Source organism: Xenopus laevis, chromosome 6S, assembly GCF_017654675.1.
Source record: "Xenopus laevis strain J_2021 chromosome 6S, Xenopus_laevis_v10.1, whole genome shotgun sequence".
Taxonomy (NCBI): Eukaryota; Metazoa; Chordata; class Amphibia; order Anura; family Pipidae; genus Xenopus; species Xenopus laevis.
In genome coordinates this window covers 59,381,529-59,453,617 of record NC_054382.1, presented here as the reverse complement: position 1 = coordinate 59,453,617, position 72,089 = coordinate 59,381,529, and the positions used below count along the sequence as shown (strand labels likewise).

At 37.3% G+C, this 72,089-nt stretch overlaps 1 long non-coding RNA gene across 1 annotated transcript; it reads left to right on the top strand.

Annotated features, from left to right (window-relative positions):
- Positions 1-15,540: 15,540 nt before the first annotated feature.
- LOC121395075 lies at positions 15,541-53,133 on the top strand. Its single transcript, XR_005962234.1, has 4 exons — positions 15,541-15,795; positions 32,501-32,606; positions 52,026-52,097; positions 52,592-53,133. It is a non-coding gene; the product is annotated as an uncharacterized LOC121395075 (long non-coding RNA).
- Positions 53,134-72,089: the final 18,956 nt, after the last annotated feature.

Genomic DNA, 72,089 nt, shown 5'->3' with positions numbered 1-72,089 from the left:
AAGATACAACGCAAAAATCTCATCTTACAAGGTTTTTTCAGAGGCGATCTGCCTCGTGCTCCAGTGTAACGCAGGAGGCTCGGGCAGCGGCGCCATCTTGGACCGCATTGCAGCTTTTGGAACAGTCCCTGCCTGCGAGTGACTCGAACGGCGAGGAGGATAACTACGGCATGGAGGATGCCGCTGCCGATATCCAACAAAGTGAAGCTACTCACCCTACTCCCACAGGCCCGATGTCGGACCCGGCTCAGTCTCCGCAATGGGAGAGCGGGGATGAATGGCAGTTGCCGATGCCGCAACAGCATCACACTAAGGACGCAGGGGGAGCAGGCAATGACTCCATGCAACCGAAAATCTCGCGGCCGCATCCCCGGGTCGTATCCATCGATGTAATGGGTGAGTCACCCCTCTCTAATCAAGAGGGGAATTATTACGCATCCCAAATGAATCTCCCTACTCCAACCCAGGCAGACATAAACAAGGCCCAATTACCTTCCGTGGACCAGGACTTAAGGGCACACATACTTTCACTGCCATCTAGAGCAGATATTGAAATATTAATGAGGAACACAGAAACGGCACTTAAGTCCGAAATAAACACAGTACAGACTCAAATATCTCTCATTGGAGAGAAATATGACTGCCTAGAGAAATTGGTCCAAACAAATACGGGGAAAATCACAGATCTAGAGGCCAAGGTCGAGATGTTTGAATCCCACCTAAATGTACTGCAATACCAACTAGAGGATCAAGAAAACCGTTCCAGGAGGAACAACATAAGGATCAAAGGGTTATCAGAGGCTATTGGACAACAGGAACTGTTCCCAACCTTACGCAAAATCTTTAACTCTATGTTGGGTAAACCTCCTGATCATAATATTATTATTGATAGAGCACACAGAGAGCTCAGGCCTAAGGATCCTAACTTAGAAACCCCACGGGACGTGATCTGCCGTATTCATTTCTATAACGTGAAGGAGACCCTGATGCTAAAAGCCAGAGATTTGGGAGCTGTCCCATATGAATCCTCACAGTTAAAGTTTTTCCAGGACTTATCCAGAAACACGCTGCGACAAAGGAGAGCGTTAAAACCGGTCCTAGATGTCTTGAAGGAACACTCCATTAAATACAGATGGGGATTCCCTTTTGCACTAAATGTGATGAAACAAGGGAAATCTTTTTTCATAAAAACACCCAGGGATATACCTAACTTCATGAAGGCGTTAAACCTCCCACCAGTTACAGTGGCAGAATTGGGGCACACCATCATCACAACCGGGCAAATATGCTGCAACATCACATGCCCGCCAACCAACAGATGGCAACCGCAAGAATGATGGCAAATCCCCCTTGAAGAGACAGAATCTGGCGACTTGATATTCCACTAATCTCCCCTATCACTTAGTGACATTGTCACTTCCCTTTCCAAACACACGGTTGTGTTTACTTCACCAGTATAGAGACTCATTAACTGTTTTGCTTTTCAGGGCATTGCTGTTTAAAGTAAACCTTTGAGCTGGCTTGGTCGGGTTTGAGCTGGTCTGCTTTTGAGTTGGTTTCAACCTATACCCCCATATAGGTTCTCTTTCTACGGGCTTGAAAACCCAGTGGTAAGATTTACAAAACGTTTTAACCCAGAAGGGTTTTAGTTAACATTAATGTTTCACGTATTGATGTTCTTTTGCGTATCTTTTATACTTTTTTTGCTGTACTTGCTAGGTCACCCTGTTCTGCAATGCATGCTTTTACTTATTTATAATGGCTAATTGTACTATTTGCTCCTTTAATGTCCGAGGATTTAATTCACCTACCAAAAGATCCCAAATATTACATGGTCTTCACAAACAAAAAGTAATGATAGCGTTTCTCCAGGAAACACATTTTAAAGTGGGGAACAGGCCACACGTGGCGCACAGGCACTATAAGAATTGGTTATTCAGTGACAACCCAGATGGTAAGAGTAAAGGTGTGGCAATTGCATTTCACCATCATCTCTCCTATAACTTGCTCGACTCTAAAATTGACCCCTCAGGGAGATATATCTTTGCCAAAATAGAAATTCATAACCAAAAAATAACGCTGGTTAATTGCTACGCCCCAAATACAATGCAAGCTGGTTTTCTGGAGAGAGTGCTTACATCTCTGGAGGGGTTCGTAGAGGGCCCGTTGGTCTTTGGAGGCGACCTTAATGTAGCAATTGAACCAACATTAGATTCATCCACAGGGAAAACTAGCCTCCCATTCAAAATGTTGAAAAAAGTGAAATCCTTGTTACACTCCAATCAATTGATGGACACTTGGAGGATAACTCACCCCCCAGATAGGGATTACACATATTTCTCACAGGTTCATCAATGCTATAGTAGAATTGATTATATCTTCGTCTCACATTATATCTTGGAATGGGTTAGGAGATGTGATATTGGAGTGCAGTTGCTGTCAGACCATGCTCCAGTTCTCTTACAAATTTCGATTCCTCTCCTTAATAGAAGAAACTGGACATGGAGGTTGAATGTCTCCTTACTTAAGGATAATGACTGCTTACAAGAACTAAGGGAAGTAATTCAGACTTTCACTGACACCCATAGAGAAGACACGACACATCCGTCTTTTAAATGGGAGGCACTGAAGGCTGTGCTTAGGGGAATTTTAATAAAATATGGCTCAAGAATTAAGAAAGCTCGGGCGGAGTACCTGGCGGGCTTATTTCGCAAAGCATCCACTCTGGAACAGGCTCATAAACTGACACTGGCGGATGAAACAATGCAAGAGCTAACGGCAACAAGAGAATTGATTAAATCTGAGCTTAACAAAAGGTCCTTATCTGCCCTCCAAAAGTGCAGAAGCCTGTTTTATGAGCATAGTAATAAGCCTGGCAGGTATCTAGCGAGAGCAATAAAACAAAAACAAGCAAACTCGTTCATCCACGCTATGAAAACCAAACAGGATAAAATTGTACACACAACTCAGGAAATTGCAAAAACTCTACAGAATTACTATACAGATCTATACAACATTAAAGCCCCATATAATCAAAATAGAGAGAAATTTTTAGATAAACTAAAACAATACATTGGACGCACAGCACTCTCCTCTCTAAACTCAGAAGCTTCTAATAGTCTGGAAACTCCGATATCAGAGCAAGAGTTACTATTTGCTATTAAGAATTCCCCAAATGGGAAAGCCCCGGGGCCGGATGGATATTCCACCCCCTTTTACAAAACACTTACAAAAGAATTGACGGAACATATGCTGAATGCATTCAATAACTATGCACAGAACCCTAACCCACCTATCTCCACCCTAGAAGCTCACATTACCTTGATATTGAAATCAGGCAAGGACCCCTTGGCGTGTTCCAGTTACAGACCCATATCTTTATTAAATGTGGACATTAAACTGTACTCCAAAATACTAGCTGAAAGATTAAAGGTTTTCCTCCCAGAGCTCATCGACCAGGATCAAGTGGGTTTTATCCCGCATCGAGAAGCAAAAGATAATACCTTGAAAACTTTAACTCTCATAGATTATGCTCAAAGGAGGGGGATACCCATGCTGGCCCTGTCCACGGATGCTGAAAAAGCGTTTGACAGGGTCAGCTGGGACTTCCTCAGAGAAACTCTGGTCCAGATAGGCATAGGTCCTAGAATGCTTGATAGAATTATGTTTCTATATAATAAACCGCATGCTAGAATCAAAGTGAATGGTCAATTGTCTGACTCGGTCCAGATAAATAATGGAACACGCCAGGGGTGTCCACTTTCCCCATTGTTGTACGCATTGGTGATGGAGCACTTAGCTAATGCGATCAGACTTAACCAAGACATAACAGGTGTACAGATTAAGAGCACTCAACACAAGATAGCGTTATACGCTGACGACTTATTAGTTTTTGTAACCCATCCACACATTTCTTTACCCTCATTGCTACGGGAGTTCAAGGATTACGGTCTCTATAGCAATTTTAAAATCAATTATGATAAATCTGAAGCTCTCAATGTTTCCCTATCCACAGCCCTACAACAACAACTACAAGCTAACTTCCCCTTTAGATGGAAAACAGAAGCAATCACATATTTGGGAATCAGTATACCATCCAACTTACACCATACTTCTACATTAAACTATACGAAATTATTACAACAAATAAGGCAAGATCTCACACACTGGCAGCTCCCAACCATATCGTGGTTTGGGAGAATCAATATTATTAAAATGAACATACTACCCAGGGTCTTATATTTTTTACACACCATTCCGCTAGAACCCCCCAACAGTTTTTTGACACCCTGAATTCAATAGTCACTTCATTCATTTGGGCTAAAGGGAAACCTAGGCTAGCCAAAAAAGTTCTCTCACGTAATAAACGCCAAGGGGGGTTGGGACTACCAGACTTCAGGCGATACATGCAAGCAACTACTCTAGGTAGGATAGTTGAGTGGTTTCACCACCAAGACACTAAGAGGTGGATTCAGATCGAACAGTCCGTGATTGATAGGCCACTCCAGGCCCTGTGGTGGTTGCACACTACCCACAGACCGAAACCCAACCTCCTGCCTTTGATCTGTAAAGAAACCCTGAACACAGCAGATACATTTCTGAGAAAATCACATCATTTAATCTCACGCAAAGGTCCTTGTACACCAATTATGGGAAACCCTTCTTTTGCTCCTGGTGTGATGAATAGCAGGTTCCTAGGCAAAAAACCGGTTGACAATTTGATGTGTATTAGTTTATTACGTAACAAGGCCTTACAGCCATTAGCAGACATTTGTCCCGGTAAAGAAGGGTTTTTTCTATACAAAATGAAATATGCTCAACTGAATGCATGGCTTCACAGACCTGAAAATAGGCAAATAACCACTGAAACCACGACTCCCTTTGAAGACCTTTGTCTAGCCAAACAGCCTCCCACCCACCTGACTTCCCTGCTATATAATATGGATGAGTGTCGGACCACCAACTATCGCCCAAAATATACCTTCAATTGGGAACGTGAACTAGGGGTCACATACACTACTGAACAATGGGAATCATGCTTTCTCCTCACCCATAAATTCTCAATAGCGTGTAAGGTACAAGAAACAAATTTCAAGGTTATATCAAGGTGGTATAGGTGCCCCGACATGCTTCATAAAATATACCATACCCCAAATCCATTGTGCTGGAGATGTAACAAGGAAGTGGGGTCAATGCTACATATTTGGTGGAACTGCCAGAAACTGAAGCCCTTTTGGGGCAAAGTTTTCGAGGCAATCAATATTGTATCGGGGACTTTAGTGGAAAAGACACCATCTATTGGCCTATTGTCGATGCTAACTGGTCCAACGGGGAAACACACAAAGTCAATAATAGGTTATTGTCTGGGAGCCGCAAGAACTGTAATACCCAGGCACTGGAAAACTGAGATTCCACCCATGTTCAGTGAATGGATCTCTGAGATGGGTCACATAATGCGTATGGAGGAATTGTTGTCATATGTAAACAATAAACAACAGGTTTTTGTGAAAACGTGGGCTACCTGGGTTATGTTTCTGGAATCGGATTCTATTAAAAATATGTAATTGGACAGGAGCAACTCGGTTTCAGTAGAGATACTGAAACTATTTAGTAAAGGTAACTATAATGTATAATGTGTGGACTGGCCTAGCATACAGGATCTTTAATAATATATTTCTTTAGCAGTTATATTATATCCTTTGTTTATGATTTGATTTTTATTTTATATACGTTTATGTTCATTCTACGCCTGTCAACATGGTTTGATATATGTAGATATAATAACATTTTTGTTGTTGACTTTGAATGTGCAAATAAAAATAAAGATTATACAAAAAAAAAAAAAATGTTATGGCAGGTAACATGTATCAGTGACGACCAGAATGTAAAATCAATCATTCATAAAATATTGTATTGTATCTGAATAGATGAAAGCAGACAAAGGTATAATGAACCTAGAAAGGAGCGTATCTAAATTCTTCTACATTGCTCTGCTATTTCTAGCCAACATATTAACTATATGATCTCCCTTTTTAAGCTGCCTTGTATTTTTTTCTCTTTCTCATACCCACCTAATTCTATTTTGTATTCTTTCTCCCTCATAGCAGCTCCACAAACACCATGAAAACCAAGCCCAATCAGCCTACATCAGTGAAACATAGGTCAGCTTCCATCATCTCTGTTGTTTGTTATGCTAAATAATACTGAAGCACTCAAAGTGAAAGGTTAATTTACTAACACTGTGTACATTAGTACCTGGGCAGTAACCCATGGCAACCAATCAATAATTAGCTTTGTTTAGTCATTGCAGGAAGAAAAATGATGCAAAAACTATACTGTTGTCATTGGTTACTACATACAGTAAATGCAATTTGGCAACTGTGCCTAAATGAGCAACGGGTTGGCACCATCTTTTTGACTGTTAGATTTAATAAGCAGATCCTTATCTCTTTGATCAGTATTTGTATAATTATTATAAGGCTCATTTAGGACATAGACGGTAAGATGCAAATAGCTTCAAGGAAATAGGTACAGTAAGCCATGTTTTGCACTTTGCATTTGCATTTTATCCGAAATAAATCGTCACAGGTCTTTGCCCTTCTTTTGGAAGCACCAAGGTCTGTGGCTGCCCTCATAAATAAAATGCTGCCTGCATTCGGACACACAAACACCTTTAGTGTTAATGTCCCTTGTCATGCCAGGGCAGTATTGCTCTGGCATCATAAGAGTTAACACTGGAAATCCTTGGTCTCAGGCTCACAAAGAGACCCTTGATCGCATATCCCACCAGGGGGCTGTGGAAAGGTGACATCCATATCTGCTTTCTGGGACAATTTGGAGTCAGTTGTGCTCACCACTAATTTTTAAAACCATTAGGCGGGGGTGCAATGAGGGTGTGACCACAAAATACATATAGACAAATACAAGAGGTCCTCTGCACTCAACCCATTATCAATATATTTAAGACAAAGACATTTTGTGCATACTGCTACTGAAAAATGCCTTACCCTTTAAACAAAACAGGGATTGTTTGTCCATATATTGCAATATATTTAAGCTGGCCAACTACGTCAAAGTCATCCCATATCTGGCCAGTCCTACACTTAATTTTCATCTGATTCATTAAGAATTCTATTGCTTCATTATACATTTTACAAAGGGACTAAGTTTTACCTGCAACTTACTAGCTGCTTTCAAAGTCAAACTCCCAAACTTGACTGCCCTTTTATTAGACACCAGTGGGATCGCCTTACTATAGCTGGGAACGGTGGGAGGTACAACATGGAGCTGGTCACTGCTCCGGTATAACTATAACAAACAAGGGAAAGTTGTGCTTAAATATATTGCAAAATATGGACAAACAATCCCTGTTTTGTTTAAAGGGTAAGGTATTTTTCAGTAGCAGTATGCACAAAATGTCTCTGTCTTGAATATATTGATAATGGGTTGAGTGCAGAGGACCTCTTGTATTTGTCTATATACAATTTGGAGTCAGATCATTTCGGCAAGGAAGCTGGGCAGTCAGTTCTTTGATCAGTTGATCAAGAACAGAGCTGTGGGCCTAAAGCATCGGGGGGGGTAGTAAGTAGAAAAATATGGATTATAGGAAAGGATCTCCTGTGTCATAGAATTCACATCCTTATAACTTACATATTGGTTATGAGGAGGTCACTTGCTTCCTAATGATTTATGTATACCAATATTATATTGGGGAATCTTGCCTGAAAATAACAAGCCCCTACAGGGGGTCGTACATGATGTTCCTGGGCACTCCTACCTCATGCATAAAGAAATGAGGGGAATGTCCCAGCAGGCAATACAAAGGTGATAGACCCAGTTCCCCATGTCATGTAAGGAGGCTCAGTATTGCCCAGTTTGTATGCCCAGTGTTTCCCAACTCTTGCCTCAGAGGACACAACAGGAAATTCTAAACTTGGTGAAGTACCTAGGGTTTTCTTCTTTTTTATGTACGTCTTCTTTGTAATATACTTTTTATATGCATGCACTGTTACTACGGTAATCAGGCCCGGACTGGCAATCTGTGGGTTCTGGCAAATGCCAGAGGGGCTGCTATAAGGTCCCATAGAAATTCAGTATTTAGTGGGCTGGTGGGGTCTGTTTGGGCCTCTTTGTGGGCTGATTGGGCCTCTGTTTACCTGAAATGCCAGGGCCTTTTTTAATTCTTAGTCCGGGCCTGACGGTAATATTAAAAATAATATTTTAATAACTTTTGTCCTTGTGCTCTAACAAACTCATAACCCATATGAATGCTTGTGCCTAAGTGTATTAACTCTTTGTATGTGTGGAAAGGGAAAGTTGCCTATTTGTATGTTGAATAACTGGTACGGCTAGCAGGAAAGCGTGTCTAAATGTGAATTAACCCTTTGGCTGCTGGAGTGCTTGTTGAACTAGTAGGATCTTACCCTGACTAACTACCATAGGAGAGAGTGTTTGATGCGTTGTTGTAGTGTGAGTTATTACCTGTGATAGAGGGCAGGTGAATAGTCACATTAGGTTTCTATCGCCTGTTAATGATAGATGGTGGCAGCGAATGAATTATCTTGGTGTTGGTATGTTTTGGGGTGTCTGATGTTAGTCTAACCTGTGTGCAAGGTGATTGAGAGACTGAGTGTAACCCCTTATAGCCAAACCCAAGAGTTATGTGTGGTTGAGAGTCCCATTTTCATGACACCCCTCTGTATGTTTCATGTATACACCTATCTATTGCCCATTGCAGAAGAATATGTTGAAACCGTTATAAATGCATGTTAATAATAATATGTGTAACATGCCCTGGTGGTCTAGTGGGCCAGGGGAGATGCCCACTGCATGATGTTATTTCTTCATAATGCCATTTTCCTATGGTGTATGTGGCTTGTACCTCCACATTTTATGTGCCATGCGTAGTAACATCATTGTGCTTTTGCAAGAGATTCAAACTATAAGAAGGGGATTCGGGCTAGAAGTCTTTGCACAATGTTAGGTCTAACTCGTTAGTATCTGGGTGTAATTTGTCTCGTGTACAGTATATACCGGTTTTTGATCCCTGCCTGCCTGACTATTCTGAACTCTGCCAATTCTGACCCTTGTCTGCCTGATTATTCTGAACTCTGCCGATATTGACCCTTGCCTGCCTGACTATTCTAAACTCTGATGATATTGACCCTTGCCTGCCTGACTATTCTTAAATGCTACTATTCAGGATTGGATTACTGTATGCCACAAAAACCACAGATTATTGAGGGGGAAAAAATAAAAACAGAAATCTGTGGTTTTTGAGGCATACGGTAATCCAGTCCTGAATAGTGTCTTTTATATGGGCAGAGGAGAGCCCTAGTGATTGCTGGACTAGGAATACAACATTCTGGAGATTTTAACCTGTAATTTGACTTTTTTCTTAAATGCTGCCTGTACCGACTCTGGACTGTCTGACCCTGCTTGAACTCCGCCCGTACCGACCACTGCCTGTCTGACCCTTCTTGAATTCTTCCTGTACCAACCCTGGCCTGCATGGCCACACTTTTCGTCTATGCATTGAACTGTTGCCTTCCGGACCACCTTGTTAAAATACGTGCCCCTTTGCTCGTTTAGAACATTTGCTTTGCTCCTCTCACGTTAAGACCTGGCGGCATCTAAGTAGCTGTGGGCTCCTCCCGAGCCCAAAGGCGGCTGCTACCGGCAGAACAAATATGCATTCAACTAGCATGGCCCACTACCCTGGAAACCATGGCCCTCCCTACCAGGCAAAGTACCGTACTACTCCATTTGCAGATACAGAGTTTCAGTCCCTTATCCTCAATGAGTACAATTGGTCCCAGGTAGCGCAAGTGCACAAATACCTCTCCCTCCAGACTAGGTATTTGCTCCCACATGGCAGGCATCTACAAACAGCATGTGTCACAAACGGAAACCATCCTGGGTCCTCTCTTTTTATACCCTCCCCTGGGCACACCTTACCCTGGGGATTCACACAGATGGGTAGGCTCATCCAGAGCTGGAGCAGGCATCCACAGCGATGAATCTATGATCCATTCCATGAAGCACATGCAGCTTGCTTGATCCTCCAGACATAGCTCCCAGCACTGTCTATAGTGCGAGCATTTCCACATCCAGTTTGGAAAATTCGGAGCTTCAGACCCTCCTGGCCTAGTTCCCAGGCATGGAGTTGCCTACCCCAGCCTCAGAGGCCTCCTGCCTCTACATCTTGGCTGCTGAATCCACTCTCTCCTCCAAGAAGTAGCATCCAGCAGTAAGATAGCAGAAATCTGTAATCCTAGTCTGAGCACATGGCATCTCCTTTTATAGTGGTGCAGCAGTGACACTTGTGGCATACTCCAGTATCTGCCATGCTGCACCAGCACAAGGGCTCTGGCCCCTTGTCCTGCCCCTGGGAAACCCTGTAGCTAAATCTACACAGGGGTTTCCAGCCATGAGGCTCAAAAACAGAGGGGAATTAACCCTACAGGTCCTTACATAGCCTTACAGAGCATTTGTTTTTTAGAAGGGAGTCAGCGACACCCATTTAAAAGCTGCAAATAGTCAGAAGAAAAAGGCAAATAACTATAAAACTATAAAAAAATAAGTAATAAAAACCAATAGAAAAGTTGCTTAGAATTGGCCGTTCTATAACACAATAAGAGTTGCCCTAAAGTTGAACCACCCCTTTAAAGGAGAAGGAAAGGCTAAAATTAAACTAAGCTCTAATAATTGCCCATTATATGTGGATATACATACCAGCAGTCATTTCTTCATGCAGTTTCTCAGTAATTCTGGAGCTTTAATCGTTTTTAAAATAAGTGCCAAGCTGTTCTGAAAAGTATAGCCCTGCTGCAGTACAAAAATCAGTCTATTCAGGGCACACGCATGCGCAGTTATGGTCAGAGGTGCCCTGCGCAAGTGCCCGACATTCTTCTTTCTTCCACGTGAAGATCTCTCTGCCCCCGCCTCTATTCTCTCATGCGCCAATAAGATTAATGTTTCCCGGTTGCCTAGCTACACACTGAAGAGACGGAAAACTTTGAAGCTCCTCCGCTAATTTTTGTTCAGCGTGTCTGTGAGCGGAGAAGCAGGGGACAAACAAATAGAAGCGTTTGAGTCTGTCTGACTGAGGTCTGTACTAATACAGCATTAATTTTATAAAAAGAGCACTTTTTCAAAATAGCATGCCACAAGGTCAAATTCTTGCCTGTGCTCAGTATCGCTACAGCAGGGGAGGGGAAGTGATGCAGACAGCTCAATATGGTGGCGCCAAACTGAAAAACAGTAGGGATTTTGCAAGTAATAGTGCACGAGAAGTGTAGCGATTTTAAAGTTTATAAGGTGGCGTCTCAGGAGAAGGGGCTAGGACAAACAAATCACAGAGGTTTTATTTGTAAAGCTTTCCTTCTCCTTTGATTAGTTCACTGAAAGAAAGCAAACTTCCAGTTGGATTCTGTGGTTTACTAAACCCTGAGCAAGTTTTGCAGTACCCTTCCTAGTTTAGAAAATGAAACAGGATTATTTGTTAGGTCCTTTTGTTAAATTTCAGGCAAAACTTCTATTAAGTCTTAAAGGCACCCAAGGCTAGTGTGATGAAATATAAATGATTACATCTCTTACTAAATATAAAATGGTTATAAAAAAAAGAAAAACCCTTAGGGCTACCATCTGCAGCTACTGTTACTGACATTTACTCAACTGAAAGCCACATGGCAAATCAAAGAGGATATTTCAGAGCTAGATGAATTGCATTATTGATATCTGAAAGCATTCTGCAATAGGTCCATTATTTTATTTCCAATGAAATATTTCACTGATTTATAAATTAATCTGTACATCACAATTTATAATACCAGTATAATTTTTCCCCAAAGGGTTGCATCAGTTGTAGAAAGTAAGCAAGCCTTGCTTTCTGCTGCTTAACCCAGAGACTAATATTTGCTTAACTACTTTTGGCCCTTGTCTTTTCAACATTTGAATTCCAGCTATATAAAATTGCTTGGTACAGTACGTCTTTCCTGCAGTGCAAGGGCATACATGTACATTTTTTTAACCTGACAGAAAGAAACATTTAACAGCATAATAATTAGCTCTTGTATGATATATAACACTTTTTGAGACAGAAGAACATGTAAAGGGTTTAGTAACCGCAATATACTAGAAGTAAGTAAAGTGATGAGATCTCTTATCGAGAAACCTGTTACAGTATTCAGAAAGGTTACTGGAAGGCCATCTCAGCACTTTTAAGGAAATAACTATACTTCTTTTAATTATTTCCTTTTTCTCTGAAATAATAAAACAGCACTTGTACTTGATCCTAACTAAGCTGCATGAATCCACATTGGTGACAAAACAATACTATTAGATTTAGTTAAAGTTTGAATGATTTTTAGCAGACTTAAGGAATGGTGACCCAATTACAGAAAGATCCCTTATTTGAAAAACCCCATGTCCCAACCATTTCAGATAATAGATCCTAAACCTGTACATTTAATACACAAATGCCATGACATGCAACTGTCCTGAAGAGCTTACAATCTATAAGAAAAATGAGATATGCACAGGGTTGGACTGTGGGGCCCAGGGCCCACTGGGACTGCTTCCTAGGGCCCCCCCTTGGCGTGCGCGGACGGCGCCACGCCAGTCTGACCCTGGATATGCAAAATCAAAATGCAGGGTGGGTTGAACAAGTGCTTAAGCTTGGAGTGTATTGCATCTGTGGATATTACTACATTCTATATTTTAACAATATTTCATAACCATTTTCTCAGGGGACCCAAACTAAATTTTGTTACCAAAAAACTGCTTTATTGTAAACCCTCCCTAAACTGCCTGCTGTGTCCTGGTTTTGCTTTAATGAAAAAAGGGTTGTGCACATAATAAGGTTTTTCATTGCAGTTACTAACTAGGAGGCCATAGTAAACTACAAGACCCCACAGTTTATATCAGTCTAGGTTTAGATGTATATGGCCCTTTGGCACTGTAAAAGAGGAAAATCTTAAATAATATAACATGGAAAAAGTTGGACACTACCGTTATAGTGTAAAATCTTAAAATAATGTGCTTGATAGTAGAAAGTGTTAGCAACTGGTAAAAGAGAATTAACCTTACACAATAATGTCAGATGATAAGATCATTTGTAAGACAAATGACATAGATTAAGAAAACTATTCTAATCCACTGGTAAACTATAAAATGTAACACAGTATGAATGTCACATAATCTGTCTTTCAGAGCTATTCTGGTCTAATTAAAGTGCACTTCAAAGGCCAGTCTGAACATTTGTGAACAAGAAGAACACATCTGATAATGTCTACAGAAATGGCTTATGATTCCCTGCTTAAAGGCATTACCAACATTATACACACTTTCATTTAATAGTAACAGGTTTGTGCAGCTTTTTGACAGTGCTGATTATGGTAACTATATTTTCTTGTATTACAAATCCTTCATAAAAAAGAAGAGAAAGCAGAAATAGGTCAAATTCACTTGGAAAATATAATGCTAAAAATAATAGTAGGGCTGATCATGTCTAGGGTACCCCAGATAATGCTGAGTTTTAAAGGGAAAAATACAATTTTTTTGGAGATTTTTTTTCCCTGTGATTTATTAAACCTTGAAAATAAAAAAGTACATTCAAACCTGACGAGGTCATGTGGAAGTCTATGGCAGATGCCGTGTTTACAATTGGAAGATATCACTGTCTGCGCTGATTTTTGTACAATAATCCGATTTATTCATGCAGCATTGGAGTCCTCAGTAAGATTTTGTACCTGGCCACTATCTACACATTTGCATGTTCAATCTGAGCGAGTCTGCACTCCAAAAACATACAGACAAGTTAATGACCATCTGATAAAACTGACCCTATTGTGATTCTAAGCTTTCTGCTGGGCATCAGGGCAAGTATAGGACCCTGATGAAAAAAAAATTCGCGGGCGTCAAAAATTTTTTTTGCCGCGTCAAAAAAAAACCGACGCTGGCGTCAAAAACGGCCGCCGGCGTCAAAAACGAGACACCGGCGCCGTTTCGCGAATTCTTCGCCATTTCGCGAATTTCGCGTGAAATTAGCGAATTTTTCGGCGAAGCGAAACAGAGCAAATTCGCCCATCACTATTAGGGATGCACCGAATCCAGGATTCGGTTCGGGATTAGGCCAGGATTCGGCCTTTTTCAGCAGGATTCGGATTCAGCCGAATCCTTCTGCCAGGCTGAACCGAATTCCAATCCTAATTTGCATATGCAAAAAACAAGGAAGTAAAAATGTTTCCCCCTTCCCACCCCTAATTTGCATATACAAATTAGGATTTGGATTCAGTTCGGTATTCGCTGAATCTTTCGAGAAGGATTCGGGGGTTCGGTCAAATCCAAAATAGTGGATTCGGTGCACCCCTAAATTTAATTAAATAATATTGCTACTGATGTGCTTGCCACACTTTTTGTGCTAAAGGTTTTCACTGAAAGAAATGCTGACAGCTCTATGCAAATGCCATTCTGTTTTACTGTGCTTTACCTCAATGATACGTTTTCCACCAAAGATACAAATTAAATGACACATTATTAATAATGATGTTTCCTTCAATGCATTCTGTATTTACTTTCTCTTTTGCTTTTAAAGAAAAATCCCAAACAGGGAGTCAGCACTCTTCAAAAACACCAGAGGGCATTCAAAGACTTCTGTACTCTTCTGTAAGATCTTTCAGTTCACTACAAATACTCAGTGAGCTTTTAATCACTATTATGCTGTTTTCTATCTGAAACAATTGCAATACTGTGCTTTCCTAGAGCAATCTCATACTGGAGTCCCTTAAGAGTGAACCAATTTTCAAAAAAAACCTAATCCTACAGGATTTTTAGTTTTGATCTATTCACTTTATATGACTCTTACCGTGATGCTTAATTCCAGTGTAAACAAAGCACATGATGTGTGTTGTACTTACTTCAATGAACAAGGGGCATACTAAATGCAATTCTCCAGCTGCTTCTGAATTACAAACTATTGTCTTTCTTACAGCATTATTTTTCATTCCTAATTTTATTGTAATGCTAATACAATAACTGTAAGATAATAACTGTATACATTATATGCATGTTTGCCAGTTTGTTTAAAGGTAGAATATGAAATAATTGTTTCACAAGATTAATATGTTAGTTTACAAGACATAAACGGTTTATTATTGTGTTTCCTCTAGCTACCATCTGATTTTCTGCCACAATATACTCTATATAAGTAATGCATTGACAACAGAGGTACAATAGTTTAAGATAGTTAGAAAATCAAATGCTATATGCAGAACACAAATCATTAATCCCTGTGCTTACCACTTGTCAATACAAGTTGTACCAGAGGACACTGTGCCCTATGCATCTAATAAATACAGTAAGCAAATTGCTGTACAGATGTCACAATTATGAATGCACATTCCTAAAGAGATGAGAAATAGCCTCCCCTACACCACCCACCACAGAAACGGTGCCTGGAATGATTACAGGACTGGGCTCAGAGGAGGAGTCAGCAGTCAGGAGTTTGTATTATAGACAGTTATTGCCATGTAGAAGTCATTGGTTAGACTCAAGAGCAGGTTAAATGGCAGGACAAGTTCAGAACAGACAGCAGAAATCAGAAATAAGTATGCAGGTCAGGGATCAAGAACCAGGGTAGTCAGAAAATGACAGACAAGGATCAGCAACAGAAGAGACAATCCTGAAATCGACACATGGTATACACCAAATAGGAGCAAATCACTTTACAAGTCTCAGCAACCTTTTAGGAATATTTTGCATGAACCAGAACCTGTGCGGGCATGTGTGCATGGGGTAAGGAGTACCTTGTTCAGCAGGAAAATTTCATATTTGTTCCTTGTGCTGTGACTTTTATTAATTGAGAAATGAGAAACACATTTGCTGCAATTTACCTATGCGCAAAGGTGATAAAAGGGGTAATTTTAGTATGTCCAGGAGCCATAAGGGGAGAAAAATGGTGCCAATTAGTGTGGTTTTTCACAGCATTGCCTTAGGTACATGACTGTGCTCGGCACCTTCTGCCAGATGAGAAAATGGTCCCTGAGAAATTTTGTTGCATAATGGCAACTGTGTCCAAAAGCATAAAAAACACACAAAACACAAATTGCCATTCTTTTTTAAATATAGGTATATATATATATATATCTATATATATATATATATATACTGTGTATATATATATATATATATATATATATAAATGGAACACACATTTTTCAAACTAAAGGAACATTGCAGCACAAACTATTTCTGTTTTATTGTAAACCCAATCTGTCCATTGCTGATTGGGGCAATTATTTTTACACATGCAGCTAGAGAAATGAGATATTTCGGTGGCCCACACTTGCATTTTAAAGGCATAGGGTTGTTTTGACCATTTGGTAAATAATAAATAATATTATTTTCTTTATTATTTGGTTTATTATACTGTGTTATTGCACCTGTCTAGTATTTTATCAGTATTTAAAATTCTTTATAAAATACAGTAACTAAAGAATTAAAAAAGTAAATATGATTTGTGTTCACTATGCTTATAACATTTTGTTAGTATATAACTTGTACACTTGTATAACCCTCTAAGTATATACAGTATTATAGGATGGAGGCTCAATTTCAGGATTTTTTTTGCTTTTTGCTGCTAATACACCAATAACCAAAGCAAACTTTTTAGCAAACCATTTATTTGAGTGGTTAGTTCATCTCTTTACTTTAGACAGATTAATAGAATGTAAAATTGAATGTAAAACTACACTTGTGATTGGGAAAGTAAATGATTTTTTACCATCAGAAATTAAATTCATTCAGGTTTATCTTTTAATCTTCTAAATATGACTGTTAATGTTTGTGTTGTGTAATGTATACTATCATCATCTTTGATCACACATTTCTTTTTCCAAAATGACCTTGATACTTAGCATACACTGTTCTTACTTTTCAGACAAGTGCAACCCACACATGCATCAATATAACAAGTCATCAGTTTTGACATAGTATATGGTGTACTTGCTATGTAAGTTTACTGATAGATTGTATCTCAATAACAAGCACAGTAAATGTCATGTTAGCTCAAAATATAATTGTTTCAGCTGGATTCATTGTTAACATACAGCCAAAATATAAAACACAGTGCTCATGGGGAAAAGGGAAGACTATTACATTCGTTATTGCTTCATCTTAAATTTAGCCTGAATGCACTAATCACTCCCCTAGAGATTATAATGTATCATTCTTTTTTCTTTTAATTGTTTTTAAAGTAGTTTTGTTGGTCTCTTGTGATGACTGTAAATAACATAGCTGATAAAGTTGAGAAAGGACATATGTCCAGTCCAGTCACTTCTAGCCCTTTCTGCAAAATAAGAGGAAAGCAAACAAAATCCCCAACAGGTCATCTGCCAATATAATGTCGCACAGAAAGAAAACTTCCTGACTTTAACTAAGACAAGCTGAATACAATATTATTAGTTATCTTTTTTTCTAGAATGTCAACCAGCTATATATATATATATATATATATATATATATATAATGTCCAGACAGTACCTGCACTCTTTCCGTTATTTTGTCTGTGGGTGCTGTGGTCAAAGAAATATGTAACCTTCAAAATGGACCAGCACACCATGGGGCAAATTCACTAAAGCGCGAAGCGCCGAACGCTAGCGTTTTTTCGCTAGCGTTGGCCATTTTCGCTACTGCGCAAATTCACTAACGAACGCTGGCGTAGTTTCGCTAGTGTTACTTCGCAACCATACGCCAGGCGAATTTTCTCTAGCGACGAAACTACGCAAATTCACTAACTTGCGCAGTGTAGCGAACGCTACCTTTTACGCTAGACTTCCTTCGCCACCTCAGACCTGGCGAAGCGCAATAGAGTAGATAGGGATTGTTTCAAAAAAAGTCAAAAATTATTCTAAGTCCCAAAAAACGCTGGCGTGTTTTCTACATGATGGTTGATAGGCTGAAAAAGATCGAAAAATTTTTGGGGCTCCCCTTCCTCCCCCCTACTTTTCCTGACTCATGGCAACTTACCTAGACAGTGGGCACATGTGTAGGGCAAAATAACATTTTTATTTGCAGATTTGAAGGTTTTGTAGGCATTTGTAGTGCAGATACGTGTTCCTCCATTGAAATTTGAATTTCGCGCCGTATGCAAATTAGCCTTCGCTAGCGCAACTTCGCTTTATATAGCGAAACAACGCTAGCGCAACTTCGCAAACTTACGCTACCCCTGTGCGCAACTTTGCATTTTAGTGAATTTGCGGAGCGCTGTCGAAAATTCGCCTGGCGAAGTGCGGCGAAGAGCGGCGAAGTTGCGCCTGGCGCAACTTCGATTCTTAGTGAATTTGCCCCCAGGTGTGCTGGTCCATTTTGAAGGTTATATATATATATATATATATATATATATATATATATATATATATATATTTACAAAGAGAATACCAGCACTCCCGTCTAGCAAAGTTAGAAATGCCTGGGTGCAGAAACCAAAAACAAAAATGTAGCTTAGAGAAAAGGTCCGCACACACAGGACTTAAAAAATCAATTAAAGGTTTTTATTTTAGTGAGAGGAGACCTGACCTTCGGTCAGCAATCTGACCTTTATCAAATTTAGCAAAATTATCTTTTTAACCCCCAGTAGCGGGAAAGGGTGGAAGTGACATCATCAGATATAATTGTTAACAACACATAGGGGCTGATTCACTAAAGGTCGATAAAGTGAGTGCTATTTATAGCATGGCATAAACATTTTATCACTTCTTATATTTTTAGAATTAACGATCGATTCACTAAAAGTTTACTCGTCTGACTTAAGAAGCAATATTTTTACATTAATTTTAGCTGAATTGTGTGCGGTATTTTATAGCATGCTTTATTTTGCTTTATAGCATGCTTTATTTTGTGCATTATTTTGTGTGATATTTTAGGGCATTTGATATAGTCACACATTATTAGTGCAATTTATAGCACCTAAGACATTCGGGATAACACTGGCAGAGTAGAAGTCTCTTTTTACATTATTTTAGTCATTCATTTCCATGACACAGAACGCAGTGCATTCTGGATCTGCCCAAGGTATTATGAAAATGTGTTAGTGGTGGTAGGTAAGGCTCCAGTTCCTCATAAAGGTCTTTAATTGCTGCCCTACAGCTCCTCACTACATCTTCCTCTATTAATCCATCTGATGTTGTTTAGTAACGTCTACTCCTAGTAGGTGTTAAATTTCATAGTAATTATCACACTATTTTATGCTTTTATCGCTTAAAATATGTTAGTGAATAATGCGTTAGGATTAATTCTATTCTATAAGTATAGCAATGTTATTAGAATACCGCTGTGCAGAAATGTAGAATTAACTATTGCGATATGTCTATTAGCGTATACGAAAATACTTTGATGAATCGTTCCTTAAATAATGCATATTAAATAACACACAAAACAGTGTGTTAAGGAATTGGCCCCATAGTGTCTTTCAAAACAAAACACAAAAAATAATTCAAACAAGTGATCAATCACAAAGGTTGAAAGCATATGGCATGCTGTTGTAGACCACTGAATCATATGCTATAATACCATAGCACAGTTTACACCACTGTGTAGGGAAAGATTACATTCTATGGAACTACCGCTAATATGTGCATTATTGTTGCCAATTCACTTTAAATAAAGGCAGGAAGAAAGCCGTCATATCCATATCATTATGTATAGAATTCATCATATGCAGAGAAGATACGTAATTGATACATTTGTTGCAAATAAACATAAAGCGGATATCATAGTCCGTAATTCTATCAAAAATCATTTAGAGAAGATAGCAGAGCGTGACAAAATTGTAACATTGTAGTCAAGTATCGCATCATATTGTCAGAAAAACTAAATATACTATATAGCAATTTAAGCAACTTACCAGCTAAATATATCTAGCCAAACAGCATCGTTGGAGAGTGTAAAGTGTCTGGAGAGCCGTCGTCTTGACGGGATCGTTAGCATTAAATATAGCTTACTTCAGTGTGCAGGGCACTACACTTCTCTGAACAAAAAAGGACGGTGCGCATGTATATCTATCTATATATATATAGATATATATATATGTATATATATACACCTAATCATTCCAAGGCACTGTATCGTTCGTTCCGGAATGTTATGTCAACTGGACTATATAAAAGGACAACCAGAAAGCATAAATTAGATCCATGGTACAGTGAGAGTTGTCACGTACTAGAAAGAATAAAGAACCAAATTATATGGCTAAAATAAGTCGGGAAATTAAACTGTGTTAAAACTAAAGAGGAAATATGGCGAAGATAGTGGGGTGTTTGAGGGACACCGGAAAAAGCAGAAAAGTTAATGAGTAAAGGAAAGCTGTATGATAGAACTATATTAAAAGTGTATTTAAATAGAAGTAGTCAAGTATGGATTCTGTTGTAAATTTACTCATGTCACCACCCATTAAGGATTTATATTCAAGAACCCCTGAGTGGTAGAGGGGTATACGGCAATCGGAGAGCAAGATATATATAGACGCTGGATACTGGGGCAGGTCTACTACCTATATAACGATGACTTAGATATCTAAAACTGGCATATATAAAATAGGGGTATATGGACACTTACACCTGTACAAAATTGTGTCCATATGAATAGATATACAGTGCCTTGCAAAAATATTCACCCCCTTGGCATTTTTGATGTTTTGTTGCCTCACAACCTGGAATTAAAATGGATTGGTTGAGAGTTTGCACCATTTCATTTACAGAACATGCCTACAACTTTGAAGATGTATATTTTTTATTGCGAAGCAAACAACTAATAGGACAAAATACCAGAAATCTTCAGTGTGCATAACTGTTCACCAAAGTCAGTACTTTGTAGAGCCACCTTTTGCAGCAAATACAGCTGCAAGTCACTTTGGATAAGTCTCTATGAGCTTGCCACTGGTATTTTCGCCCATTCCTCAAGGCAAAACTGCTCGAGCTCCTTCATGTTGGATGGTTTTCGCTTTTGAACAGCAATCTTCAGGTCTGACCACATATTCTCAATTGAATTGAGGTCTGGACTTTGACTAGGCCATTCTAACACATTGAAATGTTTCCCCTTAAACCACTCGAGTGTTGCTTTTGCAGTATGCTTTGGGTCATTATTCTGCTGGAAGGTGAAACTCCATCCCTGTCTCAAATCACAGGCAGACTGACACAGGTTTTGCTTAAGAATATCCCTGCATTTAGCACTATCCATCTTTCTCTCGACTCGGACCCGTTTCCGAGTCCCTGCTGCTAAAAAACATCCCCAAAGCATGATGCTGCCTCCACCATGTTTCACTGTGGTGATAGTGTTCTTGCGGTGATGGGATGTGTTTGGTTTGTGCCAGACATAGCATTTTCCTTGGTGGCCGAAAAGTTAAATTTCAGACTCATTTGACTTTTGATTAATGCCCTCTTGCTGGTCTGTGAGTTTTGGTGAGCAGCCCTTTCTTGGCAGGTTTGTTGTGGTACCATTATTGTGGTACCATGTCAGAAAAGGTGTGTTTATACTGACAAATCATGTGACACTTAGATTGCACGAGGTGGACTTCATTTCCCTAATTATGTGACTTTTGAAGGTAATTGGTTGCACCAGGATTTTTTAGGGGCTTCATGGCAAAGGGGGTGAATACATATGCACATTCCAATTTTCAGTTTTATTTTTTAATTCTTTTTTATATATATTTTTCTCATTTCACTTCACCAATTTAGACTATTTTGTGCAGATCCATCACATAAAATAAGATTAAGAAACATTTAAATTACAGGTTGGAATGTAACAAAATAGGTAAAAATGCCAAGGTGGGTGAATACTTTTGCAAGGCACTATAGAGGGTCATGTTCCTCCATGGTAAAAATTTAGCAAACAGTAATCTGTACGCCGATACTAATAAAAAAACGATTGCACGATTGAAAATAATTTATTCCTTAGTGCACTCTATCTGCTTGCCGGAAACTGTGTAGTTCCTGTTAAAACTCATACCAGTGTTATTAGACTTATCAGTAAGTCACTGGAGACAGCATCCAGTTGCTAGGGGGTAAAGGTAAACGTATACAGTATAAAGAATAGAGTAAAAACAAAAACTAAACCAAAAAAAACAAGAAGAACCAGAAAGCGAGTTAGTAGTGGAGAGTGGTGATAGCTAAAAAATCCCGAAATATGAGAGCCTTTGGTGCTAATGAGTCATGACGGACAGATAAAGTAGAGAATTAAGAATCTAAATATATAAAAAGAAACCGGTTGTCCCAGTCATATCACAATGGTAGAGTTATGCGTAAATATAGCCAAAAAGATTAACAAAAAGCCAATTCATCTTAGGAATGCTATATGATTAACGAACAATGTGTCCAACATATTTCAGAGTCAGTCAATGTACAGTATGGCTATGCTTAAATCTGAAGTCGTTAAGAGTCAATAGAAGGGAGCATAAGAAATACGTTTGTTCAAACCACGTGGGCTTAAAGTATCCAAACAATGTATCCCTCTCAATTCAGTCTGTAATAGAAGTCTTTCATGGTCACCTCCTCTTAGGGGTTTTGGGACAAAATCAATAATCATGCTTTTTAGAGAAGCCAGTGTGTGTTTGAACTCCACAAAATGTAAGGGCATTTCAAATGGCAGATCTATGATCAGCCATTCTGTCCCTGAAATTGGTGATGGTTTAATTGGTGGAGGAAGTGTTTTGTCTTTTTGTAAAATAGACCAATGGTTACAGATAGTCCAGATAAAAGATCTGGTCTCCAGTGAATATCTGTAGTCAATGTGGTGGAGGAATGAGGGATCCCCAAAAGGTCATCCTGTGTAAGTTGTAAAGCTTTTCCTCTGCTGTTAAGGAGTTTATGTAGAGGATAGCCCTGGTGGAGAAAACATGTAATAAGATCATCAAGTTGTTCATTGAGGTAAGCCTGTTCAGTGTTGTTCCATATAATCCTGATCATTTGTCAATATGGAATACTTTGCAGGAGATGTAGTGGGTGACATGACGAGTGGTGCAGGAGAGTGTTCCTATCAGTATGCTTGCGATAAATAGTAGTGGAGATACCTGAACCCATCAAAATCAGTTTGATGTCCAGAATTTGAATATCCGTAGAACTACTATGCACTGTTAATTTCATTGGAGGAGAAAGTGAGTTCAAATAGTCGACTATATAAAACAGGGGTCCCCAACCTTTTTTACCCATGAGCCACATTCCAAAGGAAAAAGAGTTGGGGAGCAACACAAGCATGAAAAAGTCCATTGGGGTGCTTAATAAGTGTTGTAATTGGCTATTTGGTAGCCCCTATATGGTCTGGCAGTCTACAGGAGACTCTGTTTGGCACTATGCTTAGTTTTTATACAACCAAAACTTGCCTCCAAACCTGTAATTCAAAAATAAGCACCTGCTTTGAGGCCACTGGGAACAACACCCAAGGGGTTGGAGAACAACAGGTTGCTCACGAGCTACTGGTTGGGGATCACTGATATAAAAGGATAACCAGAAAGCATAAATTACATGTGGGGGCACATTTACTTAGCTCGAGTGAAGGATTAGAATGAAAAATACTTAGAATTTCGAAGTATTTTTTTGGCTACTTTGACCATCGGATTGGCTACTTTGACTTCGAATTGAATGATTCGAACTAAAAATTGTTCGACTATTCGACCATTCGATAGTCGATGTACTGTTTCTATAAAAAAGACTTAGACTAGCTACTTCGCCAGCTAAAACCTACCGAGCACCAATGTTAGCCTATGGGGACCTTCCCCATAGGCTTTCTAAATAATTTCTGATCGAAGGAAAATCGTTCGATCGATGGATTAAAATCCTTTGAATAGTTAGATTCGAAGGTTTTAATCGTTCGATAGAACGATTTTTCCTTCGATCGTTTGATTGAACGAAATGCGGTAAATCCTTTGAGTTCGATATTCGAAGGATTTTACTTCAAAGGTCGAATATCGAGGGTTAATTAAACCCTCGATATTCAACCAATAGTAAATGTGCCCCGTGGTAATGGTACAGTGAGAAGTGTCACGTGCTAGAATCCATACTTGACTACTTCCATTTAAATACACTTTTAATATAGTCCTATCATACAGCTTTCCTTTACTCAACTTTTACTTTACTTTTCGTCTTTCTCCGGTGTCTCTTATACACTCCTTTATTTTTGCCACATTTCCTCTTTAGTTCTAACACAGTTTACTTTCACGACTTCTTTTAGCCACATAATTTGGTTCTTTATTTTTTCTAGTATGTGACAACTCTCACTGTACCATGGATCTAATTTATGCTTTCTGGTTGTCCTTTTATATAAATATAGTCCAGTTGACATAACATATATACCTTCCTTTTTTGTTCAGAGAAGCGTAGTGCCCTGCACACCGAATAAGTAAGCTATATTTAATGCTAATGATCCTGTAAAGATGACGACGGCTCTTCAGACACTTTACACTCTCCAGCTATGCTGTTTGGCTAGATATATTTAGCTGGTAAGTCGCTTAAATTGCTATATAGTATATTTAGTTTTTCTGACAATATGATGCAATACTTCGCTACAATGTTACAATTTTGTCACTCTCTGCTATCTTCTCTAATTGATTTTTGATACAATTACAGACTGCAATATCCGCTTTTTGTTTATTTGAAACAAATGGATCAATTTCATATCTTCTCTGCATATGAAGAATTCTATACATAATGATATGGATATGACGGCTTTCTTCATGTCTTTATTTAAAGTGAATTGGCAACAATAATGCACATATTAGCGGTAGTTCGCTAAGAATGTAATATTTCCCTACACAGTGCTGTAAACTGCGCAATGGTTTTATAACATACTATTCAGCGATCTACAACAGCATGCCATATTTTTTTAACCTTTGTGGTTAAAAAGGTTTGAATTCAGGGGCGTAACTATAGAGGAAGCAGACCCTGCGGCTGCAGGGGGGCCCAGGAGGTATAGGGGCCCCATGAGGCTCTAGTTCATATACAATTTCAATAAATATTGAAAAAACAGGACAACCTCTGGATATGTTGGGGGCCCTAAAATTAATTTGCTGTGGGGCCCAGTAACATATAGTTATGCCACTGTTTGAATTCTTTTTTGTGTTTTGTTTTGAAAGACACTATGGGGGTTATTTATCAAGGTCTGAATATCTGAACCTCAAATAATCCGTAGTTTTTGGAGCAAAAAAAAAAACTATGAATTTGTTGAGATTTATTAAAGTCAGATGGTCTAAAAACTCTGAATGTAAAAGCTCTCAAGGTCCTGTATAAGTCAATGGGGAAGGTCCCAGTATCTGCACTGATGTTCGTACTGATATCTGATAATTGCGGGGGTTTCAGAGCAAAAAACTCTGAAAACTACGAAAAAATCATAGTTTTTGCGAAAACTCTGAACAATTCGGGGAAAGCTCCGAAGTTTGCCAAATAAAGCCCATTCTGGAATTCGGAGTTGCTTGAAGTTTGATATTAGAAATACTGAGATAAATTCGGACCTTGATAAATAACCCCCTATGTGTTGATAATCATTATAACTGATGATGTCACTTCTGCCACTGGTGTTTGTTTATGCACTTTGATAAAGGTCAGATTGCTGACATAAATGCTAGGTCTTCCCTCACTAAAATAAGAACCTTTAATTGATTTTTCTAAGTCCTGTGTCTGTATATACACACGTATATATATATATATATATATATATATATATATACACAAACGTAATCTGGAGCACTCCCAAGTGATGATCACTGCCTGGGTGCTGGTTAAATTGTGAATAATCAAACTATCGAAAAAACCGCACAGCCAGGACTTCCATAAAGTGTGAAAAAAACAAAAAATTTTTTTATTTCAACGTTTCGGCTCACAACTTAAGCCGTCTTCAGGAGGTGAAAAGATTACACACAACACACATATTTAAACACTAAAATGGCGCCAACCATGAGGTGATGACGTCATCACCCCCCGTGTTTCCATTGGTGAACGTGCATACAACGTGTACAGCCCTATCATGGCTGTGATGTTAGAAAGCAAAGTATAAAATACATCGTAAAGTCCCATCTGGGGCTTTATATAAAGCATGATCGTAGTGTATATACAGAGTGACACTAATGAACTATCGTGCTCCTATACAGTGTATCCGTGCAGATAAAAACACTTGTCATAGCACATACCCTATGTGCCATTGCTCTCATACCCCAAGGAAATTGATCACCGCGCTAGTACTTGTCTTATCGCCGTATCTGTAGTGCACATACCTCAGATCGTTGCAACCGCAAGCTTTGTACTGCCACAATCCGTAGACCAAATCCTGAGCCCATCGGTACGTGTCAAGAGCGGGTTAATCCGCGATTACTGAGGTTCCCAGCGTATGTGCGCACAGATCCGTTTCGCCTAAGGCTCACTGTGTATGCATTCTTCCGCAGCGGTTCCGTAGCGCCGATCCACCGCTGCGGAAGAATGCATACACAGTGAGCCTTAGGCGAAACGGATCTGTGCGTACACACGCTGGGAACCTCAGTAATCGCGGATTAACCCGCTCTTGACACGTACCGATGGGCTCAGGATTTGGTCTACGGATTGTGGCAGTACAAAGCTTGCGGTTGCAACGATCTGAGGTATGTGCACTACAGATACGGCGATAAGACAAGTACTAGCGCGGTGATCAATTTCCTTGGGGTATGAGAGCAATGGCACATAGGGTATGTGCTATGACAAGTGTTTTTATCTGCACGGATACACTGTATAGGAGCACGATAGTTCATTAGTGTCACTCTGTATATACACTACGATCATGCTTTATATAAAGCCCCAGATGGGACTTTACGATGTATTTTATACTTTGCTTTCTAACATCACAGCCATGATAGGGCTGTACACGTTGTATGCACGTTCACCAATGGAAACACGGGGGGTGATGACGTCATCACCTCATGGTTGGCGCCATTTTAGTGTTTAAATATGTGTGTTGTGTGTAATCTTTTCACCTCCTGAAGACGGCTTAAGTTGTGAGCCGAAACGTTGAAATAAAAAATTTTTTTGTTTTTTTCACACTTTATGGAAGTCCTGGCTGTGCGGTTTTTTCGATAGTTTTATATATATATATATATATATATATATATATATATATATATATATATATATATATATATATATATATGTATAAAGCTCTAAACACTCTCGAATGACGTGTTAATTTGCCTTGGTGCAAGATCAGCAAATCATCTCCATCATTCCCCCAGCACTTACAGAACTTAAAATTCTGAAGAAAGTTTTATTCATAAAACAGTTTAGGACTAACGTTTTGGCCCACTCCAAGGCCTTTCTCAAGGTGCCAAAACTGACTGTGAACATATCTTATAACTACTAACTGGTGGGAAAACAACAGCTGTTGTGTCACATGGCCAGCGTCATTAACAAACTCCAATGTAAATATGTTCTAAAATATCATATATGCAAATCTCATTGCTATGTTAAAAAATCTTCAACTATTTCTATTTCTGCTTAATATAAGCAATGGTTAAAAACAAAACACTTTGTAACAATGTTATATAAACATGTAACATTTTCTCATAGTGAAAGTTGCAAATGCTATTTGTATCCAATTATATCCAAACTGATAACGTAAACAGTTCCGTTCCTACTGTTACAATTGTGTAAATCTTTCAGCCTAACACAATCTTAAAACCTCTTCCGCATTAGATAAACTTATAAATCTTTTGTACTATAACATTAACTATCCCAACCTACGTAGACTATTGTGTTTATTATGATGTCTCATTATCTATCTTAATGATGATCAATCTATACATGTACGTGTATTGCCACTTTAAGGATTCCTTTGTTAATCTGACCTTAGTGTTCATATATTAACTTGCCTGTGCTGTTTATTGGTTATCATACTCCTATCATACTGCTAAAGGTATATTTTGTATGCCCAAAAACCAGCATATCAATTCACAAACTATAAATGTGTAACTAATCAAATGAAAAATACGTGTAAACATGTGTATAAGTGATATATATACCGTCACGATGTGGTTACTATAATACTGAACATACCCGTGATAATCTTCACACCTACTTTGTTAATATAGTGAATAAAGTAACCCCTCTTGTAAATTATAAGGATATTATAAGTTACCGAGGAGTTTCATGACCATATAAAAACATGAAGCCGAAGGCCAAATGTTTTTATACAGGTCATTGAACGCCGAGGTAATTTCTAATATCCTCATATTTTGCAACTGGGGGTACTTTATTTATTGTAATAGACAAGTTTCAGTGAGTCATGTGACAGAAATGACATCAGAAGTCACCGTTTATAACTGATGACATCAGAAGTCACCGTTTATAAGGATATAATTCACAAGATATTTATGGCTTTTGTGTATTATAATCTAATACGGTAATACTATGTACCAACCTTCTATGTGTGACCCATTATCCGGTATACTCTCATTAAACACCAAACCCACATTAATGTAGCCAATCATCAAATGAAAGTTCCTCCAAATGAAAATCACAGTTCATGTGTTGTCACCTGTAATAATCTAATACGGTAGTAAAGTATACCAGGTACACCGGTTAATGTGTCACTCATAGAGGGTTGGTACACTTTATAACCATATTAGATTATTACAGGTGACAACACATGAACAGTGATTTTCATTTGGAGGAACTTTCATTTGATGATTGGTTACATTAATGGAAGATGCGGATTTTACTGAACGTTACCTCTTGTGCCAGACTTGCCTTAGCCACGTCAGACCAGACAAAGTGCAATGGAATGCATAGGACTTCCTACATTTTTTGTTGAAATATTTTTCTAAGGAGCAAAAAACGCTGGCGTCTTTTACTTTTTTCAGGGTGATAGTCTGCAAAAGACCGTATAATGTTTTTTGTGTACCCGGGTTCCTCCTTACATTTCCTAACATATGGCACATAAACTATACACTGGCTCATGTGTAGGGCAACTTTATTTTATTAAGGTTCCCTGGCCTTGTGTAATGTAATGTATTTGCTGCAACATATATGTCCATTCAACTTTCACTTCCCACCATATGCAAATTAGCCAACGCTAGCGCAACTTTGTTCGGTGCCATTGACGCAACATTTTAGGGAATTAGCGTTGTCCTGGTGAATTTACGCCTGGCGAAGTCTTGTGAAGTGGGCAAAACGGTCGCTAGCAAATTTGCGCCACTTAGGGAATTTGCCCATTAGAGGGTTGGTACATAGTATTACCGTATTAGATTATTGATACAGTAGTTGTGATGATTATCACGGGTGTGTTCAGTATTATAGTAACCACATTGTGAGGGATTATATATCACTTATAAACATGTTTACACATTGTGAGCAGGATCAGACGAACAGACAGTTCTTTAGCAGGGCAAAGTCCATTTATTGTTCACATATACAGACTCTGTGAGCACAAGTGGTATAAAACAAAACAAAATCCTTGCCCCACTTGGGCTCTACTCTAACACAGGGTATTTTCCCTCTCTTCTACCGGTCCACTACTGGGATTCCCGGCCAAACACAAAAGTACAACTTCACAGAGTCACAGTACATTTCCAATGTACTCTGAGACTCCCCCTCTCTAGCAGCTAGCTGATCTAGCCTCCTTATTATTCCCCAGATGAGACTTTCTAGGGGAATTAACCCACTCAAGACATGAACCTAGGGGAAATATATCTCCCTTCAAACTGTTCTCCAGTTACCAGTTCACAACATGTATTTTTAGTTTGATTAGTTACACATTTATAGTTTGTGAATTGATATGCTGGTTTTTGGACATACAAGATATACCTTTGGCAGTATGATAGGAGTAAGATAACCAATAAACAGTACAGGCAAGTTGATATATGAAGGTCAGATTAACATAAAGATCCTTAAAGTGGCAATACATGTACATGTATAGATTGATCATCATAAGAGAACAAGGAGCCATTAAGATAGATAATTAAAAAAATCATAATAAATGCAATAGTCTATGTAGGTTGGGAAAGTTAGTACAAAAGACATAAGTTTATCTAATGCGGAAGAGGTTTTAACACTGTGTTAGGCTGAAAGATTGGCACAATTGTAACAGTAGGAATGGAACTGGATGGAATTGCAACTTTCATAATGAGAAAATGTTACATGTTTATATAAGTGTTAAGTGTTTTGTTTTTAACCTTTGCTTATATTAAGCAGAAATAGAAATAGTATATATATATATATATATATATATATATATATATATATATATATATATATATATATATATATTAGGTATTTTGTCATCTGATTCACATACTTTAGTGTCTTCATTGCCCTTATAGTGTATAAATGCCTCCCCTACAAAATGAAGTTTCTCAGGAGAATGATTTCAAGTTCTTTGAGCAGTTGAACACTATTCTGATCTAAGGAGTGATAGATACATGGGAAAAATGGATTAGGACAATTATTTTCCATATTGGAATGAATCGTTGGACAAATTAAATCATTGTATAGACAAATAGATCTGTTGAGCCAATAGGCTGGTATTAGCAGTATAAAACTGTCTAAACCTGCTAATGTCTCAGAAAGCACTAACAAGAGAAAATGAATATAAATGGCAAAAATCTGACTAATCTGAGCAAGTTCATTCATTTTTGAGGTTTAAATCCCTCTTTAACATGAACCGTTGCTATTTTGACATTTGTCAGGTCATTTTATTATCTTTAGTAAATACTTAACTACAAAGCATCCTGACTAAATCTGTCAGCACCAAGTGACAAAAAAACCTTAAGGCCACTAGATGTGGTTAAACTGCACACATTGCCTGTCTACAAAACTTTATTTTCAGTTCAGAATACCATAAAACATTGCTGCAAACAACATGCAGGAAAATGTGTATCAGTGATATCTTCTTTATTACTTCTCAGCTTTGAGGAGAGACTAGATCTTTTTTGGCTGGTGGTTTATCAGACTAATCTCTGCCACAGAATGCTATCACTCTTTCAAACATGGGCCTTGCTGTGATTGCTCTGCTTAGAGCTTTGGTTTGCTTGGACTGCTTGGTTTTGATTAATGACCTAATGTGAATGGTACAATACATTATATCTTCCCTAATGATAGACTTCTCCATGCACAGAGGCATTTTGGTGTCTGGTATTTTAATACCATATTCTTCATCTGTAACTTTCTGCTACTATATTTTAATGAATGATTCTGTCTTTGCAATTGTAACTTCATTTGCAGTTTACATAGTGTCTCATTGTCCTTACAAGATATTTTTTCTGAAACTTCTGATTCTCCACACAGAAAGAAGCCATTCAACTTACTGTATGACTTTTATTTTAAATTCTTGCATCGAATGCTACTTTCAAACTAGATGCTTTGAATTTGAATAATTGTTTATGTTTGTTTGAGGCTACCAATATTACTGCAATGTTGATGATTGTTAATTAGCAATTTGTTGGTTTAGGTCATGGCCATTAGGTTAGGAAATTACAGTACACTAGAACATTTACTGTATATGCTATATGACAAGTTCTTGTACAGTATTTTATTTTAGCTCCTGATGTGCAGCCTGGCATGCAGCCTTGTCTTGGGTCTAAAGCCCATGCATAAATGAAAGTGTTGGCAACCAACTGGTCAGTTGCTTGCTGGCTGACTGCCTATTATGTTTATTTTATTTTTCAAAGAAGTGACTTACGACAGTATTTCAGTATTGTGAATCAGTTCTGCAATGTGGTATCACCCCTTCCTAGCAAAACTTTTACAGATAAACCATGTAAGGATCCTAAATATAGGTTCTTAAATTAAACTGTACATACATCAAATATATTTATAAAGTATATTAATATTTAGTGAAAAAAATCATAAACAAGCTGAAAGAGTTCTTGTTGTGTTAACAGTAATTTACATTTATAAACAGTTTGCCTATTACTGAAACATTGCATTTCTCAGCTAACAAATGGTGGAGCTGTTGTGTAGGACACAAGGCCCAGGGGATTATAGAAAAGGCAGGAATTCTGAATATGAAACATTCAAATCTCATTCAAGTGTTTTCATTTTAAGGGTGATGAAAGACAGATTCTGTTCTCTGGCTATAAGCCATGACAAAGATTCATTTTACTGGATGGAAGATTTGACTTGAAAAACTACACGCAAACTGTTAGGCAGATGCATTTATTGGCTGCAATCTATCAAGTTTTAAAGGGAACTGTCATGAAAAAAAATATGTCTAATTTGTGAATTTTGCATTTGTAAATCTTTTGCATTCACAATCTTACAATAACGTTTTGCTATTTTCTTTAAAGTGCTATATTCATTTTTTGTACTATGGTCTGTGTGACATACGTTAGTGTAGTTATGAAATTTAAAATTGCCTCCCTGTGTATTACATTAATGGCAGTGATTGACTACATTGCTAAGGGCCTAAAGGAATGTGTGTCATCATTATATACCATTCCTTGACTGACATAAACAACTGTTCAGGAAAGCCATCTAAAAACTCTTCTTGTATTTTTTAGTGGAACAGAGGAAACAGAACTTAATCCTGGCTGCATTAGTGGGTAACAACTTATCTTTTATTTCCAAAAGACAAACCATTTCTTCTACAATCCTAAGTGCATCCAGGTAAGTAGCTGTGAAGGAACAGTCCATAGCATGTAAAAAATAATGACAAATTGACAGCACTAAGAATACTTAAGAGTGTAGAGAAAGTAAATACAGAGCAAAACTATTTCTAGGACTGGAAACTCTCTTATAGGAAATGTCAGTCTATGACAAAATACTAATAAACCTCAAGAAAAAAAAATCAGTAGAACAGAAAGAATGTGATCTTGGTAAATAATTATTTTGTAACTGAATACTGAAAACTTACATACATGTAAAAGTAGAAGCATTTACATACTGTTTTGACTATAAAGGAAAAACATTAGGTTTCTAATTACATTAAAATGTCTATGTTGTATGTTCATATTGTAGAGCTATTTTTTATTTTCTCTTTTGTGCTTTATACCTTGCTTTTCCCTCAGTTTTTGTTATCTGTTCTGCAATTTTTCGATTGCACTTCTACACTTTCTCCTCTTTTTTGCTGTTACTCTGGGGTTTGCCTAAAGCAGAATGCAGGACCGAGTTTGTGAAAATAGTAGTGAAGCGGTGAAAATATGGAACTGCGAGCATCATAGTAATGAAAATGTTTCCCCACCTGTTATTTGCACCCTCTGTGACCATATGGCTTTGTAGCTCGACTTTATTTCTTATATTGTTTTTGTACATATGTATTTTTCCTGCTAAATATGTTAATAACAATGTATAATTAAAAAGAAACAAAATGTTCCATGCCCCAAAAAATAATGAAAATGTTTTACATTTTTTTGGTATGATCTCTGCCACACATATGATGATGATGATGATGATGATTTTCAGAGGGTCATGTAGTGTTGACAGTCTAGTTCTGTCTTTTAAAATAGACCATTAACTGACATTATTAATCAGACAAGTAACTTATATTTTTACATTTGAAAATCAACCTTAGAGTGTACAATTAGTACTGTTGGATAACACATTTCATTCCGCTAAAGAGAACTTAGTAAACAAATCACTATCACTTGTTATCTTTTTACAAGTATCCATTGGTATTGTTCAGAGAAAAATTATATTGTGTATTGCAAAAGATCTGTAAAATGAAGACAACATTGGTCATCTTTACATTGAGCTATTTGACCTACAGTGAAGTTTGCCAAGGTGCCCATAACAACCAAACAGGTATCATTTACTGATCAACTGTTTCAAAGCAAAACATTTTATTTGTTGCCCGTGAAAAATGTTATTTCCTTTTATTACATATACTCATTTTATTTCCTTTTATTACATATACTCCTTTTCATATTAAAAACACAAACAAACTATGATCAGGTTCATCGGGTACCAACTAACTTGCCAGAATGTTTTTGGAGTGTAGGGGGAAACCAAAGAACCCGGAAGACACCCAAGCAAACAAGGGGAGAACCTACAAACTGTTTGCTGAAGTCTGAAGGGAACTCAGTCATCTTACCACCCCTGAAGTGCACATTTTTCTCTCCTCATTACATAGTAACATAGTAAGTAACATAGTAAGAAAGGTTGAAAAAAGACACATGTCCATCGAGTTCAACCTTTTTTTTTTTTTTTTTATTAACTACCTATCTGCCAGTTGATCCAGAGGAAGGCAAAAAACCCATCTGAAGCCTCTCCAATTTGCCTTAGAGGGGGAAAAATTCCTTCCTGACTCCAAAATGGCAATCGGACTAGTCCCTGGATCAACTTGGACTATGAGCTATTTCCCATAACCCTGTATTCCCTTACTTGCTAAAAAGCTATCCAACCCCTTATTAGCTGAATAGGTTACTGACCTATTAACATTTTAAGTATGGGGAGTTAAAAATGTTCCTTTTTGTTTTGAAGAAGTAGCAGTATAACCAAGCTTGTAATAGTTATTTTTCTGTTGAGGCAATATGAAACATTATATAAAATTAGATAAATGGGATATCAGACACCAGCTATTATGCTACAGGTGGTTAAGAACTTGGTTTTGGCTGATGGAAGTATGTTTGATTCAGAAAGGCAGGATAGAATATTAAAATATTCTAGGCTGTTGTTCTCAGAAAAGGTACAGACCCCTAAGATAATGAGGATATAGATACTAGTCTTCTAAGTAAAGTGAAGATAAGAAAATAGAACCGTAGAGCAGGTTATGGGACAACATACAATTAAAACAAGCACAGAGGGAATTTTCTGCCAAAAATTACCTGCCACAAGGAATTATGACAAAGTGGCAAAGAATGCAAACCTTTGATCTCAATAATTTGTGTACCCCCTTTGGCAGCAATAACTGCAGTTAAATGCTTCCCGGAAACTGTTTATTAGTCCATTGTCTTAGATTAATTTTAGTACCTGATTTTCTCATTGATTGAAGCACCCGACTCTCCTTTAAATTAAATCATATTCTAGAGGTTCACATACTTTTGCCACACAAATATGTAACTATGGATAAATTTCCTCAATAAAGAAATAAACAGGTATTGAGGTTTTTGGCTCATTTCAGTTCTCATTATCTAGTTTAGGTCATATTTATGCAAAGATATTGAGAATTTAAAAGGGTTCAGAAACTTTCAAGCTCCACTGTACCCATACTTGAAATACCAAATGAATGCAATAATTTTCATAGTTTGAAAATGCTCATTTTAAATACAGGTTTTAACATTGTATTGTTTGTTGTTCCTTTATATTTTTCTCAAAATGTTCTTATTTTCACGTAGTTTTAAACTTCTGCAGTACTTAGCTTGTATACTTTCAGCCCAAGATATATAAAATTAATATCTGCAGTGCATAACCCTTGGGAAATATTTTAGCTTGATTAGCATCTAAAACCTTTGATGAAAACAAAGTGGAACAGAAAAGTTAAAAGAACTCAAAAGAAGAAGTCATTGCTTTAAATAACAGCTGACGAGGCTTTGTATTTCATTTTGTTGATAACTGCACTTTTAACAGGTCACAGGATGAGAGGCAGTTGTGTTATGTTTTGGGTAGCCGAGGATGAGGAGAGTATAACAGTGCTTTATTAGCAGCTTTCATGCAGCCATTACACAACAGTAACTTTCACTTTTAAGCTACCAGGAAGCATGCACAGTATAAGTATGAGCACAGTGTCATTTACAGGCCATTTGTATATACACCACGGGACCCATTTACTTAGCTCTAGTGAAGGAATAGTGGAAAAATAGTTAAAATTTCGAATGGTCAAATATGGCTACTTCGATCATCGAATGGGCTACTTTGACCTTTGACTACGACCTTTCGACTTCGAATCTAACTATTCGAACTAAAAATCGTTCGACTATTCAACCATTCAATATTCGAAGTACTGTCTCTTTAAAAAATTCTTCGACCCCCTAGTTCGCCACCTAAAATCTACAGAGGCCAATGTTAGCCTACGGGGAAGGTCCCCATAGGCTTCCTAACAATTTTCTGATCGAAGGAATATCCTTCGATCAATGGATTAAAATCCTTCGAATCTTTCGATTCGAAGGATTTAATCGTTCGATCGTACGATTATTCGTTCGATCGTAGGAATAGTGGTAAATCCTTCGACCTCGATATTCAAAGTCAAAGGATTTTACTTCGACGGTCGGATATCGAGGGTTAATTAACCCTCGATATTCGACCCTAGGTAAATGTGCCCCCACAAGTTGAAATGCTTCTTTCATAATATTTTTTATTGTGATCTTTTTATTTTCCTGTGCTAACTGTGACTTTCGTCTAGTTAGTTACCTTATTCAGCAAGCCATCAGTGGTCTAAATGATTAGAGGTTTTCTCTCATTTTAAACAGAAAATGATGAGGCTTGAGGCCTGCATGAAAAAGTGAAGAGAGATGCATTTCAACAGAAGAACACGAGAACAGTGACTTTATTTTTGGAGCATTCATGTTACAGTCTCCTTAGGCTTATTTCTTTAATATCTGTTCCTTCTTTAAAAGCTTTGTTTTCAAAATGTCTGTGAATTAGTGGATACTGTCAAATAAATTATCAAATAAATTCATTTAAAAACAGTAAATCAATTTTTTGGAATACACCGATTTAGAATTTGAAAGCATACTGTGCATATATGAAATTGTTAATTGTGTAATCTAATTAGGTAATGTTATGTTTTGATCATATAAGGGGTAATTTGTGTTCCTGAAGTGCAGTTGTGGTTTTGCAATTGATGCCTAAAAAATGCCATTTATTAAAGGTAGGCATGTTAAAAGGTACCATAGCTGGATCAACTTTTAAGGTCACCCTAGGCAGAGCTGCCCTGGACTTCGCCCCCCCCAACCCAACGCCAGGGAGCAGACATGTATGTGCCCATTGCCATCCGACTGTTGCACCCTAGGCACATGCCTCTTCTGCCTACCCCTAGTTCTGGCAATGTTCTGAAAAGTTCTCTATGTTGTGCTCTGCACCACTTAGTATGTGCTGCCACCTGTTCCCAATAAAGCACAATGTGAAGGTAGTTCCAGCAGCAGTCTGTGTCAATAGGCACAATGGGCCAGATTCAATTCAGTTTGAAAAAGGTTTATCACATGAAAAATCATGGACGAACTTCAATTTCAGATGCAATTCAATTTAGAAAAACGTATCTCAGTTTATCATGTGAAAACTCTATTGAAGTCATGGGGAAAATGGAATTAAATTAGTGAAAGGGGGGAACTGAAAGGGTTAACTTCTATCCTTGAAACTTCTGTCCTTGCTCAAACTTCTTTGTGCAAAACATGCATATATGGCACGTACTCCCCAGCTGGCCTGAGCAACCCCCCAATGCCCTTGGGCAAATATGTTTCTTATCTCTTCTTATCACGCATACCAGCACACCCCACTACAAAGTTTCTTTTTGGAGACACACAGAATAATACTTTTTTGTTTTCTCTCAGGCTAAGGCATATCTTTGTTACACGTCATATTGGCTATATAAGCAACTGCTGTAACCCTAATAAATCGGAACTTGCTTTGCAACACACGTGCCTACTGTGTCGTTCTTTGTAAGACCCCTGCGCAGTGTATCTGGGCTGGTGTAATCAGATGGTTTCTGCCGTGCCAAGACGAACCGGTTCGCCTAGGGATAGCACAAGGATAGCACAGTGAAAGCCCGGGATTTCCCCTGTTCCTTTCAATTAGGTGAAAAGTTTTTTCTCTTCAAATTGAATCTCGTCCATAAGTTTTCATGTGATAAATTGTGAGGTGACTTTTCCTCATTGAAATTAATCTGGCACAATCTACTTTCACTTATAGGATTGGGCACAGCCTCACCAGTTTCAGCAGTTTCTAAGCGGGTTGTTTATAATGTTTGAATGAAAAAAACTCGAAAAATTCAAGATTTTTTTTTTAACTAGAAAATCTGAATTTTTAGTGGAAAAAAACCCTAAAAATTTTTGAGATGTATTATACATCTCATATACATGTATATACACACACATATATATATATATATATATATATATATATACACACTTATATATATATTTATATATATATATATATATATATATATATATATATATATATATATATATATATATATATAAATATATATATAAGTGTGTATATATATATATATATATATATATATATATATATATATATCTAAGTCCAGTGAGTATCCTCACTCCAAGGTCGAAATGTATAAACGGGGTGCTCGGTTAAATCCACGAACATCATGAAACCGGCACACCCTTGTACAAATAATTCATTTTTTTATTAGGATTAGGATTATGGTATAATAATAAAAAGTGAATTATATAAATTAATATAAGGGGTCCCTATCCTAGTTGGAAGTTTCTGTGGTCTGCACTGGAATTAGCCTGAAAATACAAATATTTTGGTCTTTTACGGTTAAAAAATAAATTCAGGGAAATTTTCGGGAAAAAGTAAAAAAAAATCTGGAAATGATTCTGAAAAAAATCGTACAATACGGATTTTCACTTGATTTTATAAAGTTTTCCCCCCAATCCAATTAAATTGTGCTTTTTTAATAATAAATAAGGTCAAATCGTATATACTAGTTTGCTCTGACTTTCAAAAATAAAATTATCAGAAAATTTTGGATTTTGATAAATAACCCCCTTAATATCATCAAAGACACACTGAATTTTACTATGACCTAACACTGAATAAAGAAAATTTAAAAACACATTGTACAGAAAAAGAACAGCTAGGAACAACCTGTTAAATTTTGAGTACTATGTTACTATATTAGATGGAAATGTACTATATACATTAATTTGATACATTGTGGCAACGTCACTAGAATCAACAGAGACTATAACCCAACATTGTATACTGTTGCAGGTCATTATAAATGTTATGATTCAAAATCGAACTCTTTTTGTTGAAGGTTATTGAATATAACTAACTATAGACCCTGAGCGTGGTCATTTTCATCACATACATACACTGAAAGGTTCCAGAGGGAATCATGGGTATTGTATACAAGATGAATAACTTGAATGCTTCTCAGGTAACATTATTTTTATAATATAATGTGTCAAAGTCATTTGAATTTGATCATTTAGGCACACAAATGGACTCCTTTAATGCACATAAACAAGTTCAGGACCACACCGATATAGACTTTTATTAATATATTTGGACTATTGCTTTTTCCAAATAAAATGTAACATAAATAAGTTGCTCTTTTCTCCACCCCCTAATTTTTCCTTCCCTTACCTGAATACTATTTTTTCTGCACATGGGCAGAATTACTTATACTACTACTACTACTATATGCCACTATGAGTCAATAAATCATTTTGTTCACTAAGCTCACAAAAGCAGTGTGCTGATTATTTTAAATAGACTATATACAAATGACCCTAGGCATACTAATCCACTCCCCTTAAAGTATTGTATTACAGCAACAGGAGAAAATGATACAAAAACAAAATGATACAAAATGATACAATGAAACAAAAATGGGAATTGTTTTCCTTTATTTTGTGATTTCCTTTTTTTGTGTGACAACAATAATTCGCAATTGCAGAGTGTATGCATACATTTTTGCAATCTGCAATTATGCCCATATTTAATAAGCCCATAAGGGCAATCACAGCTTAAAATAATCACAATTATGCTTGTACATTAACTACACAGATTTTGTCCATTAACCGAAAAGGTAAAACCCTGCCTTTTAAGGTTATCATAAAGTGAATTCAGACACTGTGAACTTGAGAATCCCTGAATCATAGAAAATAATGAACAACTTGACAGAGCATACCTAAACTTATATTTGTGACTTTGCCTGTATAACATTAGTATAACTGTCCACACTACTATAGCATGGCTCATGTTAAAACTGATAGGCCCCTTACATTGTAGTTCCACTGGGGCAGGGACTAATGATAATCTTTGTAAAGTGCTACAGAATATGTTGGCACTATATACATAATAATAATAAATATATCATATATTAAAGTTTCATTCAAAGGTTACCCTATACTTAATTCAAATTTTTTAATAAGAACGTTCTTAGCCAAAACTAAAAGTAAGGTAATCACAAATTTTGTTTAACAAATGCTCCATTTAGTTTCATGTTTTTACCATTATGCTGTCCCCTTTGTTTTTTACAGCTATGCAAAGCCACATTAAATTGTCTCCCATATTTTCTTTCACATTTTATTTTCAAAGACAAGTAACACTATCCTTAGGATGCCATTAGTGATTAATGACCTTCCATCAGACTATACATTAGCTCTCTCTAACTCACACAGTTGCTGCTTTTTCAACTGCCTTATGTCTGTTATTAGAGTGGACAAAGTTAGCAGGGCATAGGTATAAAAATGACAGAGATTTCCCATTTGCACATATCTAGGTTACTACTTAGATCTACAGTTCCTCAAATATATCATATGGTGAGAGATGATATAAAACTTGGTGCAATGTGGCGTCAGTGGAAAATAGTTTACAGAACAGAATTGGTTCTCATATCTAAAAATAGCACCACTGTATAAACTACAAGTTTTAGAATGTTAATATTTCAGTTTATGATCATTTTTGTTCTGCATGTAAGAAACACTTTGGCTTTTGCTGTGTTATGGGCATAATGGATCTAAATTGGCCTGAAGCTGAAACTTATAACTGACCTATTATGCAGACAGTTGTCAGTAATAATGTGAGATAATGATCTGTGAAAGTACCATGCATAGTACAGCTATCGAGCTAAATCATTTCCCAGTCTATTTACTGTGATACTTAAATTAGAATATAAGTTTCATTGAGGTGGGGACTGATGTCAGTGACTGAATTCTCTATAAACTGCTGCATAAATATATAAAATAAATACTGTACAGGTATGGGATCTATTATCTGGAAACCAGATATCTGTAATCCAGAAAGCTCCAAATTACAGGAAGACCATCTCCCATTGATTATAAGAAAATAATTAAAATGTATCAAAATGTATGTCCTCATTCTCTTTTATGATAAAACAGTACCTTGTACTTAATAGTAACTAAGCTATTGTAGCGCCATATGAATTGCAAAACAATTCTATATTCTAATTTTTAGCAGACTTAAAGTATGGTGACCCAGATTACAGAAAGATTTGTTATCCAGGAAACCCCTGTTACTAAGCATTATGCATAATACATGTTATACCTGTTGTAGCTATTGAAATGCTTTGAAAATATATTACCAACCCTTTGGGACCATATTTATGATCAGGGTCGGACTGGGGGGCCTGGGGCCCACCGGGACTGCTGTCCCTGGGCCCCCCTCCTGGCAGTCCCCGGTGGCCCCCTCCAGAACTCCAGCCCCCTGCCCGCCTCCACGAATGCGCCATGCATGCACGCAGAAGATGTGCATACGCAGAAGACACGCCGCGATGCACTGGGGACCTTCCCCATAGGCTAACATTGGTGCTCGGTAGGTTTTAGGTGGCAAAGTAGGTGGTCAAAGTTTTTTTTAAAGAGACAGTACTTCGACTATCGAATGGTCGAATAGTCGAACGATTTTTAGTAGTCGAAAGTCGAAGTAGCCAATTCGATGGTCGAAGTAGCCAAAAAAATATTAATTATTTTAAGTATTTTTCCTTCTGATCCTTCACTCGACCTAAGTAAATGTGCCCCTATGTGTTGCTCAGCTTCTAAGAATAATGAAAGTAATTCTAAAAATAATGAAAGTAAAAAAACAAATACACAAATACTTGAGACCATAGGACATGTTATTTAGAAGTCCTCACCCAAAACTTACTCAGTGGTATTTGACCAAGACACAGTTATGTGAGCAGGGGAAGAAAGGGTCTTTGCCCTGTCTTACAGAGGTCTGTAATCTTTATTGCATAACATATTCTCCATGGTGCTGGATGTGTTTGCAATCTTATACAAGTGCACTATACTTTTTATATTAAGTACAGCACACATGTATAGATGATGTGATCAGGTGAAGAGGGGGATTTAAAGTCATGCATGTGCCTTCAGCAGCAGAAATAGCGCCTGCATGTACCTTCAGCTTACAAAAATGGCAACCACTATCTTGGCTAATACGGACAAGTTCAGGATGTAAACAGAGCTTCTCAAAGACAGGGTAATAGATCTAAAGTGACATTTCAGTAGAGGGGGTAACTACCAATGTTTTGGAGGGTTTGTTGCCTTGCCTTTTATCCTTCTCTAAGAAGTCTAGGAAACATTAATAGAAATCAGCAGCAACAGAAAAGTGAGGATCAGCAGGTATCAAACTTCCAAAGCCATAAAGGCTATTGATCAACAGGTAGTTTCTGAATAATATAACAGCACACCATAACTCTAGGGGCGAGGATTTATCAACTTTCAAGATTGAGCTTTAACAGTGATTTAGGGGGATATTTATCAAAATCCAAAATCACTATTTTCTGAAAACTACTCTGATCAAATCCACAGGGACTATCCCCTCTATTCATCATTAAATTTGCAAGAAAATTTCTTGTGTGGGAAAAAAAGTTAAAAAAACCTGCGACTTTTTCAGATTTGATGCCCGAAACCATGAAATCTTCTGATTATTGAACAAACTCAGCAATCTTGTGATTGAGTTTTTTTAGGGTTGTTTTTGGATTTGAGTTTTTAATTTGACCTAGCAATCATGATTTTGAAATGGAAAACATTGATTGAGGAAAACATTCCACTGAGAAACATGTCAAGGCGCAAAAATTATTTTTACATTTTTTGATAAATAGGATCCTATCTCTCTGAAAGTGCAGATGGCATAGGACTGGTGCTAAGGAACTTGTTTGCATGATGGACAGTGAATGCACAGAGGTAGCATGATGCATACAGGACAGACAAATCAGAATGTCAGTTTGCTTCCCATTATGTAAGGAGAATAAAAATCATGATCAGAGAAACAAATAAACACAATAATAAAACATACAACACACAATACTTAACATATTGATTCTTGGAAGGATATATTTGTGCCCCCTTATGAACTAAAAGGAATTTGCTAGCTTCGTTAAATAAAGGAAGGAGGTTATTTATGTCTTGATACTGCCTATTGAAGCACTTTACTACAAAAGGCCATGTCCTGAAAGGACAAGATGTCATGTGTAAACTAGACCAAGTTAATAATGCCCAAGGAGTTGCCATTCCTCTTGTGGAATGTGCATTAACATTTTCTGGAGGCACTTTATCATCCAACAATGGTCTGTCTGCTAAACTTGTCTGCCCATTTATTGTTGATGCCTCTTATGTGTATTTCAGACATGTGTAAAGTTCATCTGAACCAATTGCATGATATTGGCACACAACTAGATTAACCTTCTAGACATTGTGCCCCCTTGGTGATTGATGTAAGATATTACTTCAATATTGTCTGACTAAGTCAGGACATAATTATTGATAATCATATCCTGAAATTCTTTCAATGACTCCAATACTGCCTTCAATACTGTTTACGACCACAGACCATGAGTCGAAAGAAGCCGTCAGATGAGCACCCCATCTATGCAATGAAGCATCAGTGATTATCACTACTGGACTGTTTCCAATTCCAGGCCATCAGGATTTCATTCTGCAGATATTAGTGCCGTGCCATCATCCAAGCCTTGGCCCAGTGTACTGCCTCTATGGGTGCTGTCATATGCCCCAGAACTGTCATTGCTTGCTGAATAGGAATTGTTCCTATTGACTCTGCTAATAAATATACTGTACTCATCCTCGGCTACCCAAAACATAACAAATGGCGACAAGGATGGCTCTTCTACCTCTGCAGAAGCCTGCACCTTTTCTTCCAAACCCTGGTGAGCCTACCATACCTTTTACTGCTTGGATCAGTATGTTTGAAAACTACATTATTGCTGCTGACCAAGGGGAGATTTCTGCTGCTAGAAAGCGTGCTTTACTTATTCACTGGCTAGGAGCAGAGAGACAGCGTATATTCTATACATTACCATTACCTGATGATACTTATGAAACTGCTCTTACTGCTATAAAGAACTTTGTCGTGCCAAGAATAAATGTGGTTGCTGAAAGATATAAATTCCGCCAACGTGGACAATGTAATGGCGAATCCACAGAACAATTTGTAGCAGCTTTGAGAGAGCTGGTTGTTACCCGTGAGTTTGGGAATCTAACAGATGAAATGCTAAGAGACCAAATAGTGGAAAAAACAAACTCACCTCACATTAGAGATAGACTGCTCCTAGAGCAGGATTTAACCCTTGCAAAGGCTATTATAGTTGCTAGCCAAATTGAAACAGCAGTGGCAGAGGCTAAAACTCTCAGTCAGGGAACTGCTGGGAATGTACAGATTGTGAATTCAGTACTGTGGCCTAATAATGCCCAGTCACAGGCAAAATACAGTGCTAATGAAAGGGATTCACCTACATTGCAAAACCCCAGGAGACAGTAGATGCATTTGTCACATGATTAAGAGAAAAAGCTCAAAGCTGTTCTTTTACTGATGTTTATGAAATTACAACACAAGTTATTGTATCAAGCACTTCTTCCATGATAAGATGTAAAGCAATACAGGATATTGCACCTTGCAAGACCTACTCAAAATAGCTTGTGCTTTTGAGATTTCAGAGCAACAAGCCACTGCCAGAAAAAGGCACCGATGAACAGGTGTGTCACCTTGAACACACTAGCAAAACCCACAAAGGGACAGATTCACTAAAGAAATGCTACTGATGTGGAAGAAAGTTTCCTCATAACGGTGCATGCCCTGCTATGGGCCAGACATGTACCAAATGTGGAAAAATTATTCACTTTGCTTCAGTATGTCATTCTACCCCCACCGCATCTCAGTATATATCAGGCACACACAAGCCAGCTCAGATCAAATCCATACAACCAAATATAGAAGATAATCCACTACCAATCCTTGAAGACTTTGTATTCATCACATCTACAAAACAACCTGTGCGCTCTCCTACCATAACAATGTACTTACTTAATACTGCAACTGCCTTTACCATTGATACAAGCACTTCTGTTAACATCATTGATGTCCATATAACTCATTGAAAAGGCCACCTGTCTTGAAACCTGTACAAACCAAAATCTTTCGTTATGGGTCTCAAACTCCACTGCCCACAGTTGGAAAATTTGACTGTAAAGTCCACTATAAAGACAAGCAACTTACCACTACTTTTTTTTTTTATTGGAAGGATCTGGGGGATGCCTTCTTAGCTATCACACAGCTTTAGGCCTTGAACTTATTCACATAGTTCACACTGTTGCTAACCAGACAGACGCAGAAGTACAAACTCTGATTGATAAATATTCTAATCTTTTCAGTGGACTGGGAAAACTACCAAATTTTCAAGTACAATTGCACATTGATGAAAATGTTCGTCCAGTTGCACAAGCACACAAACAAATTCCTTTCAATTTAAGGAAACAAATAGAGGAAGAACTCCGGTCCCTGGAAGAGCAATACATCATTGAAACAGTTTCTGGTCCTACCCCATGGGTTTCTCCTATAGTGGCTGTTCCAAAACCAAAAGACCCAAGCAAGGTCCGACTCTGTGTAGATATGCGCCTCCCAAATATGGCTATACAAAGAGAGCGGCACATCTCTCCAACTGTGAATGACATAATTCATCTACTAAAAGTCCTGAATCTAGGTACAAAACTACATTTGCAACACATGTTGGTCTATGAATATACAACCGAAAATCTTCCAAGAGACCATAAAAGGAGTGATTCAGCTCATTCCAAATGCACTGAATTACAGTGATGAGATACTGTTTTTTGGGAAAACACAGACTGAGCATTACTCTGCTTTGGAGGCATTATATGAGAGCTTATCAATTCAAGGACTTACACTCCCTAGAATTCTATGGGCACATACAGTACTTTCAGCAGCAGGGATGCAACCTGACCCAAAAAAGGTACAGGCAATAAAACTGGCCTCTACTCCGCAAGATGCTAATGAAATTCATTCATTTTTTGCAATGGCCAATTATTGTTCTAGATACATTAAAGACTTTTCTTCAACACAATGCAAATGTTACATGTCCTGCAAAAGCGGTACGGTGCCGCAAATGCACAAAGGTTGGACATTTTGCTAAGATCTGCTAAAGATGTTCATAAAGTCACTACTACAAATGTCACAGTATTAAGTGTGGCTAAAGCTGGTACAGTTATGCCAGACAAGTTTATATGCAGTCAGTGTCAGTACTGCTTCTGCTGACAAAGGACACTCCATTAACCTGATGCTTGATACAGGTTTAGCTGTTTCTATACTATCAAAGGATATTTTCTTGAAATACTTTGCAAAAGATCCGCTTGTTGCACCTGCCCTGAGACTGGTCAGTTATTTAAAGGATCCAATCCCTGTGTTTGGTTGCTTGCCATTGACTGTACAATTTGAATCAAATATTGCAACATGTGAATTTTACATTGTGAATAAGGGTACTTCTATAATTGGAAAGTTGGAAGGGCTCTCATTGCTGCATTAAACCTACAATTAGTTGATGGTCTCATTACTACAGCATCAGTGCCTGCCACACAGCTAGTGTCTAAAATTTCACCACAAAGCAACACTTCACTGGGTTGTGCAAAGAACTTTGTACACAAAGTTAAGTTGAGACCAGATGTAAAACCAGTACCATTTCCTGATTCAGCATGGAAAAAACTTGCTATTGATATTGTCGGTCCTTTTACAGATGCTTCTATAGACTTGTAGATTTGCTATAACCTTGATAGACTATTACAGTAAATGGCCTGAAATTGCATTTGTTTCTCATATAACATCAGCTACAGTAATAACATTTCTGTCCACAGTCTTCAGCAGAGAAGCTAATCCAAAGGAGTTAATATCAGGCAACGGACCACAGTGTGTCTCATATGAGTTTGAATTCTTTCTGAGAGAGAGGAATATTGTGCATAGGAAATCTTAAGAGCAAATGGAGAAATCGAGCGATTCAACAGAAGTCTGAAAGAAGCACTACAGACAGCAAATCTTACTGGGAAATCTTGGAAAGTATTTACAACAGAGTTCCTACATAACTACTGCTGACATTGTGAAACGTCAACAAGCCAAATGCAAGGCTTATACTGACAGAAAACATGGTGCAAGAGAAGTATACTTTCAGCCTGGATCTTTAGTCATAATTCCGAAACCAGGAATATTGAAACAAGGACAATCTAAATTTACTACACTGCTTAAAGTGAGACGCCAGTGAGGACCATACACATATGAACTGTCTGATGGAATGCAAGTTGTCTTGCTCCTGTTAGATATGACTTTGGAGAAGCTCCATTTGATGAAGGAAATTTTCCTACTTCTGATGTCAGCTACAATAGGCCTGAAGAAAGTGAACCTATAAGGCGTACTGAGAGAATCATACTGAGAACTGCATGGAACCAGGACTATGTGATGTGAATAATCTATATTATTGCTTTAAGATGCATTGTTGTTGTTTATTACATTTGCCCAAATGCTTTCCTATTATAGGGGGATATGTGGTATTTATGCAAATGGCCTGTGAATGTTACTGTGCTCATACTTATACTGTGCATATTTCTGGTAGCTTAAAAGTGAAAGTTACTGTTGTGTAATGGCTGTCTGACTCTGCTAATAAAGCACTATTATACTGTACTCATAATCGGCTACCCAAAACATAACACAGAGCTCTGAACTGGATATGTCTTAACTTTAGACCTTTAGACTAGAGGAAAGTAACTTTCATTTGAAGGGCAGTGAGGTTGTAGAATAATCTGCTGGATGTTGTTGTGATGGCTGATTCTGTTAATGCTTTTAAATGCGACTTCGATTTCTTGGACAAACATAATTTCCAAGGTTATTGTGATAGTAAAATCTATAGATAGTATAGATATGGGTATATATAATTTATGTGAGTATATAGAGGGGTCAGTGTGAGTGTGTGTATGTATGGATGCTGGGTTTCATTTGTAGGGGTTGGACTTGATAGACTTTGGTCTTTTTTCAACCCGATTTAACTATGACATTGACTGTTACCCTTAAAAACTTCTTGCTTCCTTGAAGTACAGTATGGGCATATGTAGGTATGAATCTTGTAGTACTATAGTTACCAAAAAATCCTCCAAAAAAAGCTCCACCAGAAATTCTGTTTTAAATGAATTTGCTCAAATTTCTATATCTATATTTCTATAATTTAACATCTCCTGTCCTACCTCGGAAACACAGGGAGTTAACACTCAGGGGCAGATTTATTAAGGGTAGAAATTTTTTATGGTCTAAACTGTCAAATTCGATTAGTGAATTATCCAAATTTCATTTTTGAGACTTATCAAACTCTGGCCCTTTAAGAATTTCAATTTGACTATTCGCCACATAAAACCTACCGAATTCATGTATTAGTCAATGGGAGAGGTCCTGGGACCAATATGGACATTTTAGTTGACTTCCTGACATTCTAGTTTTGTATAAGAGAAAAAACTCAAATCGGTTTGGTTGAATTGGATTCGAATTGTATGTGAGTGTTCGAGTCTGTAAAATTCGTCCAAGTTTGAGATATTCAATTTGTTTTATAAATAACCCCCTGTCGAATTTTGAATATATTAGAATTTAATAGAGTTTTAAAAAATTCGAAATTCGACCTTTAATAAATGTGCCTCTCAGTGTGCTGCCTGTAGGACATAATGGAAAAGAAGTTGTCGAGCAGCCAGTCTTAAACAGATTTTGAAAAAATGAAAAAAGTTGAAGAGCAGCGATGGCTGTAATGATGTCCAACCTTAGCTTGTGAAATATACCAGGAAAAAAAAAAAATCGAAATTAGTGCAGTATGTTAACTATTGAACCTAGGGCCTAGGTTCATATTTTTTAAATGGGGGGCTATGCTAGACAATAAATCAGTTCCTAAAATTTCAACTATTAGCTTTAGTGGTATGGATTCAGAAATGTATGAAGGGATTTAGATCCCTTTTATAGCAGAATATGCTGTATATTTGCAGTTGTTTATGTATGCAAATAGTATTAATTTTTATTTGATTCTATTAGTGAAAAAATATTTTACTCCAAAATAGGTACACAACAAAGAACTTTTGGAATAGCTATTGTAATAATCAGCAATAGCTCACTTTGATTTATTGTCTGCATTAAATAATAGCCATGCTTGTAATTACACAAAACGTTAAAATGTTACTGTTGTTGATACTGTTATTCTATAGTTTAATTTAAAACAGCAGTTTATGACACAATTCATTTACTGAAGCTCAATCTATTTAATTCGCAATACAGTAAATTAATGTTTCCTTTTCATTTTGTTTTTGCAGCAGAAGCTGTTGAATCACTGAACTGTGGAAATGATCCATTTTATAATTTCTGCAAACTGCAATCCTACGCTTTAATTATTGTTTCCTACTGCATGGCTCATGTAATTTGGAATATGCGTATAAAGTAAATATTTGTATTCTCATCATACAATTGGAGCCAACCGACTCTTCAATGCATACAATATTGACAGAGACAAACACAATGATGGACTAATCCTAGAGATGTTTTCTATAATATGCTACTTAGTTCCACCCATGTATCTTAAGATGGCCATAGATATATTCTTACCAGAATTGTGCACCAAAGTGAGGGGCTAGATTGGACTAATGAATGGCTTACGCTCATGACTGGGTTACATGGAGGCAAGTGCATAGTTGTCTACTGTGACCTGCATCTATGACCCAATGTATCCTCGAACAAAATAATTTTCTAGCTGACACAACTGATAACTGAATGAAGCCTGGTCAGATATTGATTGGAAAGGCAATCATTTTGGTCCCATAAACAAACCAATACATTGCAAACAGGACCACCTAAGGTCAAATCAGCGGCCAAATTCTGAATGTGTATGGGTATCTTTAGGAGTGACTTGTTATTTCTCCATGTGCTTCAAGCACCCTATAGATGTGTTTAGATGTATGCTATAAACACATATTGGTTATTATCAAAGAACAAAGTTTAAAGAACAGGACACTGGCACAGACCTGCTGTGTTGTTTAAATACTTTTAAGCTTGAGGTTAAAAGCCATTTTATTTGCTAGAATGTTTCTACGGAACAAGGAATACATCTGTTGTCTCCTGTCACAAGTATTTCTAGTGCCAGGCCAAGAAAGTAACAAATAGTCGCAGGAACACCAACTGCAAAATACCATTTTGGACATGGAATTTTGACATAGCAGTTTAGATATTTTACCAGAGAGATACCTTTTAGGGCTGTTGTGCAGAGCCTTTTTACGTAATACCGAAAGATGCAATTATGCTAATACAAGGATGATGAATTGATACCATTGGATCAGCCCCATGGAGGAAGAAAGGGTTAAATGGCAATATTTGGAATTGGAATATGTCCCCCCCAATATCCTCAAGGGCTTTTTGGATGTATGAGCTATTAATAATTCTATGGGGCCCATTTACTAAAATAAATTTTTTTCCCAGAAATCTCAAACAATTTGTGGTTTTTCTATATTTCTTAAAAGCTGTAAAAATTTGAGCTTTAGTTAGGGGCCCATTTACTAACAACTGAATTTTGATTATTTTTCTGATTTTTTTAGTGTATCGTTCAGTGCTTATTTGCACTTTTTATATTTGGATGTTTTAATAAATTCCATGACATTTGTGGTTTTAGTTGTGGTTTCAAAAACCTCAAAAATGAAACCACTAAAATGACAATGTTGAAAAAAAACCATGAAAGCTTTTAATAAAAAACTTCACCAAGTAAAAGTTGTTGAGGTGTTAAAGAAGTCAATGGGGGTGCACTGATCCTATTGGACTGTTTTTAAATGGTTTAGAGCTTTATAGGTTTTCTGATTTTTTTGGATCTTTCAGCTTTTTTTTGTTCGTACTTTTTAGAAACAGATCTTTTAATAAATTCAATGTTTTTTGAGATTGTGAGTTTAGTTGTGGTTTCAAAAACCTCTAATACCACTAAAATCCAACCTTTAATAAATAAGCCTCCTTGAGTATATGAATTATACTACAGAAGAGTATAACGCCACAACAGCTCCGTGAGTGGTGCCTAGTGGTGTTACCAGCAGTTGTTTAGTGATGGAGGCTATTGACCATTAAACTAGTGCCAATGATATCTGCAGAAAGGTAAAATATAGGCGTAAGAATGTAAGTTCAAGGATGGTAGAAGTGGCATGTGTGCACATAGACTGCTGTGAATGGAGCTGGGTACTTCTATTAATTCTGTTCCAGCAGTAAATGGTAAGACCATGATTTATTTATAGACCTATACTAGTGTACATCTAAGTCACCCATATTCAGTCATGATTTTCATGATGTAGTTTTTATTTCTAAATTACACTGTTTACACTGCAATTAATTATACAATATATCATTTTATTCCTGAACCGGCAAGTGCAGTTTTTTTTAGTTGAAATATTGGTGTGTAGGCAGCCATCTCAAGTCATTTTGCCTGGCCATGTGCTTTCAGAAAGAGCCAGCATTTTAGGATGGAACTGTTTTCTGGCAGGCTATTGTTTCTACTACTCATTGTAACTGAATGTGTCACAGTGGGACCTGGATTTTACCATTGAGTGCTGGTCTTAGATCTACAAGGCAGCTGTTATTGTGTGTTAGGGAGCTGTTATCTGGTTACCATCCCATTGTTCTGTTGTTAGACTGCCGGGGGGGGGGGGTGATATCTCTCCAACTTGCAGAACAGCAGTAAAGAGTGACTGGAGTTTATCAGAGCACAAGTCGCATGACTGTGAGCAGCTGGGAAACTTACAATATGTTTAGCCCCACGTCAGATTTCAAAAGTAAATATAAAACAAATCTGTTTGCTCTTTTTTCGAGTTCTGCTGTATCAGCATTATTTACTAATGCATTTTGAAAAAAATGTTTTTTTCCCATGGCAGTATCCCTTTAATGATTACAGGACTGGAAGTTATATCAGGCCTCTCCCACTATGTTTAATTTAAATGTCTGATATGCAGATTAATGGAAATTTTTTATTATAAACTTCTTATCATAAAACTTTATCCCACAACACTGATGTTAATTTTTTAAATGTGAAATGAGCTCAAACTTTAACCAGAAGCCTCCTCTTTTGCCCCTCTCCCTTCTCCTTAACTGCAGCAAAGAAACTCTACAAGATGACCCTGCAGAGTTGGATTTGCCATAACTGGTCACTCGACTTGAAGTCCTCTGGTTAGTTTATTTTTGTGTCATATGTATGTATGTAATATTTGGTTTTTATGGATTAATTGGGGAATTGAAGACATAAGACACAATTGGGGGTCATTTATTACTGCCCCTGTTGCAACTAAAGGCCCCTCAGTGTTTATTTGATTTAGACCTTTGAATGAGATGCAAAATATCCATCAGAGAGCAGCCTTGGTGGGTGCACAGCAATCCTGACATAAGCCATGTCCTTTTCTCCTGGCATAAGCCATATCTCCCCCAGCCTTGTCTTTCAAGAAATCAGTGCTACCAAACTAAGTACTATATTTATGAGTAAACACACATTTCAGTTTTTTGGGGTTTTTTGCTGCAATTATTTAAAGTACAGAGCAGGTAGAGATACAGAAAAGATATTGGATTGCATCTGTTATTTGCACTTTGCACTTTTGCACCCTACTCTGCTGTGATTGGAATTCATGAATGTTTCCTGGCAATTCAGTTTTTTTCTCATGTATCAACAGTGTCCTGACCATATGGAAACTTTGTTCATCAACAAATGTTCAGCAAGCTGAAGAAGTCAAATGTAATCTTTTTTTGCGGTCAGCAGTCTTGCAAGGCTACACACAAATACAAAAAGTTGTTGAAAATGAGATAAGAATGGGTAAAATCTTTCCTTTTAAAAAATGTTTTAAGTCTGGTTTAAACTAATTAAAACTCAGATGGTTTACATTCCCTTATAGGCTTAAGGGACACATTGTGCATTTGTAGTTAATGTAAATATAAAAGAATTCTGTTTGTATAAAAGCAGATCACCGGCTGTGATGTTGGGTTTGAAAAAAAAACACAATAAATAACATTTATACACAAAACAACACAATACATTAAAAGGAAAAATACTGCAGAGTGCTATACTTCAAGGCAAAATTAAGTGCAAATAGGTTACACGGCCATATAGCTTTGAAACTTTATAATGTTCAGAAATCTATTGGCCAGGCTTTACAGACTCCATTACAATCAAGAATTATAAAATGTATTTTTCTCTGTAATAACTGTACCTTGTACGCAATCCCAACTAAGATATAATTAGCCTATTAGAGGTAAAACAAACCTATTGGGTTTATTTAATGTTTGAAATAATTGTCAGTATTTTGGGATTCGGATTTTTAGCAGCTTCAGAGCATAATCAAAAATAATTCTCTAAAGAGTTTTTGTTCTTTAAAAACTTGACCAGAAAAATTAGTGTAAGAGCCCCCATGTGATGGCTTAAGAATAAGTATAATATCTTTATATTTCTCCCATGGATTACCATGCCTATTAAAAATATAGCAAAAATAGTTTTGTCATACAGTACAAGGACACAGTAAAAACACTACTGTATACTAGAAATAACAGAATAATAAAGGGTATGTTAAATTACAATAATGAACAAATATATAAAATGTATATATATTTGTTTTATCCTACTTCATTTGTCAATGATTTATGGGAAAAAAGAATACATAAAGGCATGCATAACATAAAAGGGGAATAAATATACATTGAAGGCAACTATGCTATCAAATGATTAAACTGTTATCTGCATTTGCAGGTTGGTTAGATTCATCAATGTAGAAAAGGTTTTTATGTGTAATTCTATTGAAGTCAGTGTAGAAAGCAATAGGTGGGGATCCTTTGTGTTTACTTCCAGAATTGTGTACCCTTTAAAGTTCCTTTTCTAAATATCTATTGAAAAGATTTGCAATAGAAATCTATAATAATTTTAAGGACAGTCCCCCAATTGTTTATTTAGATGGAAGGCTGATAACTGTAAAACTTCAAAACGTAGAGCCTGATAAGTAGGTTTTATTAATGACCTGTCACATACGGCATGACTGGATAATTAAAGTTTTTTTTCCACCAAAGGAATAGAGTGGACAAATTTCTTTGATCGCTTGATAACCATGGGACACAGGTTGAAACTTATTGATACAATCAAACCTCATTCAATTTGCTCTTGACAGACACTCCTATCAGCTAATTTCACCTGTGAATAGTTAATTATCCCTTGAATGCATATGGGCTAGCCATTAATAAAATTTGACAACAGTCTGTCATTTTTCCCACTTTAGTCAACGTAGTTTACTTTATCAAGGGGATCTCCCCTCATTCCTCAGCAGTGTAAGCTATAGCATGCCAGAAAACAATAGATAGAAGTCATGAATCAGGACTTATTATAATACTAAAATGAGTTGTATATAAAATGTTTGGATTTTTTGTATTTATGTGGGTTGTGTATTGATATGACTTATATATCAATATATGCAGACTTATTCATATATAGCTGTATATGCATTTTATATTCAAATGCTATGCCATAAAGTATATAATATATATATTTATTATATGTTATATTCATACTGTATGTATGTTTCCATCTACAGTGCTTGTAATATTTTAATTAAGAAACTACAGTGGGGTATATATTAGAGGTCATTAAGCATGCCCTTTAGTGCTCATTTCCTAAGCACTTGCACCCCCTGGCTAGCTGCTCTTTGATCTGTGAGTGCCAGATCATAAATCTAGCGCTCCATGCAAAGAGCAGCATCGGAAGGCACACCTAAGTCCTGTCTTTACCGCCTGCATGAAGGAAGTGCCCAGATGCAGACTTCACCTCCTGATTTTCCATTTTTTAAACCAGAAATTCATCTCTTTATTGCACTCTCCGCACTAATGATGCATGGGTAGCATAACAAGGGCCTTCTCAGGTATCTCTTGACCTAGAAATGGCCCTGAACACAGGCACAGTTCACAGGTCTGTGAACATGCAGAGACCTGTGGCAATTTGCACAATGCCCTTTGCAACAAAAGAACATTAACTAAGTCATATATATAAATAATACCTTCATCTAACCATGTCTGATGTGCAAATATCTTGCATACGTTATTCTGCATCATAATGACCATCTGCATGCATGCATTTAAAGGGCATGTAAAGTCTAAAACAGAATAAGGCTAAAAATGCTGTATGTGGTATATTAAATATAAACATGAACTTACTGCACCACAAGCCTAATCAAACAAATAGTTTATGCTTTCAAAGTTGGCTACAGGGGGGTCACCATCTTGTAACTTTGTTAAACATCTTTGCAAGACTAAGACTGTGCACATGCTCAGTGTGGTCTGGGCTGCTTAGGGATCTTCATAAACAGTTCTGCATGGCTGAGTATGATTGTATGAAAGTATGATTGTTTCCCTGCTCAGCTGTTAGGGACCATCTGACAATTCCTATCCATAGCAGTAAATGAAGGGAGAATTTCACTGCATACAGTCAGGTTTCTTATAAAAACGGTACACATTTTTTAATTAAAGTATATTGGAGATAGGTTTCTTTTTCATTAAAGAAAGTAAAAATGGGATTTTATTTTTTTGCCTTTACATGAAAGAAAGTAAAAATGGGATTTTATTTTTTTGCCTTTACATGCCATGGGGGTTAAGAAATAAAAGGCACTAATTGGGGAATGTAATAAAGTGGCAAAGAGCAATACAATTTGCACAGATAAGAATAAAACTTTGCACTTTCGCAATGTAATACTCTTCTTTAAACTGTTTTTGCATTGCGCATTTCATTGCGCATTGCCCACTCTTAAGAAGTGCTTGAAGGTGTTGTAATCTTTTGGAGAAAACGTAACAACGTTTTCAGTAAGAAGTTTTATTACATTCACTGTGCACTGGCGCAAACGAAACCTTCGTAAACGTTCTTCGACTGTGGGAAGTGGTTGCTAAACAGTTTCCGGGTTCGCAAAAGCTATATTAAATCCATGCAAAGGAAAATATTTTCACACAGAGGCATAACTTTTCGAATATTTTTTCCGTTTCCGACTTTAATTACATCCCCCCATAAGTTTTCCCAGGAGCAGTAACCCATAGCAACCAATCAACAGGTAGAATTTACTGGTCACCTATTTTAAAAGCAAACATTTCATTGGTTGCTATGGGTTACTTCTCCTGGGAAAACTTAGTGAGTTTTAATATATATGGGGTAGGACTTTAATTGAAAGTATATATACAGTGTCTGCACTCAATCCGAAGAATGAAGCCAGGTGCACGATCCAAAATAGAATAATATATGAACAGAAGATCAGCACTCTCTGTAATTTGGTGAAACTGTGTTGATTTATTTCACAAAATATCACATCTTATCCAATGTTTCGGTCCCACATGGGGACCTTTCTCAAGGAAAGACGAAACTTGTAAGGCGAGAGCAGTGACGTCATCTCCAGGCGCCTAGGGGAGCTACAGCGGGTGGAAGCAACGCGGTTCGGAGCTGACACCAGGCTAATAACACGCATAGTAATTTTCCCCAAGTGGAGATTCGATACACCTTAAAAATCTTCTAAAATGTGAGTGGAATAATTGTTTTTATTTACAAGTTAATAAAAAGGTTTTGCACTACCTCCTGCGCTCTATATTTTCCAACACAGAGCAGACTACCCTGGTTATATTTGAATGCCTAAAAGTCTTAAAACGTTTGTAAGTACCCAACTTATAAGTAAGACACGTGGTGGAAGTAACAAGTAATCAAGCACCTTAAAGTAGAATTTTGGGAGAGTGTGGAACTACAACTACCAACAACCAGCTACACTTAGATTCTCTTTATGCTGCATTCTTATTTCTCCTAGCTTTTAGCGCTGACTCATACAGACTGTTATATTGCAATACCAAATGATGACAGGTCTCTATAATATATTCTGAGGAGCTCTGATATGCAGAAAAGGACTTTAAATCAATATATTACATCAATTGCATACAAACTGAATAATATTGAATAATATTTAATGCAACGGTTTGTCTTTGTTCCTTCCAAAAACCCATATAAAGTGAAAATGATCTTATCTGTTAGACAGGATTGGCTTAGAAGATATTAAGATTTGATTAATCCGCCGTTTACCTTACTGCAATGGTGGTGCTGGTTATCCGTCGATCCGGCAAGGCCCCTCAGCAACAGCAATCTCGATTAAGGATCCGCACACATGCTATTCATATGCAGTATGTTCAAATTTATTTCAAAAACACCACTGTATCAACGTTTCAGGGGGGATTTAACCTCCCTTCATCAGGATCCTGAAACATCCACAATGATAATAATAATCCAAAAATTACAGGCCTCTTAGTAATCAACAGAGGAGCAAAAGGCATATTAACTATTGAAATGAAAGATTTGAGACATTCTTTATAATTAATTATAATGTCAACTAGTGATAAAATGAATGCCCATCTATCTATTATTTAATAAGCATTCATACATTTAATTCATACATAATTAAACCTCCTCTGGCAACTATTAGAGCTAGCAATCAGTGAAAAAACAAATCAACTTGCTCATAGAGATGTAGTAATGTTTTCTAATAAGTATGCATCATTTTCAAGCTGGGTATACTTGGAGACCGTTGATGATTTCTCTGTGATCACTCTATGATATCTATTTTTAACATTAAAATGCACCTATCATACAAAAATTTAAATGCACCTATCGTACAAATTTTTTTTTCCCAACAGAGCTGTGATCTAATAGAGCCTCTTCTCTGTGCCAATGCTAGTGGTGATGTTGGGGCACTTGTGTGCGCCTAATGACCAAGAGCCCCAGGATTGAGGATGCACAGGGTGATCTTATGTCTTACAGCAGAGATAGAGCACAGTGTGATCTTATGTCTCACAGCAGATATAGAGCAAAGGGGAACATTGAATCTTTATTCAGACATGAAAACATTTTTTACAAACTGTAAACTTATGTCTTACTAGAAGACTTAAGGATAAATACCCAATATAAATAATGTTTAGGATTATCTCAAGTTAGTTTATCAACACGTTAGTTTATGAGCCTTTAGTTCTGGATTGTTTTTCAAATGCTTTTAACTAACACTGCATTCTTTCATTTACAAAGTTTGAGTATATGACCCTGAGTTCCACCTGCATGCTATTACATGTGTCATTTACAGTGACAAGTGTATGCCTGGCAGGAATGTGTCTACAGATGAATCCACTTGGATTTGTGTGTTAAATGCATTGTGATTTGGGATTAATTGAAGAAACTGTGTTATCTAAAGTCATTTTAACTCATTAAATGCATTTAGCCTTTTCATTAGCATACCAAAGCACCATTGTTCACACTGTGACACAATTTACTGTGTTAAATGGGATAATTGGGATAAATTGGTTAAAATATTCAGTGTTAAACACACAAACCAAAATGACTTAATCTGTATGTGATGGATACACCTGTGTAAATATGTTAAGGTGCTTATAATGAGAAGGAGTAAATAGCTGTGCACAATGAAAGATTTAATGTGAAAACATATAAAGATGAACAATAAGTAACAGCAGACGTCCAAATAACAGAATCAAAGATCAGGGCTGGCAGCAAGCTGATAAACAGTTATGTAGTCAGGCTGAAGGTCAGGGTAGGAGGCAAGCAACAACAAATCTCTATTAACAGGGCAGGGGTCAAAATTGGAAAATAAGTATGCAAGGAAAAGATAGATGAAACATGGAAATGACTTCCCAATGGTGGGGAGTAGGACCGGTTTTTGATGACACCTATAATACTTACAATAGAATAGATAATAGAATAACAGACACCTGGCCTTAATGAACCTGGAGATGGAGGCTGTTGAGGCAGAGGGTACAGTGATGATCTAAGATTACTTGGTAGGAAAAAGAACATGCGGTTCATCACAATGTCCTGACAATATACATTTGGTCCACTACTATCATCAGGGTGAACATTTCTGTAGCTAGTTGTTGAATCTGTGAATCGTGCTAAATACAGTAATAGCTTCCTGCACACAACATTAATAATCGTAGGCATCAACTATCGTAGACAGTTCTTAAATATAATAGGGTAGAACAGTTACATATTATCCATGGACAATGTTTTCTTTCTTATATATGAGCTGCTTATATTCTTTTGTAAAGAGCCCTAGTTAACAAGATGTTTTTTAAAGCCTTAATAAAGGTTTAAGACATGCATTTAATATGATTCTAATACCATTAGTGGTGTTTCTCTTGGCGCTGTTTCTGTTAGGCAGTTTTATTTTATTGCACATAACTTTCCAATCTATACGACTGTCCCTGCGCAATGGACTGTGTGGGGTGGGGGGCAGTTAGTATGAAATCTGAGTTTAATCTGGAATAGTTTTGGAAGCCCAAGCAAAAGGTCAGTAAATATGAGATTATGGGTAAATGCATTTTTACAGTTCTGAATTAATAGAGGCCCAGTCTGAAAGGCAGTTTTGGTGACTTCTGGCAAAAACACTTATTTGCTATTACTAATATTCATAGAACTATACTAGTATGTATGGGATCTCTGGTGGTCCAGTGGTGCAGCAGGGACGTCCCCCTGCGAGCCGTTCGTGGGGATGCCCGCAGTCTTCTTGTGCGTGCATCCAGCACACTCACATTTTTATGCGATCTTGCGCTGCGTGATGATGTCATTAAGCCAGGACGTCATCGTACAGTGCAGAGCGACTAAAATTAGCAAAATTTGAACATTTAAAGGGCCTGTGTCCAAAATATCTGTTGCCCAATGTAGGTTATGTTTGTTAGTTCCTGGTCGCTGTATTTTGTTCTGATTCCTGTGTTCTGACATTCTGCTTGTTCTGACTGTAATGGAAAGTGAAGAACTTACCCCACGGGACATCCAAGATGGCGACCTCCTGCTCCACCATGCGGCTCTTCCTGGTCGTAATGACTGCGTCAGAAACGTGTCGCCCCAGGATTGGTCGCCGGCGACGGAATGGACGCCGGCGTCAGAATGTGCGTCGGCGTCAGGACGCCAACGGGAGGACGCCGGCGTCGGCGTCATGACGTCAACGGGAGGACGCCGGCGTCGGCGTCATGACGTCACTGCGTCAAGTTTTGGCGCCAACTTTGGACTATTTATTTCCAATTGCCCTTTCTGTCCTTGCCCAATTATAGGTCTATCTTGTATAGTTCCTGGGTGTGATTCTTGATATTCTGCTTATTCGTGTACCGACTTCTTGCCTGTTTTCATCGATTCTGATCCTTGCTGCCTGTACTGACCATTTGCCTGATTACGACTATTCTTCTGATAAATCCTTTTGTACCGCGAACTTGGTGTTGTTGTCTCCTCCTTGGTCCACACTACAACAGAGCCTTCGGGCCCTGACACTGACTCTGACGTTCGCTGCCTGTCCTGACGCTCTTGCCTGTTTTTTGACTATGATTCCAGATTCTGATTTTGTACTGCGCTGCTCTCTAGGTTTGACCCTGCCTGTCCCCTGACTATGCTCTACTTGATTCTCGTCCATCTGATTACACTCTGGTTCCCTTGCTTGCCCAGAAACCGAGCCTTGGTTCTCTCACGATAAGCCCTGGCGGCATCCGAGTAGTGGAGGGCTCCTCCGAAAGCGAAAGGCATCGGTTATAGGCTGGAGAGTGAACCATGACCAGAATCTTGGGCCCTTCTGGATTTTAAATTTCCAGATAATAGATCTCATACCCGAACTATGAAAACGTATATGATATAATGTTTCCCAATATACATAAGGGTGTAAGATATAGAAAAATGTTGAATAAAAGTTTTTAATGTGATAAATCTTGAATACTCAAACTGAACAAAAGAAAATATTTCATCTTAGATAGTGTTGTCCCCTAGGTGTACATCCAGGTTTGCTTCATATTGTGCTTGTATATTTTAAAGTGTATACAGGTATATATGTTTGAGCTTTAACTGGTTGAGCTATATGTGTCATTGGAATGTTTTGGTACAACTAAGCAGTAGTCATCTAAGTTTTAGCATAATCCCAAATTATTATTTCTTTCTTGAGGGGAAAACAATGCAATTTGGGTTGGATGTTACAGCTTTAGATTTTATTTTTCTAAAGAACCATAAACCTCTACTATGTATGACAATTTTTCTTTTTATCCATTAGTAGAATACCCATCTGATCAGATGTATCACACTACAAAGGTTGTGGCACATTAATTCAGACAGTTGACACTAAGCATTTAAGTGTAATGTTATCCATCCCTTGTGTGTTTTGGCAGACAGCAGTGAGGCAAGACAGGCAGATTCACGATACACTTATCACACTGAATAAGTAGATAATTCAGTTGACTGCTCCTGTTATTCAAAAAGCAGCTCTTGCCCCAAACACTTAGCTACAGTCCTTGAGTTCCAGGGTGAATGGATGCTCTCCTCCAAGACAGCTTGAACCTGTTAAGGGTCAAGTTGCACATCTAGAAAGCTGTCTCAGTGAAAGCTGCAGAATAAGCCTGGTGTTTAGAAAAGCATATTTGGAGTCTTTGAAGTACTGTAGGAAAAAAGCTATTATGAGGGAAATGTCAACAAAATGTGCCAGAAATTATATGAACACACCAGTTTATTTTAGATCTGAAGGTCTCTCCTGTTATCTCTTGAAGGACAGTTTACATACATGTCATGAATACATACAGGCCTATTTATTATGCTGTGTAAAACAACAGTGGCATAATACACCACAAATCGACAGGCCAGGTTTTTACATGTTTTTTCTTAGAGTGACTTCTGCCAGAAGCAATGTAAAATAACGGCATCAAATATGGCGTTCGCAAGGCGTAAAATTACACACACACCTTGATAAACTCTCCATTTAATTTACACCCTTTTTTTTGCGAATTTTGTGTTACACAGAATAATAAATACGCCTCATTGTAGGAAAGAAAAAAGTATTTGACTCTGTATCAGATAACAGTGAAGCAAAGCATCTAGTAACTGTTTTAAACTCTGTACTAAGATCAGAAACTCTTGTTCAATAACATGGTTGTACATGTGCATAGGCCTTTAATCATGGGAGAGACTGCTTCAGTTGCTGCAGTCACTTCTTTCTACAAAATGACTTGACATGCTATAATTACAAATAGAAGGGCTTCTTCAAATCTTAAACAAATAATTGTGCTTTACCAATACACAATAACAAGCTGTTGAGTCTGCTATATCACAGCAATATATAGTTATTTATTCAATTGTTTTGCCCCAAATGATCAGGCCACCGGATGCAGTTATGTTTCTCATGTTCTGGCTTGGTAATTTTCAAATGATTTGGTAACCTTACATTACAGTAATAAAAAAGTAGCTTTAGCATATACGCCTTTCAAAAAATTCTATGTTATGGCAGCCTGTAGTCGCCCAGAATCTGGAGGGCTACAGTTGGAATCATGGCAATAAAAAAACAGGATACCATTGGTTCACTTCAGCAGCTGCTTTTCTGAAATTTGGGTCTTTTCATTCACCTCTTGCACTTTGTAAAACATGAAAGAGTTAGATCAGCTTTGTTGTTATGTCAGTGTTCATGTCAGTGTGGCATGTCATTACTTTGAAAGAAAGATAAATGTTATAAGTGTTAGGCAAACTAAAAAGGATATTATATTTTCATTGGAAACTTCATGGCAACAAATGTGCCCTGCATAAATGCAGTTAGAATTTCCCAGTTGTGTAGTATCAAATCTGCAGGATCTCATGCTTCGATGTACAATGCTTTGCTAAAGGTATCCACAACTTTGAGCAATTCTCTCCATTTACTGAACACTACACTAAAATGTTGTTCTTTGTAATATTTTTTATTTTAGAGTTTTGATGCACCAAATTCATTTTAACTGATATGCAAAAAAAGAAAGGGGGAGCACACTTGTCAATAAGCCATTTTAAACACAGGGTGATATCCCTTTTAATGAACGTATTACGCTATGCTGGTTTTTAATTTCTGTTGCCACAGGCGCTGATCTCCCTATATATATTTCTGTGGGAATATATATATATATTTGTTCTGGACTTTTTTTTACAGTTGAGGGACTGTGAAGTGATCGGCAAGAAATAACCCAAGAGACTGACATTTTTAACTAATTGCACACGGTAAGAAATAATTTTTTTTAAAGACTTAAAGGAACAGTTCAGTCTAAAAACTGGGTATATAAATAAAAAAATAAAAAAAATTTTTTTTTAATATAGTTAGACAAAAATGTAATCTTTAAAGGCTGGAGTGACTGGATGTCTAACATAATAGCCATAACATTACGTCCTTCTTTTCAGCTCTCTAACTCTGAATTAGTCAGAAACATTGGACAGTACAGTATCCGTCTTTGCAAAATTCCCATCTACGCAATATTAAAGTGCAAAGTGTTGAGACTGATTACAGATGCCAGTATTTTCTTCTGTATGTCAACTTTATGTAAAAAGAAAATATGGAATTGAGCAATTCAGTACAGACCATTAATCCTTTCAGTTCCACCTGATTTTCCATAAACATTGGTGAAAATAAGCCATTTATTATTAGCTTTATTATAGTTTTGGGGAAAAACATCTCTATGAAATAATTTAGCTTATATTTTTGTGACACAATTTGGCCTTTATCTTGCATACAATTGTTCTTGAGTTGTAACCAACATTTTGAGTGAAATATGAAAGATTACATTTATTTAATATTAATAATATAAATACATCATTTGATACTAATATTATCTGTAGATAGAAGAAAAAATGACTGCCAAAATATTAGTTACACAATATTATTTACCATTATCCAGAAAGCAAATGCGCCAATACTATTCCTCACTCTTTAAATATATAATTCACAGTTTGAGCAGATTTCTATTTCTGGATGTTAAGGAAGTTAGGAGAAATACACACTGATAAGTCAGCCTCGTTGGGCTTTTTTATGTTTACATTTTTTATATTCTCCAGTAGGCACTCTCAAATAAAACAACTTTTTGTAGATTTTTTTTTAAAATTAGTTTGTTGTTTTGCCCAAACTAGTATCTAAAAGTAAAATAACTTCAGATGTGCTATAATTGTTAATCAAAGGTGGATGATAAAAATTAATATGAATGTTTTTGTTTCTTTTCCAAAGAACAACTATTTTTTTCAAGCCAAGGCAATAAAAGTGCATTATTTCTTGAAAATAATAAAACCCCATGAACCCACATCCCCCAAACAAGGCAAAATTGGGACAGTGGCACATGCACAATTACAGCTTAAAATGATGGGTCTTTTCTGCCTTGCATAATTATTCAGCCCCTTATTTAGACTTTTCCAAATGTTGTTGTGTTACTACCAACTTGGGTGCAAAATCATATTTACTCACGCACAAAAATTAATCAAACAAACATAAAACCCAGGAGCTCTATTGTTCCCATGGAGGCCTCGATAGAGGCGACGGCACTAAATTTGCAACAGAAGGCAGGAGCAAAGCAGAGGTGGTGCCAGGTGCAACTATATGGAATGCAAGGAGTTCATGTTTCACAAGTACCTTAAATACTGTGGTGTGGTATGTTAATGATCTTTAATTAGATAACCTGTTACCCAGTGATTGATTACTATAGGAGACTCAACCTGTAGCTACTTTTTTTTTACATAACACCACTGGTCGGTCTGTCTATCTATCTATCTATCTATCTATCTATCTATCTATCTATCTATCTATCTATCTATCTATCTATCTATCTATCTACTAAATCTATATGAAGGGTTGAACAGTTGGACAGTTTTTTCCATTTGAGATTAACTATGTAGCCCCCTTCCTGTGGATTTTCATTTCAAAGTCAATTACTTTGTGTATTTTAGTCTTGTACCACCAAAAACTACCACAATGATAGCCACCTTTTGGGGTGCATCATTGTTACTAGAATTTCAATGAAAAACAATAGATGGTTGTTACAAATGTTGAGACAGTATTACTCAGCATTTCTGAGAGAAAATTTAACCATATTTATTTTCAAAAATTCAAATGGTGATTTCCTCAGTGAATATATTAAAAGATAAACTTTAATATACAAATAAAAGATTTGCTGCAGGAGAGAGACAATTAGAGAGATTCCTCGTGCACCACAAGTTCTGTCGTGACCCTGTTGGTCACTTAAAGGGATACTGTCATGGGAAAAAATATTTTTTTCAAAATTAATAGTTAATAGTGCTGCTCCAGCAGAATTTTGCACTGAAATCCATTTCTCAAAAGAGCAAACAGATTTTTTTATATTCAATTTTGAAATCTGACATGGGGCTAGACATATTGTCAATTTCCCAGCTGCCCCAAGTCATGTGACTTGTGCTCTGATAAACTTCAATCACTCTTTACTGCTGTACTGCAAGTTGGAGTGATATCACCCCCTCCCTTTTTCCCCCCAGCAGCCAAACAAAAGAAAAATGGGAAGATAACCAGATAGCAGCTCCCTAACACAAGATAACAGCTGCCTAGTAGATCTAAGAACAGCACTCAATAGTAAAAACCCATGTCCCACTGAGACACATTCAGTTACATTGAGAAGGAAAAACAGCAGCCTGCCAGAAAGCATTTCTCTCCTAAAGTGCAGGCACAAGTCACATGACTGGGGGCAACTGGGAAATTGACAAAATGTCTAGCCCCATGTCAGATTTCAAAATTGAATGTAAAAAAATCTGTTTGCTCTTTTGAGAAATAGATTTCAGTGCAGAATTCTGCTGGAGTAGCACTATTAACTGATGCATTTTGAAAAAAACATGTTTTCCGATGACAGGATCCCTTTAACATCTCAGTCTACTATGCTCCAGCACAAGACTGAGGGGCCTATTTATTATGCTGTGTAAGAAAAATGGCAACAAAAACACAACACTTCACCAGACATCACTGTAAAAAAGTGTATTTATCAAGCAGTGCAATGATTTCCAGTGATGGTAAAGATCTGGTGTAAATGGAAGCAGCTGTCTGAAAATTCTACAGGAAAATGTGGCATTCATCTATTGATTATGCAAGGTCTGAATTGGAGTAAAATAACAGTGTCAAATGCAGCTTTCAGGTGGCATAAAATAAAAAACACACCTTGATAAAGTCATCATTTCACCATACTTTTTTTTTACACCGTTTTTCTGGTGTTATTTGTTTTACACAGGATGATAATTAGGACCCTAAGGGCTATGCATAACTTTGCATTTATTTAGGCTGTCTGCATTTTTGCAGACTGTAACGCCAAGGCAGAATGTCTTTGCCAATAACAAATTCTAACATCCCAATTGATTGACCCTGTATACAAAAATCTTTAATGATGGAAGTCCACTTTACGAATTCTGAAGAGCTACCCTAACCACAAATCTATGGAGCCCATACCACCATATTGTTTAATTTTCTCTGTGATTTATATGTGCATGGTAAATGTTAAGACATTAATAAGAACATAAACCAGGTTTGCTGTAGCACTTTGGACAACAGTACTACACATCATTACCAGTAGGATGTTTGAGGCTTGGTACTGCTGTCATATAGGCAATATTTGAGTTGTAAAGGGTTTGTCATAACTTCTCTACAGTTACTGAATCATCCTGATTGCTGGTAGCATAATATATTTTTTATATAATATTATTTTATAGTCAGGAATTTAATACTTCTCAATGCTTTATGCTGTCATCACAGTGCTGTCCAATGCTCCTATGTAAGAGGTGCATGGATCACAATGCTCTCCTATGCTGGGGGTGCTGGGAGTTACCATTTAATGCTGGGAGGGTCTATCTGTTTGTCTGTCTGGTTATCTAGCAAACCTACACTCAACAGAAGGTGCAAAAATATGTTACCAAATAAGAAAAGAACACTATTATGTGCACATAATCATTAATTCTGTCATTCATTCAGATCTGCATTCCTGCAGGTTACTGTGGTGACTATTATTCTATTTCATTAGCCTCACATGGCTTCTCTATGAAGCCACATTGATACATCACCTATGATTAGAATGTTACTTTTACACACTAGGAGACACATTTATCAAGGGTCGAATTTCGCATTCATGTGAGTTTTTTTTTTTTTTAAAACTCCCTTAAATTTGATTGAATTCAGGAAATTTGTTAATAAAATAGAATTTAAAAAACTCGGACGAATTTAAACAACCCGAAAATTCGAATCAAATTCGATCAAACTTGATTTGAATGTCAGAAACAAACATCTCCAAATTGGCCACTGGACCTCTCCCATTATACAGGAATTTGGCAGATTTTACGTGGCGAATAGTCAAATTCTTAAAGGGTCAGAATATGATAAATCTTTAAAAAAACTCGAATTCAGTTTGGATAATATCTAGTTGAATTTGACAGTTTTAATCATGAAAAAAATTCGAAAATTAGAATTTTCAATTCGTCCCTTAATAAATCTGCCCCTGGGTTTCGCACACTGGATTTCACATTGGTTCGACAAAGACACTAAACTTCAGGTAAGCAAATCTAAGCACTTCAAAACGATGACTTCATAGAAGTCAAGAGAACAAAAAGGTTGTCCTTTAAAATGATATGAAAGAAAGTCAAAAGTATTAAGGGCAAACTAATTCAGTTTTATAGAAGGACTATAACTATAAGAACTATAAATTCCACATTTGTAAAGTAGCAATGAAGAAGGTAAAAATAGAAATATCTTCACTTACAAAAACAAATTCCAAAAATGTTTTGCATATAGGATAGAAGTAAATGCACTTTTCTCATCTATGAAATAGTTGATATCACAAAATTATGCAATCAATTTCATCCATCCAGGATGACTTGTCCTTGAGGGGTATAGAGATCTGGACTGCTAGGTGGCAAATGAAATTCTATGTTTATAAACATAAGGTTTGGACTTAAATTTTAAAAAACGTGCAGGTTACTTAAAGGACAAGCAATATTCACTGGGGGTACCAATGTATTAGACACACCCCAATTAATATATTTAATAATTGTAGATGTAATACAGGGTTTACTGCTTAATAGAGCAGATTTCTTAAATGGCTGTAAATTTTACCAGACAGTAGCAATAACTACAACTCCGTAAAAAAATTACTGGCATGTTTTATTTTATTTTACAAACTATTCTTATTATTTCTACCCTTAAGCTGGCCATAGACGAGCAGAATATAGGATGAATGATCGGTAGGTGTGAGGATTCGTACAATCGGATCTTTGAGTCTATGGCCAGCTTTACGGAAGATTTGCATCTGCGAGTGAGGATTCCGATAAGTGATAGTGGTCAGATTTAATCCTAAGAAGCACAGAGCACTATCATTCCATAAGGCAGAATGGCTTTCAACTGCTATAAGCATGATTAATTGACACCGGCTTTAATATACGTGTAAATTCTTTAGAAATGTTTCCTTGCTAACTGAAAGTAAGAATGTTTAGGAAAAATTATTAAATGAAATACAGTAAGTAGAATAATAGGGAATCATACTGGATTCCTTATTTTGATCAGCATTAAAGTTAGAAAAGGATTTTTTCCTTTCAGGCTGCAGACAGGGATTTTTTTCCCACTTTCTCCAAATCTTCCTTTTAACTGGAAGGCTGGGTTCACTTAGATAAAAGTCTGAATATATATATGTATATATATATATATATATATATATATATATATATACATCTATTTTATTTGATAACACGAGTGAGTAAAAAAACAAAAAAAACATAACCCATTGTTTGTTCTTTTTACAAAAGGGTCCCCATATCTTATTTCAGATTTGCCAGCTGTGCTGCAGCTGTACGTTCTTTCTTTTATCAAAATGTATTGGCAGTTACATTTGGAAGCTCTGTAAAGTGCTAACTTGTTTAATCTTAAAGCTTTTGTAGAACATATAACACACCAATCATGCAGAGTTCAAAGAGATCAAACCAGTAACTTGAAACATTAATGTTATGAATGGTTAACAGATTTTTCTCTTCTTTCTTTTTTCCCAGTGAGCATAAGATACATTTCTATGGCTTATAGCACTGATAGACAAATTGTACTGAGTATCTGGGCACATTTGAGCATATGTGTTTGTTAGTGCAAATGTGCATCAATGTGTCTATATCAGTATCAAGTAGCAGTGGATTAGTGTGTCAGTAATAGTATGTGAGTCGTATTATAAGAAATGACATTAATCTAAGCAGGGAAAAAAATGTAGCAGACTAAAGCATGGCAGGGTGCCACAAATTCCAGGCATTACTTGGCAATTAGTCTAGGGAATGTTTACCAATCAGAGATTAAGTTTTCAGCAATTGCTTAGAAATCCAAACCATTTAGCATAGAAAGCAATTTAGTAAAACTGCAAAGAAGGATTAAAAGGCATTATATGCTGCTATTTTGTGTTAATATTATAAAGCTTGTGTTTACAGAATTTGGATCTGAAGCTTGTCCTTTATATTTATGTTAGGTCAATCTCTGGCACCCTGACTTGTTCATATGCTTCCGTGGATGCTACATCTTGAAATGTTATCCTACTAATACTAAAAATAGAATATGGTATGAATATATATTTAAGTAAATCTGTAACTGCCCAGAAATTGCTAGTTGATCCAGAGGAGATATGGACCAATCCTTTATCAATTGTGTTCCACTAGCCCTGTATTTCCTCACTTTCCAAAAAAAAATCCAACCCCTTTTCTATTTAATGTATTGCAACTTCCTGCTTTGTATCTCTCTAACCTGTTAATCAGTCAGCGACTTGAAGGGGGCCATATGGGACATAACTGTAAGTAAGTTTGCTTTTGATCCTTAACACACAGGTCAGATTCAAAAGCAAACAGTTTTGGCTCATATGGCCCTCCCTCAAGTCACGCATTGGTTACTGATTAGTAATCATTAAAAGCAGGAAACTGGGTTATGGCTGTTATGTAAGACATCTGGTCACTCCAACCTATTTACCCAGTTCTTGTTTTTACTCTGAACAATTCCTATAAGAATTAGGCAAGAGGCATAGTCAAGAAACAGGCAGAGGGTCTGGGCAGGCAGTGAGAAGCATAGTCTGGAACAGTCACAGGGTCATCCAGGCAGGAAACATGAAAATAAACTTAGAGAGGGACTGTAACACAGAGCTAACTAGTGCAATGTTTGAGGAACGAAAAATTGATTTTTTTACATTTTGGTGCAGCATCATGTCACAGTGCTAGGACCCTGCACACCAAGAGGTAGGAAGTACCTCACCCTTCCAGGGGCACACATCAGGGCCCCCCAGGGTTTCACTGAAAATGGAAAACTTACGGAAAACTTTAATCAGATGGGAAGTATAATGGTCTCTAGCTGAAACCCCTTCCAATAAATAAACACTGAATTTTTCCTCTAACCTTACGGAAGTCTTCTCCTGAACCTCAAACAGAAATTGAAGAGAGAGGAGAGTCATCAGAGGAGATACCATTCTTAACCACAGACTTCAGAAGCGATACATGGAAAGAGTTAGAAATGTTTATGTTGGAAGGAAAGTAGTTCATGCTGGAAGGAAAGTCTCTGGATGACAACCAAACTGAATTCCCAAAAGACAAGAAGAAAAGAAGAGTAGGTTAGCGATGCCCCCTTTTCTGTTGAGCAGAAGCCTTTACCAGAACTTGATGAAATTGAGACACTTTGGAAATCACAAATGGCAGCTTCAGGAACCTCTACAGTCTACGGGCTCAAGGATTCCTGTCTGAGGTTTTTATGGGCAAACTCAGCCCAGGGAACGAGTTCAGACAAGTTGTTATAAAGAAATAAAGTAATGGAGAAACTGCTCCAAATCTTGGTTAGTTCTCTCAATCTGGCTGTTACTTTGTGGATTGTAGGCTGACAAAAAATTCAAACTGAACCCCAAGATCAGAAAGGATGGAGGAAGGAAACCATGCAACCTAACTATTTCTTTGCGAATAGACTTAGCTAAAAGAGCAGCAGAAGAAAGTTTTTTGAAAGTGACAGAATGAACCATTTTTGAGAAGTAATCAAGGACACTAAGCTTGATAAAGGGCTGGAAGGGCTTGAAACGTCGCTTAGCTTGAGGCACGAATAAAGTTCCAATTTTTTCACCATAATCGGAGTGCTGCTGAAGTATTTTCTTGTACGTGAACCAGACCTGGGCAGACAGGGTCACAGACGGCACCCGACGCTGCAAAGAGCAGTGAGAGAGTGTGTGTGTAGCACTACTTTGTGTTTCAAGGACACTAAGATGGTACTGACTTATCTGACATCTGACTTAGGTAAATCCACAATAGTCCATGGAAATATTGGACCAAGGCAGGCATATGTTGAAGTATCACAGAGAAAAAGAGGAGTCTTCTGTTGAGCACAATGGAGCAAGCATAAACAAAATGAGTGGAATCTTGAACAAGGGAAGGTCACCAAATTTACATGGAAATTAGGTCAATCGTTCCTTTAATAATAGGATGAACAGCAATCTTGAGGAGTGCCAGCAAGTAAGAACTTGAGAAACAGCAGCTGGTGGAATAACAGTCCCAAAGATTTCACAGAAGGTGAAGAGGAAAGCAATTGAATTGTGGACAAAAGGGTCATTTAGTTTCCATAGTGGAGAAGCCCAAGCAAAGGCCTTGCCATAAAAGGATTGCAGTGATATAGGCAACCTTTAACTTCTCAGTGGGAAACTGCTGAGGCCTGAGCTTGAAATGAATCTCCCCCATAATAGGTGGGGACTTGGTCCTTGGCTTCAGATGCACAGGGAACCACTGCATGGAGAACAAGTGGTGCTGGAGGCATAGAAGTGGAGATGCACTCCCCTCACAGATGAGATGAAAAGTGCTACAAAGCCTGTGACAGATGAGCTCGCTGAGCCTCTTGAATCTCCAGTTACTTGACCAATGCTATCAAAACACTTCTCTATTTTGGCCCAAGCTAATTCCAGTGGTCTGTAAACCAGAAGCCCTTATACTGCCCTCTTAGTGAAGCAGGAGTCCCCTGCCTGCACAGATCTACATCAAAGCCCTTTTGGGGCCCCCATGATTTTCTGGAAACCTGTGACATGTAAGAGAGGATTCCAATAGCATGTTACAGACAAGGATTAGACAAGTGGCTTAGTCAAGAAGCAGGCAATGAGTCAGGGTAGGCAGCAAGAAGCGTAGTCAGGAAGAGGCAAAAAACACAAATACAAGGCTTAGGCAGGCACTGTAACACAGAGCCAATGTTTTGAGAATGAAAAAAGGCTATTATTTTAACATTTTCACAAACATGACATCATGACATCTTGGCATGCATGCATACAAATGTGCAGACAGGACTAAGACGTACTGAGGTAGGAGACGTGCTGGTACTGAGGTAGGAGGGTAAG